This window comes from Platalea leucorodia (assembly GCF_965183815.1).
Source record: "Platalea leucorodia genome assembly, chromosome: 3".
Taxonomy (NCBI): Eukaryota; Metazoa; Chordata; class Aves; order Pelecaniformes; family Threskiornithidae; genus Platalea; species Platalea leucorodia.
In genome coordinates this window covers 64,747,178-64,819,001 of record NC_138825.1, presented here as the reverse complement: position 1 = coordinate 64,819,001, position 71,824 = coordinate 64,747,178, and the positions used below count along the sequence as shown (strand labels likewise).

General features: G+C 43.6%; 1 protein-coding gene across 2 annotated transcripts; it reads left to right on the top strand.

Moving 5' to 3' along the window:
- Positions 1–21,673: 21,673 nt before the first annotated feature.
- Positions 21,674–47,461, top strand: MYB (MYB proto-oncogene, transcription factor). Of its 2 annotated transcripts, XM_082306259.1 has the most exons (15): positions 21,674–21,744; positions 23,815–23,932; positions 25,536–25,607; positions 26,221–26,313; positions 26,727–26,947; positions 28,480–28,714; positions 29,536–29,616; positions 30,017–30,121; positions 31,441–31,698; positions 34,708–34,850; positions 35,299–35,413; positions 35,500–35,625; positions 36,311–36,421; positions 37,057–37,164; positions 47,026–47,461. In XM_082306259.1, the coding sequence occupies exons 2-15, from the start codon at positions 23,852–23,854 to the stop codon at positions 47,140–47,142; spliced, it is 1,866 nt and encodes a 621-aa protein (XP_082162385.1). In that variant the 5' UTR covers positions 21,674–21,744; positions 23,815–23,851; the 3' UTR covers positions 47,143–47,461. The 2 variants fall into 2 exon arrangements, with proteins under 2 accessions (XP_082162385.1, XP_082162384.1); XM_082306258.1 differs by lacking the exon at positions 21,674–21,744 and having other exon boundaries at positions 23,770–23,932.
- The last annotated feature ends 24,363 nt before the right edge of the window (positions 47,462–71,824 follow it).

The following is a 71,824-nucleotide window of genomic DNA, read 5'->3' as shown; positions in this document are numbered from 1 at the left end:
AAGAAAATAAAAGATTTTAACAATATAGGCAGAAAGACAGTTTTGGAGAAGTTAGACTAACCACCTGACAGTGGCACAGTGCAAACAGAGGTGAGAAAAGAGGTCAAATGTACATCAGTTAAATACACCTGTGAGAAAGTAGGTGTGGAGAACAGTTCGCTTAAGAAAAACCAGGGAAATGTAAAAGTCCATAAGACACTGAAAACAGATCGTTGAGCACCCATCCTTCTCCAGCCATCTTGTTGGAAAAAACAGGACAGTATTTGCATGCCTTTTAGTAAAGGAAATCAGGGCAGATTAACAGGTTTTCTGACTCTTTTTACAAAGGTTTAACTAGAGGAAGAAAATTCCAAGATCTTGGTTATTACATGTATTTAACTAAGCACAGAATTTGGCCTAACATTTATCTTTGTAAGCGATATTTTTTTTTTTCCTTTTCATGAAATCTTTACACAAGCAAGATAATACCTGACTTACAACCACAGGGTGAAATCCAGTACCTGAGCATAGGACAGGTAGAAGAGCACTGACATCCTCATTCCTGGGTGGGGACCTGAGCTACAGAGCAATTGAAGGTTAGGTACAAAAGGGACACAGTTGAGCATCTCCACGCTTAATTCCCACTCGGTGTCTACATGAGCAAGCAGAGCGGCTCAACAGGCATGGATTCACTGCATGACACGGTTGATGTCGAGGACCCCATGTCCACCTGCTGAGCGTTTCAGGAGGTTTTAATTGCAAGTAGCTGTAGTTTGGCACCAGGTACGGAAAGCCGATTAGCACAGCAGTGCACTAGGTGCGCTCCTGCCATGCACTCCCAGCTTACTTCCACCTGAGAGAACATCCAGCCCGTGCGCTCCCCGGCCGCTCTGCAAGCCAGACTGGAGCAGAGCAAGTGGGGCAGGGTGATCGGGGAATTCACTTCAAAGGTGCGACCATAATCTACAGTGGAGACCACTGCCTGTGCCATCGCCTGGGACCCAGCCGGGTGGGCTGGCAGCAGGTGAGCCTGCCAGCCAGGCCCCGTCCCCGGCAGGAGGTAGGTGGAGAAGTGCCAAGGCTTTTTGGCCAGGCAAGCTGAGGCATGAGCCAGGCACTGAGCTGTTCAGTCATGTCCACACTGAAGCATTTCTTACACGGGCAGAGAGAAACAAAAGCTCAGGGGCCTGCTGAATTTCAGGGCACATCCAGCAATGGTTTCAGGACTGTGTTTTTTAAAGTATTATTTTGCTGCCTAAGTAACATTTTAGGGACCTGTATAGCACTTTAAGTAATTTGCCTGAGGCCACCACAGCCATTTGTGGCAGAACAGGGAAATGCACCTTCATCCCCAGAGGCTCTGGCTAACACCATAACCGCACCAGCGTCCTTCCTCTTTTCTCCTTCCTGCTGGCTGGTCAGAATCAGCTTAAATTCACGTAACAGGAATATATTTTGATCATAGAGACATAAGCTCTTGAGGGGTATTGCCATAAGACATTTCGGACTGAAAAAGACATTTCAATCACAAAAGAAAAATCCACATGGCACGTAACAAGCTGCACAGGGCCCACAGTGGTCTATCAAGTAGGGTCATGGCAGTATGAAATGAGAGACGGCTGTGGAGATGCAAGGGGAAAGGAGGTGGTGAGGTAAAAGGAAAAGCTAAGAAAGATATGTATTTATTCAAAAGAAAATAAAGTTCTTAGCTGTCATCCTGTTTCACTCAACAGCAAACTTTCCACTGGCTTCAGCAAGACAACTGGCTGACAAGCCGTGCTCATGGCTAAAGAAAGTGGGCCACTGATGTGCAACTTAGAACTGTCACCCCCTGTGAGACTCTGAGATGCCAACACTTTGCTTCATCCTAAATCAGCAGGAAAAGTTAAATATTAGATTTATTTTTTCAGATTGAAATATGCTGTGAATATCTCTTTTGATTAAGTCACAACATTTATTTTAGGCCTTGAGGAAAAGGAAAAATATTAAGTACAGAATTCCCTGTATATTTAGTGCATCAATATATAGAATATGAAAATTGAAATGATAGACTATTTTGGTAACTTCTTGCAAAATCGTTACAAAAATCAGTACATTCACATGAAAATGTTTTAATTTAATAGAACAAGCATTTCAAGATTTCCACCCAACTTTCTGTTCATTACTTTTTACAGGCTGTACTTGCATGAACAGGAATTTTAATTTCAAAACATAAAGCTTGAATTTGCAAAACTCAGGTGCCTAAGTTACCATGCTCAAAATCTTGCTCCTCTGCATGCAGGAGCCTTGCTAATTAGTTTTAATGAAACTGTGATAGCACCTATTACCTTTCACAAGCTTTGGATCAGGCCTTTGGTGAAAAATCTTTAATTATATCGTTCATCACAGTAAAAATCTAAAGAGATGGAAATTAATCAAAAATAATTAATAGATTTTTTTCTCAAGGCTTGTTCTAACTTGTTTAGTTCATTTTAGTCAAATATTTCATTTGTAATACTTTATTTACTGGGTGTAAAAACAGTGAAAAACAACAATAATGGAAAATCAATTAAAACTAAAGGAATATTTTTCTCTGCATTTATAATAAGCTCTTCAACAATTCACATTTTCTAATTACTGTGCCAGAGGCATACACTGTATGTTGTCATTACATGTGCACAAGTAGCAATGTATATGTGAATTGCTACCAAATATTATGATGTATGCATTTTCTTGTGGTATGTTTGCAAAATTAATGCAATACCTCATTGAATTATTCATCTCCCATTCTGTCCCTTATACTAATAAATCATGAAAAAATAGACACCAAAATATATGGAGTAAGATGTGGCTCTGTTCTTTTCCAACTCTCTAGGGTTTTTTATCAGTCTCCCAGAGTCTGAGCTCCTACAGGAGGGGAAAAATGTCTCAACTCTAGTTGCAGGCAGTTGGGTGAGTGCACGGGGAAGAGGACTAGTGTTGTTTTATGGCTGTAGCATTAGGATGAGAGCGAGTGGAGTAAGAGGGATGAAAACAAGAGACAAGAAGAATGTCTAATCTCATATACACCCCACGAAAACTGAGAAGAAAATGGTGCTGGTTATCAGCTTAATGTCAGGTAAGAAGAAATGGCATTTCCAAATTTGGGGCAAAGAGTCAAAATATGGAGATTTGCTGTATAAAACAAATTCCAAAATGTTTCGAGGGAAACATCAAAACAACTGTATCGAAACACTAAGTATTGGAATGTTTCTGCTTCATGATGTCAGGTTGGCAATGCAAACTGTTATTATTCTTTCTAATATGAAACAGAATACAGACATCATATTAGCACTAATGTAAAGGTTTTAAAAAATAATAAAAATATGAATTAAATAAAAATGAAATGGCACAAGAAGACTAAAATAACACTTAGAAGCTGATACTGCCAGTAAGATTCAAAATATTTAAACAATTAAATATCTTGTAAAATATTTGTATTTTGACAGCAGAATGGCATTTTCTGATAAAAACTTTCCAATATTTGGAAGGAATCTGATAATTAAGATCATAAGGAAGTGATACATTAGGGTCATGCTTGTCCTTTCCATTTTTTGGAGTAATTTGGGGTTTTGGACAATAAAATGTACAACTGGAGGTATTAGTATCTCGTTCTTTTTGTATAATGGAGAAAGGGTATGATAGGATACAATTTTAAAGGTAATTTTCCCTATGAATCATCTTTATTCTAAAGTAATATAAAATAAATGCCCATCCCACTTACAGTCAGCACTTCCCTACTAAAATGCGATGCCGTGTAACATGGTTCTTACTTTCAGAGAAAAGCAAGCTTTCTTGAGAAATGTAGGAGAAAATATTCAGAGGAAGACCAAGCCACAGCAAACAGCTTAAGCTGGACCCTGCTCTGCTAAATGTTTCCTTACGCAGGGCTGCCGGCGTCCTTCCAGAACCCCGCTGCCAGTGATCCTGTGCGAGCTGATACCATTTCATCCATGTCCCGAAACCTGCAGGGTCTTAATTCCTGTTGTCTCGCTGTGGCTTGAAAAGGAGAAGAAAAGGACACCGGGTAGGAAGTTGCTTACAACCATTCTGCTACGTTTTATGAGATTAAATGAGGGGATTTCCCATCGAGGTGAAGAAGAAAGCACACCTGTAAAGACTGAACATCAGCAATAATTTGGCATAGCCTCCTTCCTGCTCCGAAACTTGCTGGAACGTTTTTCACTTTTTTCAAACTCTCTTTTGTGTTACGGCTGAAAAACAATACACCATTTTAAAACTGCAAAGCTGTACTTTCCCACCTGCTCACGTCTTAACATGACTGGACTATTTTTGGTTTAGAAAAACTGAAGAACTGCTTTTATACCTCTCTATTTCTTTACCGTCCAGTCTTGCTCTGTGATTTATTTGCCTTCACTCTGTCTTTCTCTCCCATGTGTCATTGTGTTGAGGCTCTTTAAAAACTGCCACACCCTCCGTACTTCACCATTGGGACAGCTTGGGCTTTTCTCGTGTTTGGATCACTCGCTTGGATGTCGCTCTGCTGATAGAAGCCCAGAGTGCAGAAGGGAGATAAAACCCATTTCTCCTATATGAAGTAACGGTTGGACAAGAGTTGACCAAAATACGTTCTGAAAGGGCCTGATCTAATATCCCCTGCAATCAATGGAAGGCTTTAACTGACTTCAGCAGGTCTCAGATAAGGACCCACATTAATATTACTACCATTATCATTTGTAACGGAGGGTCTGAGCATTGCTGTACGGTACGTTTTGTAAGAATATGAAACAAATATGGGATGGTATGTTTCTCTCTTCTGTTTTAAAAGAACATTAACTTCATGCAAATTTCTGCTTGCTTTGTTTTCTTTGCTGCTTTCATATATCAGCTATTCCCTTGTTAGAGGTCCTCCATGTGTTTTGAGATCTCTCAAGCCTCAACAGAAAGATAAGAATATTAAAAATCAACAAGGAAGTTTTTCTCACAAATAGTTTAGGCATTTGTGGTGATTAAGTGTTAAAGAAAAAAGACTTCGGAATAATTCAGATGAAAGAAGAAGTCCCACCTTAATTAATCGGGTCTCACTTGCATGGGTGACACTGATACCATTATCCTTCATGTTGCATTGTGTTCCAGGAAGAAACAGACCTGAATATCTGATATAAAAACCCAAGCTGAACTTTCTCAGGCTGGAGATGTTGAAGGTTTGAAAAAAGGCATAAATACTGCTCCCATTTTAGAAAATTGCCTAAATACTATGTAATAAAAATCTGTAGAGATCAGAAAAGTTAGTAGGGCTGTCTCTGGCCCTGTTGACCTCCACTGTGTGGAAAGAAGGAAGTGGGGCAGGAGAAACTGTTCTAAAAGAAAGATATCTCTCAGAGAGCTTTTTGCTTCAGTAACTTTCCATTTGATTTATATCACGATCGTTTCAGTGACTCTTGTGAACTTTAATGGATTAACTTTTGCAATGTCCTCTAAGGAACAGAAATGTTATTACCCCTTGTAACAGTTCTTAAGCTGGACCTGCTGAAGCTAGGTGATATGCTTTGGGTCATGCAACAGATCAATGGCAGGATGCAGTCCTCTTCTCTTAAGGTCTTAGTCTGACAAGTGAGCTTAGCAACTCCAAGACCGCATTTGAACACTTGAGGAAATTGTACCTGTGTGATTTGCTGCTGGCCATTGCTCTTGAAGTTATCACATCTAGGACTGAGCTTCACGTGTTATGTTCTGGGCTTTGTCCTACTCTCATTTAGATGATAAGAAAAATTCTTTTGACTCCACTATAAACAGAAGCAGGCATACGATATCATGCAAGGAGCCTGTTCAAGAACTAAGAATGAAATTCAGGGTTGCATCTGAGTCTGAATTCTGGCTAAGCTGACGTATACACTTATATATACACTTATGTACACATCTTTTGCTATGAGTATTTAACAACCTGTTTCTTACACCACTTTACTCTTTTACCTCCTCTCCCTGATTTGTTACATACCCTCAACCCACCACCTCTGCTACTCTAAAGTTTAAGAGAGTTTTTAAAATTGTAGTCTGTATTCCCAAACCTCAATACAGGAATGAAGCAACTAATCAGTAGACACTTAAATCAGCCACTTCTTATCTCTAAGACGTATCTAGTAACTTCTCCAAGTACTATGGCTTGTAGGTTTTACTAACTCAGTACATTGAGAAGTGTATGTAACTAGGAAGTTTAAACGAATGTAAATAGTATTATTTATATATCACCAGTGAGGTTTGTCTGTATTAAAAGTTGTATAGTTTTAAAATTACATTCTTGGTTAAACTGATGCAGTAAAATTAATTCAAATGATTCATATAAATTTTATCCCACATGGATAGTTAAAGCTAAATTAATATGATTCAGGCTGAACAAAAAGAATCTCATTTATACCATGTTTTGCGCTCTTTTCACTAACTTGTTTTCCAGTGTGATTTCAAGCTAAACAACTTTAACTTTGGTAAAGATGAAAACCTAAGTCTGGCCTTAGTACTCCAAAGCACTAAAATGCTGATGAAGTTACAGATTAGCCAGAATAGAAGGAATTCTCAGAGGTGGCTACCAAGTTTTAAGGCAAGGACAGTTAAAGGTAGGGGAGGGATCCCTCAGTTTGCAATAGGGTAGGAGGGAAAAACATCGGTTTGCCAATCACAGCTTTCCTGATCAAGGAGGGAAAAAAAAAAAAAATGAAAACCTTGAAAGCCTCAGGAAACTTAACTATAATTTAATGTCCAAATAAAGCTTTATGATATGGTAATTCAGCCAAAGGGAGACTGCAAAGTATTTGCTAAGATGTAACTCTGTGAGAATAATTAAATTTGAGACAACCTGGTAATTGTAATTTCTGAAAAGGATTGATGGATGGCTTTCTAGTCATATACCACTGGCACTCTAAAGAACACCACTGAGATGACCCTAAGAAATAAGAAGTCAGCCATTTAACAAAGTATTTGAGACAGACATTATGAAAGTTTTTCCAACTAATGAAAGGACACAGAAAAGCATAGCAAGCATATGTGATCAAAGCAGCAGGCAGTACTTAAAGACTGATCTTGATCACAGACGTGCTAGAAATGCAAAATGTAGGAAATGCCAGGTCATTTTTCAGTCGTATGCTGAACAAAAGGCACCCAGGAGCAGCATGCAGAGCCATTCTTCTCAGGCTTTATTACTTGTGTCGGTAAGTCTGATGAACCCTGGAAAGTGGATTTCCTACTTCATGGTAAGCATAGGAGCTTTAAAACAGGCCTGGTGTTTCTATTGTCAGAGCTAGTATACAACGATCTTCATTACCAATCCAAACGAAAACAAACCGGTGTTGCGCTCAGTAGCTCAGCGGGAGAACTGGACTTGAAAGGGCAGTTTACAGAAGAGACAACGCACAGTGGCTATTTGTTGAGATCCAGTGTATAGGAAGGGTACAGGTTAGCAGCCTGTTGAGCTGTAGTGTCATACCAGTGCAGCTGATACAGAAGTTCAAAGTCTGAATAATGTGGGTCTCTTGAAATGTGAGGCAAGAAGGATGAAAAGCTGGAGAGGCAATTCCCTTGTAGCAGCGATGCAGAGCATCAAATCTCATTTCTTGACATGGTCTGGAAGATCGAGCCAAGAGGTCCAAGTGCCACAGGAACAGATCCTACAGGAGGAAACACAGCATACATCTAGCCCAAAAACAAACAGACAAAATCCAGGTAGGACAGCAATGTGTTCAGGTAACCGCTCTCCCAAAGCCATCAGGCAGGCAGGTATGTTTCCCCAAGGTATGGTATTTCCTGTGGACGTAGGCAGAGCTTCCTTCTTGCAAAGAGTGCTTATTTTCAGATTTCTCCATTTGGCCAATGCCTTTAATTTTAAAATTAATCTTTTGGTACTAGCAATGTTTCTCCCCTTGCAACACAAGAGGCTAATTGAGGAAGGCCTGAGCCTTTCATACTTCTGTACTCAGTACATGTGCTTAATCAAAAGGAGGTCAAGAAGTGCTGAGTGTTTCCTTAAGGTTCGTAAGTGCACAAGTGTTTCCCTGAATCAGGGCCTACATCACCATTACTAATTCAGAGAGTGCAGGAGATAACTGCAAGTGGAGAGCATCTTCCTCATGCAAAGGGAAGTAGCTGGTGTGTTTTGTGCTGTTCTCCTGTGAAATGAGACCAGTGGAAGACACTTATTCTACAAATGAATCTTTTGTGAGTTTCACTGTTGCCTACAGTAACCCTGAGGTCATTCTCCGCAGTCAGCTCATCTGTATCAGAAAGGAAAGGAATACAGAATGACGGGGGCCTTTGCAACACCCGTTAAAAAAAATAGTGTAGTGTAGCAAATTGCCTGAAAATGTTTCTTGTAAAACAAAGAATATTCTTGGTATTGCTATTTTCCATGTAAAACAGCCCTCTTTCTTTCTTCTCTTATATGAAACCATGTGAAGATTTTTATGACTTGTTCCTTACACAAGATTTCTGCTAATAGAGTATTGGGATAAATTACTCCAAAGCCAGGTATGACCTTGTCCTACAGAAAGTTTTGATAACAATGGATATCTCAACCTGTCATCCAGTTACAGAAACAAAAACCTCAATATATTTATCCTGTGGAGGAAAGCAGAGGCACCACAGGGTCAGGGAAATCTACAGGCCATTGCTCTTTGGGAAAGTCAAAACCAACAAAACTACATTTGCCTGACCGGAACCTTACAGAGTAGAGTAAATAGTCACAAAATAACCCCTGCCTTTTCAAACAGTAGTGAATCGGTAGCTGCAAGCAAAAGAAAGCATATTCTTTTGTAGGTTTAGGGTAATCCCTAAAACCTGGAGAGGAAACTGAAAATAGAAGACAGGATGGCCCTGAGGCTTTTAGAAACTGCTGAAAAAACACCCACTATTTCTAGAGTAGCCTACAGCATGTAAAAAAGCCAGAGAATCTCTGAATTCTGACACTTCAGTAAAGCAGTAAAAAAAAGGGGTGATTTTCTGATAATACCAGCTTTGTCTGAGGAAGACCAGAAGAGTGGATATCAATCTTTGTGCACTAGAGGGAGAGAAATAGCCAGCTGGGCTAGAATATTAGCCAAAATACTTATGAACTGTGTGGTTGCCAAGTACAACTAACATGTCACTGGGAAGGTTAAGAGTATGTTTTCTTACTGGGGAATTCCAGAGGAACCATTATGAAAAAAAAAAAATGGACCATGGTTTATAGGGCAAGGTTTCAAAGCTTTTTTGGCAAGATATAATTTCTACCGCACTATCACCAGCCCTCAATATCCTCAAGCAAAGGCAGAGACTGGAAGAAATATGCAGACAAGATGATCCTTCCTTGGCACAGTTACCTACAGATCAGCTCCTGTTATGTCAGCTAAATAAAACAGACTTCGCAGGGAAGCACTTGCCATCTCAGTGACTGACGCTAGAAGAAGCTCTGTCTATCTACCTATTTACAGAAGACAGAGGTTGTACAGACTATATTATGACAATGCCCAGCTGTCTCTCTGAAACATTTAGATTTAGATGGTAATTTAGGTGAGGAGCAAAGGTGAACACTGTCTGCAAAATCACAGGAAAATTTGTCTCAACAAAATCGTGTGAGTACTTTGCTACAAAAGATGCTGACGTATTATCAGGAGTACCTAAAACTGCTCATTTAAACAGAAACAGCAACGTTGCCTCTATTGCTAGCGAAGTCGAGAGGTATCTGAGGTTAAAAAATCACATGATTTGCCACAGAAGCAACCTCTGGTAGTGTGAAAATAGGTTTAATACATATCTACTTCAGTTGAATGTTTTTATCCCCTGCAGTTGCATAGTCTTGTGCAGTATGAACTGGTACGGAATTTATGCCCATGTTTAAAGCAGCCTGAAGAAGCAGCACTTTTAGTCAGCTCATGACATTCATTTGGCTAAGTCTGAAAACTAGAGATGGACCATTTAGACATTGTCATTGACTACTTCATCACTTATATTAGAAACATTACAAAAATTTCTTGGTTCTCTCCAAACTCCTCCAGAATTACATTTCTTCTAACCCAGAGTAAATGCCTTCAGCTTCGTTCTTGACCTCTATAAGGCACTGGCACCTCAAGGGAGAGAATTTTGTGTGTGTGTGTGTGTGTGTGTGTGTGTGTTAGCTTACTACATTGAGATTTAGGGCATTTGAGGTTCCTTTTAATGCACTTTCGCATGTAATCAGATCACTCCTACATGTCCGTCAAGAAGTAATTTGTCACAGCTCCATAATGGCACTTAGCTGGTGTGTTGCCACTGTTGACTTCTAGTACCTCACCTGAAGAGCTGAGTCCTGCTCTCCAGCTACATTTGGGCAGAGAGTGGGTGTATAAGCAGATATTGGCCTCCTCATCAAATTAAAACAACATCTGACAAGTGATAGATCAGTAAGGATGGATGCTTTACTTATTCATATGCACCCCCCAGCAATTTAGCTGGTTCCCTAATTGTCTTGTTTAAGAAAAGTGAGTTGCCTCTACTTGTCTTATATTTCTACCCACAAAGCACTAAGGATCCACCTCGTTTTATCATTCTCAGAGCTCCTAAACGTACTTTTACTGACTTTCCTTTTCCTTTTCTTTTGCACGGCAATCACACCCCATGCAAGACTGCCTCTCTGTTAGTGACCAATTTAAAAAGTCAGATACTCAAGAAGATGGAATTGTTCTCTAATTTTGCTCGTGTAAAGTAGGTGTATTTAAAAAAATCACTCCCCAGAGGAACTACGATCATACCTGTATTTCTAATTGAGAAAAGGGAATATCCCTCAAAATTGCAATTTACCTAAAACTGGAATAAAAAATTTTAATGAAAATTCCATGTGAAAACATAAAGAGAGTCAAGGCACTAAGAAATCATATGATTGCAAGTGAACAAAAAATGAACTGAGCATAGTAAAATGATTATACTCATGCTTTATTCTTAATGAACCAAGTAGTAAATATTTTATTACAGACTTAAGGCTAATAGGTGACTAAGTAAAGGAAATTTTTTCCAATAGTAATGTTGCACAGCAAGTCCCTGAGCCAGTTTTCACAGGAAGGAAAGGAAGAAATATCTAACTTTGACCTAAAAGTACAGACCAGAAAAGCTGTCTTTGGCTGCATCTGATTCTAATCTAGCAATAATATCCCAATCAAACTGAAGCCCAAACAATTGCCCCCACAGCGAGTTCACCTCCAACAAGAAGTTAAGCGCTCTTGATGCTCCATTTCTGTAGCATCTCCAAAAATAACTGAGGAATCAGAACCCAACTGCTGACCTGGTGATACAACAGGCAGACGACAGGCCAGCTCCCTTTTCACGGCTCTTTGTGTTTTACAGTGCTGACAACACTAGAGCTTGTTTTCGTCAGTATACTATCCAGATATGACTCAGAAGACATATGGAGAATAGATATGTGTACTACCAAGATTCAATTTTTAAAGTCACTTTTCTGTTCATAACCACACTGCAAAAAAAACCCAAAAAACAAACCAACAACAACCATACAACAAAAATGTGCTAAACTGACAAAAACTGCCACTAATAGTTGTCTAAATCAATAGCTGGTCATCTCCTGCCCTCTAACTTCAGTGAGGATGGGAAAGGGAAAAGGTGCTTGATACATAACTACAAAAAACGTCCATTTGGGGGAAACTCTTAGATTAACAAACCTGAACACTGAACACCATCTATTTTCCAAAATTAAAAACTGTAAATTTATGGCAGCTGAACACATGACCCAAATGTATTGGTTACTATTCAAAAGAAGGAAAAAAAGAAATAAGATTTCAGTTTGCTATGGAGACTTTTGCATCGCAATACGCCTGCAAAATAAGAAGTGCCTATAAACAGGAGAACAGGCACTTGTGAAGTCCACCTTTGAAGCTATATGCATAATATGGCCATTTGCTGGGTGATCTGTAATCCATACTAGAAAGCAACAGTAGATGGCCTACTTTTCACAAAAAGTGAGAGCTAGAGAAAACCACATTGTGCCATAGGGAGGGGAAGCACAAGCACAGCCTTCATTATTAATTGGCATACACAGAAAGAGCAGGCAGAAACAAGACTAGTAAAAGAAAGAAGGGAATTCTCCCCGGAAACATATGGGAAGCACAAAACAGAAGTAATAAAACATTAAAGAACAGGGATACAAACACCAGCATGTCCAGAAAGTGCAATCATTAGTAATGAACATAATGAAAGCACTGGAAGTGTGAATGCAAAAGTTAATGGCTTCTTTTACACGTGTGAGAGAGTGCACGGCAAAAGACCGGGGTATCTAGATACGAAATGTATGAAAGAGTCTTCCAAGTATCATTTTCTATATAACTCACCAGCCTTCACTAAAGGGAGAAGTAAAGGAAAGCACAGAAAATTCCACTTTGACACCTGTCTTTTAAAGCTGTTTTCATTTTCACAATTTATCTTTGTAGTTCCTGCACAGCAGAGCTCCCAAAGCCGAGCGCTGTCAGCAAGTCACCCTGGCCACAGACCTGTTTTTTTACTCACTTATGTCACCGGTTCAGTGGACCAACTCCTTTTTATAATTAGCCACCAAGGCTAATTTTCAGGCTAACCTTGCCATGTAAACCCAATACAGGCTCAAATCCCTAAAAAAACCTGAGCACCCAGCCACTGCTGAGGTGCCCTCTGCTCAGGAAGCCGAGCATAAGCTTTTTCTATCTTGACTATCCTTTTCCTATCTGGTTGAGTTCTCAAACCACAAGTTTCTGAATGTTGTCAATTGACATTTTAAAGGTACCTCAGGAAATATTTTCGCAGGTCCCCAAAGCATTTCCAGCCCTGGAAAACCAGTGCATGTAAATGAAGGCAGATGCAATGTTACACACCGTTTGAAGAGTTATTGCCAAAAAACATGTGGTGAATGTGTTTTCAAACAGGATACACACAGTTTGTTGGACACAAATACTCAGTAATAACATAGTGATTGCTTCAGAGTTGTCTAAGTGATAGCAATCACCTATTTAACCACTTAGTCTTGCTTCTAGTTAGGATCTAGCAAGTTTCTTGCAAAACTAATGGTGTGATGTAGGAGTAGCTTAACTGAATTAAATGGAAGCACTTAGGGGCACAAGGAAGACAGGAAGGAGCACGGGGTTATTTGTACACACAACCTTACTGCAAACATAATTTGACTAGCTCTTGAACAGCAGTGGGTAACAAGGGTTGCAAGGTATAAAATGGAGGTAAATAACTCTGTCTTGGCCTGAAAAAATGACTTTTCTTGCCAATCTTTTGGCACCTCCTACTGACTAATACAGAAAGGAGTGACATAGGGCCTGAGGATGTAAAGTAAATATAGTGAGAAATGTAAAGCTTTACCATCTAGCTTACAGTAAGCTACCACAGTGACAGGGTTAAGTGTGAAGGAAAATGAAAAAAGAAGGGAGGGATTGATTCCACTTCACAATATTCAGTTACTGCAATGTAGGGAGAAAGTCTGAGAGGGGGAAGGTTATAAGCCTATAAAATACTGGATTTTAATAAGATGATAATGGACTAGGTGGGAAATAGGCGTTTGTGTGTGAATTGTAAGTGTCCATGACAAGTCTACAAGATAGGGTTAATAATGGGGTAACCTATAAAAGGAAACCTGTAAGAAAAGACTGCAACCGGTAAGTTAGGACCACATAAGGAGACACATCTCCTTTACATATCTTCCAGTACAAGGAGAAAGTAATGAATTTTATAGACAATGGGCTTGACAATACAAGAGGCTGTCCCCCCTCTTATTTAAACCAGTGTAAATCAAAGGTATTTCCTTCCAATGTATCAAAGTCAATAAAACAAGAGGGGAGAAAGACTGCTGTAAGGGGGAACCAGGCCTCCCCAGTGGCATGATGGTGAAAAAAGGGTAAACATAAGCAGTTGGTGTCTATGGGACGTTGCTGTGTTCTGCATCGCACAAGTAAGTGGCTAAACTTATTTACATGTGTTTACCCTCAACTACACTACTATGGTTTATAGATTAGCTCTGCTTTCAGACACAGCCAGGTATATCTAGAGTAACTCAAGAAACATCAGTGGAGTCGCTTTGCATTTACAAGAGCAAAAACGGGAGAGAAGCAGCAGGCTGAATTCTCTGTTAAACCGGTGCAAAGGTGCACCTCAGTCAGAGGACACTTTTAAAAGCAGCTACAGAACAAAAGCCTCTCTGCTTGCCAGCCGGGCATACAGTATAGTAACCACACCCTTCTAGGTAAACCCTGTACATAGAGCAAATCACTTCTTTTGTGAATAGGGTTTACTTTATCATTTTGAAAGGCATATTGCTATTTCTTGACATATTAGTATGCTTAAATTAATCATTTAAGAAAATAAACTTATTTGCCTATGTTTACATTTATTTGTCCTCTCGTCTGTTATTAATCAAATTTGTCCAATATTTTTATCACATTATGTTTTAAATAAATAAATAAACAAACACCACAATTGCCTTTGAAATACTAGATGCTAGCAGTAAAATAAAGGCAAGAAATCACATAGTCTCCCATGTGACAAGAGTAGGTGGAAGGGATGTATTGCTCCAGGTACGCTGGTAATATACAATGTCAATACCCCACCATATTGCTAAGTTTCTATTGCTTTGAATGTCAGTGCCCTGCTACAGGTTAAAAAGATGGAGCTGCATGTGCAACAAACGCTTCTTATTGTTAGTACTGTGCTTTAAAAAGAAAAAAAGGAATTAAGTCATTCTGTGTGATGATGTAGGTTTTTACATGGAAAAGGGCTCGTTTTCACAGGGGGGCTCTGCACCCAGAGCACCACCAAGCCCACTGCGCTTGGGCAGCCGGCTCGACGTGCAGTTCTACTGGTGTCCAAGGAACTGGTGCCACCTGCCCTAAAGCCTCATTTTGCACCTACTATACCGTGCCGTTTCAGAACAAATGAAATGACAGCTTTTGTACAACATATGTTCAGTTCCTATAGTACGCTATTTTTGCAGTTGGAAGGCCTCAGGCATTGCTCTCCTTCCAAGCCATACACAAACAAAGAGGGTTTACCACAAAAAAGAGCCTCTGCTGAAGAGTGTAAGGTTTACCTTTGCTCCCTCGCTCAAGATTCTAATTTCCTCAAGTTATGTCCCTTTCTTTCATTCTATATTATGTAGCTATATCCTAAAGTTTTCTCCCAGCAGCAGCACAGGTCCCGCTTGATTTTCCCTTACCTTTTAAACCGACAGGATCATCCAAGATTTTGCCGTCAGGAAAATCCAGATGTTACACCAGAAAGGAAACAGATCTCTTACTCTGTTGGTAATCCCTTTCATACAGAATTTCAATTGATTCAGTCTAACCTTATCACCGGATTCTTATTGCTACCAGACCTGGGCTAAGGCCAACTATACTTTAAAAGTAAGTAAACAAAAAGAAATAATGCAGTCAACTGGTAAGTCTGAATCGTTGCTGTCTTATTCTAGTTCTGTACCAGAATACACTGCAGATTTTCAGTGTAGAGGCTCTGGTCTAATCACAAGGTAACAGTGGTCTAGCAGGCTCTAGAACCGTACGTGCTAAAACCAGATGTGCGAACCTGAAGATCTAGGCTATGCCATCTACACAGCTGGAGTAGGAGCCAGCAGAGCACCTCCTTCTTTCTCTAAGCACATGGATGCATAGCCTAGGGGGGATCTTGCTTCCAGCTGCTGAAACAGTGTCCTCTCAGCTCACTACTCTGGCTTGTCAGCCTGGCTGCAAGAAAAGGTGGGTATGATGGTGTGGAGGTTCTCCTGCTGGCCCACAGTTTGCTATCTGTTTTGGCCCTAACCAGGTCCGCACAATGTCCATTTTCAGTAGGGCAGGTGGTTGCCACTCACACCTACGTGTTTGCTGTTCTCGGAGTCCTGGCGCGCATGCAAATCTGGGTGGCGGCACATCCAGCTACCTTTGAGGCAGGTACCCCTGGGGAAGGCAGCGGTGCAGCCACCAGGCTGGCCCTCACGCACAGCACCTTTTACTGGAACAAAAATGTTGATGCACGTTGTTGGACATAATTTATATCCACGGGTAGGGGAATCCAACTAAATACGAGCCTCTGAGTGACTTGGTATGGGATACAAGCGGCATTAAGCCTGTCTCCTGCCTGCCTCCCCAGAGTTTTTAATCAACCTTCTTATCTTCTTTTATGAGGAACTTGTGTTAGGAAGTCTACATTAAAGGAAAACATACATTTTTATTTTGCTTCAAATGTGTTAACAATATTTATTGAAAATATTTCTGGCCAAAATATCAAAAAACATCTGATTTTCAATGATAAAAATACCACAACTGCATTTGAAACTTTTAAACTGTAGTTACTGTAGTAACTACAGTCTAAAAGTGAAACTAAAAAAGTGAAAGTTACTTGTTGTTTTTCGCTGCAGAAGCTGAGAGAAATGCAGAAAGTAAACAAAAAAGCACATATTAACATGCATTTATAAAAATGCTTCTGGCATTCTAAGATGCCTTTGGACCGGAGAGAAAGGAAGGAGGCTATTTATAACACTTGTGGTAGAAAAAAACGTGTGTATGTGTGATCACGTAAGTAGTTAGACACTGATTTCACTGTATTCCTTGCAGATTCTGTGACAAACTCAGCAAAAGGAGGAACAACACATAGGTAGAGATTGCTGCTGGGATTTTCCAAAGTCCAAAAAGAATTCATGCAACTACCTCCTATCCATTTGGAAAATCCCAGTGTTCAGGCTTACTACTCTTCTTCTCCCAGTTAAATATTCCTTTACAATTGCTTTTTCTATTTGGTTATGCCTAGTTGACTAACGTTGGCAGCATTCAGCCCAAGTCACGCCAGCTAAACAGCAGATCGCAACAGGAAAACATTAAGGATGAAGACAACACGTCTTGCATTTGATGTTTAACTAGGATTCTTGAAACTTTCTTCACATGCTTTTAACTCCATTTTGAGGTTTTTGTTTGTACTGGAGGTGCAGGAAATCAAGTAATTTAACGTGTATTTACTATTTATATAATTACTTTTATTAAATGACTTATATAATTTGTGTAAGTAAAAGATCACCAGAACATGCAGTTACACTGTTTACAATTACGCTGTCAGTTGATGCAATTACTATAAATAGGCTCAGAGACATCACTAATTAATGAAGTTGGAAGGGTAATGTAAGAAGCAGTCTGCTACTGCACATCTAGGGCATATGATCCCCAAGTTCAGATGCAGAAGGGTGATTTCTTTTTCTTTAGGGCTTTGGCAAGGATATATTATAAAGAACCCTCACACCCCAAATTGCCTCAGGCTACAGATGCTTGGGAAAGAAAATAAAATAGTAGAGTCATGGCTCATTTTTAGCTGAATTTTAAACATTAAGAATGAAGCAACACCAGTGGAGTGTATGCACGCACCTCACTAATTTTAGTGGGGTTTATATATGCAGACTTGGGGAAGACTGATCTTTAAACCTGGAGCAGAGGTGTCATTTCCCTCTTTTGAACCCAGTAAAAATATATTTTATTTGCAATTTTAAGTATTCTTACAAACCAAATGTGGGGGTTTTTTTCAACCTAGGAAGAAAAAAAGTATTTATTCAGAGTCACTGGAGAAGAAATGCAGTCTTACACAAAACCTTCAGAAGAAAATTGTGGATATTAACAGTTCTCCTGAGAGCAATAATAGACATTCTTCACATTTATTCAGCAAATTTACATCCAAATTGGGAAGATGTTGGATTTGTCTCAGTTAACACTGAAATATTTGCAAAAATCAACAAGGGAAAATGTTTTCCGCAGAAGCAGGAAGAGATAACCTTGCACAGTTTTGTTTGTACCTCTGTGGGAAACTATAGGCAACATGACCACACTGTTTCAGTGAAATGTACATTTTCAGTCACAGAATAAGTAGTACCTACCCTTAACAGCAGATCCAGTGAATCCTGTGACAGCCTTACAGCTGCGGTGACTACAGGCCCAGCTTCAGGCCTCCTATGTACATAAGCAATACTCACCGGCGGAGCAGCATTCAGAAGCCTCTCGTATTTTTAAATAACCTTCTGTAAAGGGTTCAGGGTTAGATCCTAACAGAGCTGTAGAAGTACCATTGCCGTTATCAGTAATGAAAGCAACATTTTACACACACACACACACAAATTATACTCATGTGGATTATTATCAGCTTTGATTCTGCATCAGTTACTTTCCTTTCTGAAGGAATGAAATGCAACGTCCCCAATACATGGCAACAGTGTCTAGCTACGGTGTGGACACCGAGGTGTCTTCCCATATTTTCTCTGGCCTTCTGTTTTCCTTCATTCCCCAAATACATCTTTACCAGAAAAAAACCTCAAAAACCTGATGGATCTGAGTAGCCTTGCTCTCTGCTGATGCCAGTAGGCACTTTATAAAGTTGACAGGGTGTAGAACAGAGCTGAATTAGTCTTTGTTTTTACAGTTCTCCCACCGCCATTAGCACTGAAGCCCACCCTTCCTAGCAGGGAAATGCTTTGCAAAAATGCAAAGATGTCACCTCCACCCTGCGCTAGTGCTGGTCCCCTGGTTCAGCAGACCCATTTTATAGGTAGGCAAATGGAGGCCGGGAGGGACGGCAGCTCCTGTCAGAGGCATGGGTAAGGCAAAGCGGGAACGACGTGTACCCTCCGGCTAATTTGGGACAAGGTGTGATCCCAAGAAGCCATGCATCCGCAGAGCTCGGGGAGGCCGCCCCGGCTGCCCGTCCATTCCCGCGCTGCCAGCGCCGGTGAATCCCGTTACGGGACACACGGAGCCTGCGACACCCGAGGGGGCGGTGGCTGCCCAGGGGCTGCGCTGTGCCCCACGCCCGGCCCCCGGCCCCGCGGGACGCCCGGCCTCGGGGGGCAGCGGGCCCCGAGCCCGCCCCGGCCCTCCGGGAGCGGCGCCGCGGGCTCGGGAGCGGCCCCGCGGCCCCGCCCCGGCCCGGCCCGCCCCGGCGGCGGCTCATTGATGAGCCGCGGCCCTTTGAGGAAAGGGCGAGTGCGCCGAAACCGCTGCAAAGCCCCGATTTTTCAAGCAGCAGCGCAGCCTGGGAACTTTGCATGTTTCGCCATTTTTCACATCCTGACTCATTTCTGTATCAAAAAACGTGTTCTCTGGAGCTCGTCGGACACCCACCGCCTCTCCCGCCGCGGCGGCGGCGGCGGCGGCAGCCACCATCCACCGCCTGGCAGCAGCAAGGGGAACTATAGCAAAAATCCCCCGCGGCGCGGCAGCCGCAGTCAGGCACCGGGCAGCTCCCGGCCCCGGCCCCCGCGGAGTCCCCCCGCATCCCCCGGTTCCCTCGCCGTCCCCTTGATGTTATACGTCCAGCGGGGGGGTTGCTCGCCCCGCCGGCGGCTGCTGCCGGTGCAGCCCGCACGCCGCGCAGGGAGCGGAGCAGGTGCACCCGCGAAGGGCCGCCCCCCGTCGGCGGGAGGCACCCACGCGGCCCGGCGGCGGTGGCCGAGACCCCCGGGGGGGGCCGCGCCGCCCCGCGGCGGGACTCCCCTTCCCCACCCGCCGCGCACGGGGGGCAGGGCTGCCCCCCGGCCCCCGACGGCTTCACCACTGGAAGCCCCACGCCGCGGGGGCGGGGGGCGGCGGCCCCGCCGTCGAGGGGCTGCAGCGCCGGCGCGGGGGGAGCGGGGGGGGTGTCCCGCCGGGGCGGGGCGGGGCGGGAGGGCCCCGTCGGGCGCGCGGCCCCGGTCCGCCCCCCCGCGCCCCGCTGCCGCGGCACGGGCCCGCCGCGCGGCGCCAGGCGCCTGCGCACTGCAGGGGCGCCAGATTTGGCGGGAGGGGGAGTGTCCAAGGGCCCTTTGTTTGATGGCATCTCTGTTTACAGAGTTTACTCTTTAATCTCAACCTGTTTCCTCCTCCTCCTCCCGCGGCTCCTCGGCACTCCCGTGCGCGGCGGCGGAGCGCCTGGGCGCAGCCCGGCAGCAGGGCGCGGCGGCGGGCGCGGGCTCCCCCGTCCTCCTCCCCCAGCGGCCGGTGCGAGGATGGCCCGGAGACCCCGGCACAGGTAACCCGCTGCCCGCGGGCGGGGGGCGGCCGGCCCCGCTCCGCTCCGCTCCGCGCCTGTCAGACGGGGCGCGGGGCGCGGGAGAGGGAAGGCAGCGGCGGGAGAAGGGCTTGCCGGGCGGACGGGGCGGCGGGCGGGCGGGCAGCCCCCCGTCCTCCGCGCACCTGGGCTACTCCGCCCCCGGCCCCCAAGCGCAGCGCCAAGCGCCCCGCTCCTCCGGGGGCGCCGGGGCAGCGGCAGCCCAGCGGGACGCGCCGCAGAGCCGCCGCTGACGGGGCGCCCGGGCCCCGCGCCGCACGCCGCGGCGGGGCCGCGGGGGGCCGGGGCTCGCTGCCCGCAGGGGCCAGCGCCGAGCCCGCGGGGCTGCGCGCCCCGCGGCCGCAGGGCAGGACGATGCCGGGCCGGCTCGGCGGCTGCGGGTAGCGCGTCCCGTCTCATTCATTCATTCATTCCCGGCGGGGTGGGACGGCAGGTGGGCGGCGGGCGCGGGGGCCGAGCTCCCTCCCTCGTCTTTTTTTTTACTTATTCTTGCAGCGGCGGCCCCTTTGCCCTCGGGAGCGCGGCTCTCCCCCGCGGGGGTAGCTGCGCCCTGCGGGGCTTGGCTTTTCCCCGCACACGCCGCTCGGCACATGCCGGAGCGCCGCAGCGCGGGCGGGCAGCTGCGGGGGGCTGCGGGTCCGACGGGGCGCTCGGCCGGAGCTGTCACCCGTGCCCGCCCGCCCGCCGCGCTCCCGGGCCAGGGCGATCCCCGCCTCGCCGTGCCGCGCCGGGGGCCGGGGGCGGCGGCGCCCCGGGGGCGGCGGGCGGGCGGGACGGGACCGGACGGGACGGGTCGGGGGGGCAGCGCCGCGTGGCCGGGTCCGTGCCGGCGCTGCCGGGCGGGCGCACGGAGCGGGGTTGTTGTCTAATTAGCCGGGGACGGCGGGTCGGACACGTGGAGGCTTTTTTCTCTTTCTCTTTGCAGCCCGGCATCCTCCCCTCTTCCCCTCCCCTTCGGCCGGGCTGTGACAGAGGAGAAAGTGGCAGCCCTGCTTTCCCTGCCCGGCTGCCGGCCCCGTCCGGCGGGACCGGGGACGCGGGGGGCTCTTCCGAAGGAAGCGGGGCTGCCGGTGCGGGAGGAGGCGGCGGGGCCGCTGGGCGAGCGCCGGGCCGTGCTTTCAGTGTCGGAGCGGGGGTGTCGCTGGGGCCGGCGGTGAATCACCCGGCCCGTCTCCCCCGAAAGAGAGGGACCGCCGCCGCCTGCCTCGCGGGCGCCTCCCGCAGGGACGCGGCGCTCCGCCGCCCCGGCCTCGGCCGGCAGCCCCGCCACGGCGGCGCGGGGGCCGCCTGCCCCGCGGGGCGCGGCGCGGGGCCGGCGGGCGCGGGCGCGGGCTGCGCGGCGGGAGCGGGCTCTGCCCCGCGGGGCCGGTGCCCGAATTCCTTCAATCACGGGAGCAGCAGCAGCGAGTCATTTCCTCTCCACCCCCTCCTTTTTCTCTCTCTCTCTCCCCCCTTCTTCCCTTTCCCCGCCTGCCGTTGCACCGGTCCGGTGCCCGGACGAAAAGCGCAGCGCTGCTGCCGGGGCAGCGCCGGGGCGGGCGGGGGGCTCCAACCCCCTGCCCCGGCCGGGCGGAGCGCCGCGCCGCGCCGTGCCGCGCCGCTCGGGGGGAGGCTTCGGGGCTGCGGCCGGAGCTGCGACATAATAAAAAGTTTTAAAGCAGCGCTGAGGGCCCGGTTGGCTACAGGAGCTACCGAGCGTCCCGAAATCCCAGGGCCCTTCTCTCCTGCTGGAGAGTGCAGGTAATACAGCGGGGTTTGCTCAGTTCTGCCGTGCCAGCAAGGCCCCGGTTACTTAAATAAACTGGTTACATTGCTGGCACCCCACTTGAATCCTTTTAACCTGTTCGCCGCTGGTGTTCTGCTGCCGCTGCGGAGCGGCGTTCCTCTGCGGTGCCCAAAACGCGTCGCCGCGCAGGAAGCGTCACCGATGGATGCGTACCTGGCGCTTTTACTGTCTGCGAAACTCGTTTTCAAAATGATACTTGGAAATTGAGCCACAGAGCTTCCTTTGGCACATGGGCAGTCGCACAGCTGTCTCTGTGTGTCACTTAGAAAAGTGAATCTACTCTGTGCGGCGGCAGGGGAAGGAGCCGCGTTTGTAGCAGCTGGAGCGTGTGCGCTTTGCTCGAGGAGTGTGCTGCCCCGCTGAAGCCCGGGGGGCTCCAGCTGCGAACGAGGGGTACGCGCTCGCCTTGGCCTGCAGAGTGGGAGCTTCAGTCAAAAAGTGGGGGCTTCCCCCAGATGGTTACGTGGGCTGGGGAACGGGGAGCGAACGGTGGGGCCAGGCCGGCTGGAGGACCGCGGCACGGTGGGGGCGAGTTGGGGGTGGCAGCGATGATGGGCTGGGTGGGTGAGTCAGGGGCCACCCGGCAGAGGCTGGGGGAAGGCCACACACATCATGGCAGGCTGTGGAAAGCTTCCTACGTGTAGCATAGTTTTCATGGCACATGCCACAGGCCAGAAAACAGGGTAGAAGATGTACGGTGTGATTAGCCCAGTGTACTTTGAAAGAATATATGTTTAACAGCTTGCATTTTGGTGGTGTTTGCATCGTGACTAACAGTCTCTGTGCTTCACTGCAGCTTAATTTAAAAAGTGATCGCCTGAAAACAGGTTAATGGGATAAACAATGTCTGATAATTTTATTACAAAATAACTTTATTTTAATGTCTTAGTCATACCTTAACATACCACAGCATACCAAGCCATCAGATATATCGCAGTTTTTAGTCTCGTAGCATGACGTTGTCTCCTTTCTAGCACTTGTGGTTATCATCTCTTAGCTGAAGTGTCAGAACTGCTGCCCGTATCTTAAAAGTTGAAAATAAAATAGTGCCCACCAGAAAGGCAGCTCTTGTTGCAAAACACTCTCTTCTAGTTTTAGTTAACTGGGTAGAGCAAGTGCTGTTTGTGAAAAGAGTAATAGAGTCCTTTTTACCCATAGATAGCCTCTGGGGAAATCCCTTAGTCACAAATTAGGTGAGTAGCAGAGTATTTCAAAAACAGTATGAGGTATTTAGAAATGGAGTAGAGGTAATGAAGTCTTAAGTTAGAGAAATGGAGAGTATAAAAGGGCTCAATCATTCATTTGTTGGTTGCAGGATATTAAATATACTTGTCCTCAGCTCTTGTCTGTCCAGACCCATAAATGGCAGGCACATTTTATATTAGAGCTTGTTGCATGTTAATGCTACCACTTATTGGCTTTACTTAATTATTGAAATTTTTGCCTCCACATATAAGGTCCATAACCATATTCTCAAACAAGGTTATTATTGGTTAACTTTTTGTATTTATAACATGTATTGTATGGTTAACTTTTTGTATTTAAAACACAGTCTGTTTTATTTGGGAACGATGCAACTGTCTGCTCTCTTAAACATACAAAAACACTAATATTTTTCACAATGTACGGCACGAGTTAAAGATTTTGAACGTGCACTTGTGTAATGGACACAGCCTCTAGTTCTCTTTATTGTCCCAAACATTGTATTTTAATTTGAAACCTTCATTGGTTGAAAGTTTGCCAAATGTGTAATTCACCACTGATCTAACAGTAAGAGCAGGTCTAAACATGCACAGTAATACGAAGGTTGCCAGCCCTTTGCTTGTATCTGTGGATACCAAAAACAGCAGAACCAGTTTAGAATACTAGAACAACAGAATGCAGAACAAAATCTTGTTGTACAAGTTTTAAAACTTTTATCTGTGTAACCTTTGTAAGGATTGTAGTGGTTTTTTTGTGCTTTGTAATTAAGTAGCTCAAGTCCTTATGTTCCCCTCTGTGTCTCGCTGTGTTTCCTTCTGCAGTATATATAGTAGTGATGATGACGAAGAAGATGTTGAGATGTATGATCACGATTATGATGGTCTGCTTCCTAAGACTGGAAAACGTCACCTAGGAAAAACCAGGTGGACCCGCGAAGAGGTAAATCCAAGTTCATTCATCTGCTGCGTGTAAAAAGACTGAGAGCGCATGGGTCACATTCTTCTCCGAGTTGCTTATCTGCAAACTAACTTGAGTGACAGTTCCATACACATGAGCGAGGACAAAGTTTTCAACCCTTTAGCTACATTCAGTGTTTTATTTAACTTTGAGATCGTTCTCCTCTGTTAAATAAAATGTATAAACACTGGTTTTTTATGCCCACCAAGGTCTACATTACAGGTATGTGAGTCTCCGTGTAATCCCTGTTGGAGAAACAGATTAAGAGTCACCTGCAGCAATGCTTGATTGTTACTGCTGCCTCTTTTTGTTTGAAAGCGGTTGCTATGCGAGAACTGACGTGTGTTCAGTGTCCCACAGCAGCAAACAACTGTGGCAGAAACTGCTGCAGTCCTTTTGTGCCATTTGCAATTTGCAGTTGAATTGCAGCATTATGATTCTGAGTGGAAATAAATTATAAGCTGGAAGAAAGAAATCCAGCAGTACCAAAATGGAGCATTCAAGATGAATTTTGGTTTTGAAGGTCAGAATGCATTTTAGTCGCAGTACCCTTGTGCTGACTTTCCAGGTAAATTGTGGTATCAGACTCCCTTGCCAGGTGGATATCCTGTGGCCATTTAACTGGTTTGAGTTTATTGTGAAATACATTAATACAGTTCTTAAGCTATGTTTTGACTTTCTCCTCTCTAACAATGTATATTGATATATAAACAGTGGCAGGTCACCTCTTGCAAGCATTTTTTTATTTTTTTTAAATCATAGTCTGCTCTTGCAGAGGTGGATGCCTTTGTGATGTGGCCTGGGAGGAAGGGATGGCCATGGAGCCCAATGGCCACTTTCCTGTCACATGAACTGGGAGCGTACTGGGAGGCGCTAATCGGGGAAGGGGAGGGTTGCTCCCCTCCTCTTATCTCTTGGGGCAGTTCTCGCTTGTCTTACACGATCTCAATCTTTCCCAGTACATGAGATTGGTTTCTTTTGTCTTTAGGGTTTATATTTCTGGCCTTATCATTAAAAATACCGGGCCAAATTTCTTGCTGCTGCGAGTATGCAAAACTCCGTCACGGTGATCAGGAGCAAAAAGGACCCATTAGTTTTATTGTGCATTCATTGTACACGGGTAGGCAATGAGCAAATTACGGGAACTCCCATTACTTGCAAGACATACAAAGCTTAAGGCTGTGATTTTCAGAGGTCCCCAGACAGCTGGGTGCCTGAGTGTTACCAAATTTCATTGTTATTCTCATGCCTGGCATCTAAACATCCATGCTCTCCTGTAAATCCAGTACAAGTTACATTCCTTTGAGCAGTAAAATGGGAACGTATAATGCGAGTCAAAGGACAGCACAGAAAAAGTCCGTCTTTCTCCTGCAGCACATTAAAGAACCTACCAAAATCCACAGTAGAAAAATCTCCTGATGTAGGCCATTAAAAATACGAGAAGACTACAGGCCACCTCCCCTTACACTCAGGATGCAGAAACAGATGCCTAAAAAGCTAGGAGGAGGCAATTTTTTTGACTGTATTTCATTTGCATTATAAGAGATTGCGATATTAATTATGTGTGGTTTTTTTAATGATTCAGGATGAGAAACTGAAGAAGCTTGTGGAGCAGAATGGCACAGAAGACTGGAAAGTCATTGCCAATTTCCTTCCTGTAGGTGGATATTGGTTTCTGTTTCCAGTTCTAGTGACAGCTCTTTATCAGAGGTTTCCAAGTAAGGGGAAGGGGAGTGGTTGCTTTATAGTTACATTTTTGCGGGAGATATAAAACCTCCACAGATGGAGACCTCGGAAATTTAGTTAGAATATTGTGGAAACCCTTACTTTTATTTTCTTTTTATTTGGGTTGGAGGAGTGTTGCACAGTAGATGGTCAATGTGACGCTGAAACAAAATGTCTCAGCGCAGGTTTAAAATAGCTTTGAATTGTAAGTGTGGTTTAGAAGCTAATTGTTTTGTGAACACTTTGGCTGTTGTAGAAATACTGCATGTGAAAGCATGACAGCTAGTGTGACAGATGGTGAAGACTCAGTTTGTGTAGTTTTGGTGATACAGACATCACTGCAGGAGCGATGGAAATATTGTCTAGTTCAGTGAGCAAAGTGATAGCTGAGCACCTTCTTCTTGGACCTACTGTGTCACTCCATATTGTTTAGTAGCCGTAGCTGAAATGCATCGGGGAACAAGCGTGCCTAGATAAGAGCGTTATCACTCTGCATTCATCTTGTCTAAAGAATGATCTACTTTGCATATTTTACATTTCACTAGAATCGGACAGATGTGCAGTGCCAGCACCGATGGCAGAAGGTACTAAACCCAGAACTTATTAAAGGTCCGTGGACTAAAGAGGAAGATCAAAGGGTAATCAGTTTTCCTTTCCGTCTGATTAATGCCTTACTAGCGGATTTCATGTGTCAGGGCAAGACTCCTAGAGACTTTGGTGGTCTCAACACTCCTATGGCCAGAGGCAGACTGATCCTGTCAGTATCAATGCTTAGTATTTGTGTATTGCTTTCTAAGTTTTCTATGCAAATGAATTAATGTTGCTTTACAGCACTGTAATGCAGAATTGCAGTCTAGAAATGCCTTAACTAGTACCAGATTTTTCCTTTTGGGTAGAAGTATAAATGGGAAGTGGGGAACCTTAATTGTGTGTTAGTTTTACTGCGGCAATTTTGAGAAATGTTGTTGAAAATATTGCTCCACCACAGAAAAATTTCATTGATTCATTATGCATCGTTAAATACAGGCAGTTTTTATGTCCTTCTTTGAAGGTAATAGAACTCGTGCAGAAATACGGTCCAAAGCGCTGGTCTGTCATTGCTAAGCATTTGAAGGGAAGGATTGGAAAACAGTGCAGGGAGAGGTGGCACAACCATTTGAATCCAGAAGTGAAGAAAACCTCCTGGACAGAAGAGGAAGATAGAATTATTTACCAGGCACACAAGAGACTGGGAAACAGATGGGCAGAAATTGCAAAGTTGCTGCCTGGACGGTAATGACATATACCTTTAGCTCTTAAACAGGAAAAAAGGAAAAAGCTGCAGGTCTGAGCAGTCCGTTTCAGTTGCCTCAGGCTGCACTTTATAAATCAAAAGAATTTTGGAATCAAAACCTGGAAAGCCAGTGACATCGATGTGTGTTTTTCGCAGTGGGGAACTGTGCTGTTTGGTCAGTACATGGAACAGTACGTTATTTTTACATGCTTTTAATGTTTGCCATAGGTAAAAAGCCCCAGCAACTAGAGCAAGACCGTAACAGTTTCCTAAACGTCTGTGCAATCTTATTTGTGCTTGCAGTAACTGTCAAAATTTAAATTGATTTAACAGGGGAGGATCAGGCTCTGCAAGTGGAACATAATTTACATTCAGCTAAGGGTATACCTTCAACATGAAATCCAGTCTGTTTATTCAAAATGGTTTAAGAGAAGGCTGCTTCAACATTTGTAATTGCTCCTGAATCATCCAGATGATTTTGACCTGTTAAAAATCCATGTATAAAACACGAGAAACTGACTTCCTCAAACTCTGGTTGTGGAAATACTTGTCTCCTTGAAAGCTTGTGCACAGCTTGCATATAATTTCAGAGATTCAGTGTCTTATTCGCTCTGTAGTAAAAATGACTCAACATAAAAGTGTTGTCAAGCAAATAATGTGAGCAAGGGAGATGTTTCCTTTCCCATTTTTATTCTTGCTATTTGGTGAAACATCTTCAAGATCTAAATATAATGCCTAAGATCATGATAGTCTTTTAAGCGGGCATTCCCAAGGCTGCTTTCACCTTCTAGAAGAAAACAAGAAAGGAATTACCCCTTGGAAAGTTTTTTTTCTAGCTTCCACACATCACAGGTACTGCTTTCAGTGGTACCGTGTGGTGGTGATGTTTTTCAAATACAGGAGCTGTTTCTAAGCGTACTCTTAAAATCTCACAGACTTGCTAAGTTTGCTTTTTCTGACTCATGTATGTGAGAAGTTGAATCTCAGTTTTTCTGCAGCTAAGAAAAATCCCAACAGCTTTGTTTACTGAACTCGTGTGTAGAGCATGATGTCATCGTCTAGGTGGCCAGTTGGAAAGTTGCTTGGAAGTTAGTCTTTTCACAGCTGTTCTCCACGGTCTTTCTTTCCAGCAATGAGATACAATAAAACTCCACTGTAATATTGAGACTTAAGAAGATGATGTTGGCAGTCCTTTAAGGTAGCCTCAAAGGGGTGTTAGCCTTTGCTGTCACTTCCCGTGAGGTGAAGCTGAAGTTATTAATTTCTTACAGTTTGAGGACCTAAGGCTCACACATTTCTTTAAAAAGTACATAAACAACCGTAACCTGTTTGTCTTTTCCCTTACCTTTTATACTGAGCACCTTTCCCGAGAAGTTGCGAGTAGCATTTGTAAAGGTGGGGGCAGGAGGAAGGTCAGAGAACAGCTCAAGGTTTAATCAGAAATGTCGATAGCAATTTCCTGCCTATTAATCTGTCTGAACTGGAAATGCTCATTTTTAAAACTCCTCAAAGGTATCTATTTCTGTTGCAGAACTGATAATGCTATCAAGAACCACTGGAATTCCACCATGCGTCGAAAGGTTGAGCAGGAGGGCTACCTGCAGGAGTCCTCCAAAGCCTGCCACTCCTCGGCAGCCGCTGGCTTTCAGAAGAGCAACCACTTGATGGCCTTTACTCACAACCCGCCTTCTGCACAGCTGCCAGTAGCCGGCCAGCCCCCGCTGAGCAGTGACTACCCCTACTACCACATCTCTGAGCCACAAAATGTAAGCGCCTGAAAGCGTGTTGGGAGGGGGTGTGTTTTGCTTTGTTGCATAGGTGGGTGCAGTTTCGCCATACCTGATTTCAGGAGGCATGAAGGGTTTTCTCCCAGTCTTGGTGGACTTGTATGTGTTTGATGTCAGGTGAGGACTTCTTCGGCTTTGACTTCATTCAGTGATAAAATACGTGTACTTCAAATTGATTGCTGGCATTCAGGTGGTGGAATTGGGTTCAGCGTTTTTAACATCTCGTAAGCAGTGAACATGTTTCCAGTACTGTTTCTTAGAGTGGTGAATATTACATTTCTTGAAAATCAGTTGAATCTGGTAAATTCTGTGTTCTGTGGCAAAATCTCCCACGTTCCCTTCAGTAATACTCTGTTTCTGGGTTGCCTGTCGGAACCAAGTAAACAAGTATTGGTTTTAATCTGATTCCTTTTCTATTAGTGATTAATAATGAAACAGGCTGCTGCTTCAGACAGTTACATTGTAGAGTTTTAGCTGATAATAAATTGCATCTTTTGCATTTTCACTTCAATTTAGAAAAAATCTTAAAAATGCATCCATAAATTATTCATCTTTTCTCATTCAAAAAAGATAGATATTTCATATATGAATTTTCTTTATTCCTCTGTAATGCTCACTGTTACATTCCTAAAAAACTGTTTACTTTTCTTGTAATCGTTGCTGGGTTTTTTGCTATTTCATCTCCGTAGATTATAAATACTAAGTACCTAAAACCAAAGTATGTTTACCACAAGTTCACAATGTAGGCAGACAATCTGATAGAAATAATAACTTTCAGTGTCTTTTGCTTTTTGGCCTAGGTCCCTGGTCAGATCCCATATCCAGTAGCACTGCATGTAAATATTGTCAATGTTCCTCAGCCAGCTGCTGCAGCTATTCAGGTAGATAACTTGAACCTCATTTCAAGAGTCAATTTGTTAAACATTTGATAAGTCAAAATGCAGACATCGTACATTAAGGAAACATTTTAATGTAATAAGTGTGGCAAAGACAGAAAATGGGGAAGGTGGGGGAGTTCTAACATGGCTAATAATTGCTTCTTCTGAAGTGGATTTAAAACACAGTAGTTGACATCTGGTGTGATAGCTTTCACTTTCTCCATTTCAAATGTCTGTACTGAAATTCAGCAGGGACTTTGGTAGTGGAAAACACAATTGACATTTGTTTCATCTTTGAGTCTAATTTGGCTGTTATAACCACAGGACGGCAAGCCATAAGCATTTTAGTTGCTACATCCTATCAGACCTTTATCTTCTCTTTTCCCTTAACTCTTAATTTCAGAGACACTATAATGATGAAGACCCTGAGAAAGAAAAACGAATAAAGGAATTAGAGTTGCTACTAATGTCGACTGAGAATGAACTGAAAGGGCAGCAGGCATTACCAGTAAGATTGTCACTGTGTGCTTGGATGGAGGGATAGCAGCATTACCCCAGTGCTTGTCTTTTTAACTTTTTACTCCCCCTCTGCCTTCAATACTAATCAAGGCTCTATATTTCCGTTTTAAAAGGATGAAACATAGCACATACATAATCTGTATTTGCTCCGTAAATTCTTTTATTGAAAAAAAAAGCAAACAATTTGCAGGTATTTTCCTTCGCAAAGTGGGAGCAGGGCTGGGCTCTGTGACATGATGTAATGTTGGAAACACGATGATTGTACGAAAATGAAAAATCCCACGGATCTTAAATCAATGGGATCTGCATTTCTGAAAGTGTGCAATGGTTCATGTGATGAAAATGTAGTGCCTGTATATTAGATTTTTCTTCTCTGTTGTATTCTTTCCTTCAGCTGTGTTTTATACACTTCGTAAGCTTCAGACTTGGTGCATGTTTGACAGTTTGTTTTACTTTTCCGAATAATGTTAGATTCTTCATAACTGCATGTGTGGAGCAAATGCTGGCTATTACCGAATTCTCACACTTCGTTGTATATGCCATTGGATGTTAATGTGTGAAAACCCTTACGTAATTACTTAACACCATCACCAAAGCCAAGAATCCCCAAATCGTTTTTGAAGATAGGTGATAGCCAGCAGATTCTTTTTTTGGGTAATATTTAAATTAATAGTAAAAGAACTGCATGCATGATACGTTAGTTTGGCCACTTTTTAACTTTAGTTAATGTTTTGCAATTTCTTCTGTTGCATGATCACACTGGAAAGAAACTTCTGTTAATTTGTTCTTCTGCTTTCCTAACCACGTTGATTTGACAGCCTCTCCATTGCATTGGTGTAAGCTGTAGCATTAGACAGGGATAGAAGAAGAAAAGGAGATAAGCAAACAAAAGCAACTCTAACTCTTAAACCCTTTAGCCTTCTACAGTGCTGAGCGCTCAGTAGGGAAATCCTGCCGTTTCTTGCTTCTCACAGAAAATGACTTGCAGGCACTTTTTGAGCTTTCAGAGTAACACCGTATGAATTGATTATGTGTTAGTCATGATATATGCTCATAATCCTGGAAGTAAATTATGAGGTAACTTTGGGATAACAAATACAATGCCGATATTACTTAAAACGAGATCTTGCACTGATGAAAGGAAACATCTTGACAATTGTTTCATAGGCATAAGCTTTTAGATGATGATGCAACTACTTTTATCTTTCCTCCAGTGGCCTCTGACACCTTGTGCAATTTCATTGCTAAGTTCCTTCTGCCTTTTTTCCCCCCCCTTTTCTTTTTTTTTTTTTTTTCTTCTTCCTTTAGACACAGAACCACACATCAAACTACCCCGGCTGGCACAGCACCGCGATTGCCGACAGTACCAAGACCAGTGGTGACAATGCACCTGTTTCCTGTTTGGGGGAACATCACCACTGTACTCCGTCTCCACCGGTGGATCACGGTTGCTTACCTGAGGAAAGTGCATCCCCTGCACGGTGCATGATTGTTCACCAGAGCAACATCCTGGATAATGTTAAGAATCTCTTAGAATTTGCAGAAACACTCCAGTTAATAGACTCCGTAAGTAGACTTGCTGCCTCAGGTGGATTCGTGCGTGGTCAAGGAGTAAGGGGAGAGGAACTGGGACAGTCCTAGATGCGTTTCTTTTTTTTTCCGAGTAACTTCTAATTGCTACAGGATCTGAAGCTTAGCTTCTGACATAACAAAACGTGGCTGCTCATAAATGAAGCCCTCGAGTGTGGATGCGTACGCTTTTTGTGGGTGTCTCCCTTTCCTGCTGCGTATTGGTATGGGAGTGTGCTTTTTAGCAAACTGCACAATAGGAGCTTGAAACGATCTCTCAATATTAAGTCTCCTTAAAATAAAGTCAGAGTCACCGTGAAAGATTTTAAACAACGAAATGATATTTATTTATTTATATTTGAAGTGACACACCATAGGTTTATGTGTGGCTGCTCATGTATCTGCATCATTTTCTAAAAGTTCTTCTTGTAGCTTCAATAGCTGCTTCTCAAAGTTTAAGGAGCTTGCCCTGACGTATGTGAAGAACTGGAAACACACATTTTAAGTGCCAAGTAGCTGACTGATGTTGACATGGGCCTTTTCTCACTGTGGTCTCTGGGATACTATGTGTAACAGAAGTGGCACATTGAAATACATTTGTTGGTGGCACCCTCCTTCAGCAGCAGAGGTGTCTGCTTCATGCAGAGTCACGTCCCGTTCAGCATGTCCAGAGCAGGCATGCAGGTTAGGAGGAGACCAGTCTTGGTTTAGAGCCCAAGACACACCTTTTTTTGGTAGCAAAAGGCACTGTCTTCATACCAAGCAGAAGACCCTGGGCAAGTAGATAGTAAGGACATCATTTGAGTAATGGTTTCTTTAGGGACTCAGCTGCCAGCAACACTACTGGGATGTTAGAGAGTTTGATGTGATGAAGTTATATATTGAAAACACAAATAAGCATTCACGGTGTTGCTACTCAAATAAACAGGGTCAAGCTGAATTGAACTGGGAAAGACTTTGTTGGTGGTGGTGGTTACGGGTATATCCTAGCGCTGTATTTTCATGAGGTGGCACTGTACACTGTCTTATAGCTCCGTGCCTCCCACGTTGTTTCAGGATCCTTCATCATGGGGTGATCTCAGCAGTTTTGAATTCTTTGAAGACACAGATACTTCGGCTAGCAAAGCTCCCTCAGGCAAAGTCGTGCAGCTTCAACAGAGAGGGGCCAGTGCTTGTAGACCTCAAGGACACCCCATCACAAACTTGAGCAGAATCATGTCGAGTCAGGGCTCTCCTGGCTCACCAAGGTCCTTATCTGCCTCACAGGGCAGCGCGGCTCTTCGCAAAAGGAGAGGGCACTCCTGCCCCTTAGCCAGTGGCCACGGTAGCACCTTGGTCCTAGCTGACGTCAGCAGCTCAACTCCTCCTAAGCGCTCCCCTGTCAAAAGCCTGCCCTTCTCTCCCTCGCAGGTAGATCAAGACTTCTGCACAGATGTTACTAATTCTCAAAAGTCACCCCAGCCTTAACAATTTAGAAACTAATCCTTTGGAACAAATGACTAATTACCGTTGCGCTTGTTGATTTCACTCCGTGTTTGAATCTTCTCACTGCTCTTAGTCTTCACCACTGAGTTTAGATCATCAGCAAGCTAACTGTTGATTCTCTTATTTTAAATTCATCCGTGGGGCTTGGGGTTTGGTTTTTTTTTTTATTTGGATCATTTTTGTAGGGGAATATGATTGCTTGCTTTGCTCTTGCTGTTAACTCCTTCAACTACTAGAGTTTAACATCTCTGATCATTTGTAATACTTTCCATCTCTGTCCACTTACAGTATGATTCATTGACCTAGAAAACCCCAAACTGCATTTAAATAGCATTCAGGTTGTGAGACAAACTGACAACAACCAGAAAATTCAAATCACGGCTCGCCATCCTCAACCCAGGCCACGTGGGGTGGAGCGGAATAGGAATGAGGAGGAAAACGGCCTGTTAAAATGGCCTGGCGTGCACTTCCAAATTCCTGTTGATGGTTGCTTTGTTTCACAGCTGTAGCACTATTTAAAAGTGTTTTGGTTTTTTTTGTTTTTCTGTGTTGGTTTTGCCTTGGTTTGGCTTTAGTCCTTGAAGTCAGAGAAATGCTGTTTCATGAAGGATAGTAAAAGATTGTGTGTAATGATCTCCCACTGTATCTCCCATTACATATTAGGTATTTTAATCACATATCATTTATCCAGTGAAATCCGTATTTTCTTACATGCCATGTTTTTGTAAAGTGTATTTTAATCCGATGCAAGTTGAGTCTAGAAGGTAATACAGTGAATCGTTGTCAGAATAAAGGATACCACTATGCTCAGGGATTTGTAGACACTAGAAATGGAAACAATATTTTAGGTTACTAGGTAGAATTCTTACAAAAGCAATTTTCTCCAAACTAATACTGCCACCTCCTTTTTGGTCAGCTATTTCCATTCCAAAACACTCCACGCACCCATCACAGGTGGCAGTTTTCATTTTATGCTGTGAAAAAGGAGCACTTTGTTTTGAGAGAGATGATAGGAAATTTCTTTTCCTGTCAGAAACACTTTATTTACTGCCTTAAAAGCACCTAGATTCCCTATATAAATCTTTGTGGAATTTAGCCCTATTGCCTGTGGGTTTATTCTGGAAATATCCCTTACTCATTTTCACCCAGTTCTTACTTGGGCCCGCTGCTCTTGATATTCATTAAAATTTATTTGCAGAAAATCCAAATCAGGCTTTTGAGACGTGGCTCTTAAAGTGGCAGAGAGTGTTTCTCATTGGAACAGAGCGTCATTTGCTTTATAACTTCCCTCTCTAGAAATGCTCGTTTTGGCTTCCTGAGTGCTCCAGCCAAACTGTTGAGTATTTTTGTGCCGTGTAGTCAGGCACCCCATGTACACCTACCCGCATTGTAGGGTCAGGAGAATCACTTCTGTCAATCAGAAGGAGATAATTCCTTTTTCTTTTGTTGAATAACGTCAACTTAAGAAGTCAACATTGTAATCTGGATGTTCCTGTTGATTTTTCCTTTCCCTACCTGCAGTTCTTAAACACCTCATCCAGTCACGAAAACCTGAACCTGGACAACCCTGCGCTAACTTCCACGCCGGTGTGTGGCCATAAGATGGCTGTTACCACACCGTTCCACAGGGACCAGACTTTCAAAGCTCAGAAGGAAAATCATGTGTAAGTCTGTTATCACGTTGTCTTGTCGGATTCATGAGGCTTCATTTCTTCAGGTTTGCATGCAACCAAAGTGCTGGGTCAATGTATGCTTCCCACAGAGTTGTTTGCTAACAAACACATTCAGATTTTTTGTAGTTTGGAGTAAAACTTCCACTTTATCACTGTGGAGGTAGATTATTAATACAGAACAATCATGCATATAGACTCACCAGTTTTTTTAAATAAAGTCATTCCACCTTATCACAGTTAAATAGATGTTCTGCCAGAAAAGCAAAATGGATTATATTGGAAATATAATATATGGAAATATTTGAAAAATAATATTTGGAAATATATGGAAAATATTTGTCTGACTCTTACAGCAGCCACTGCCTGTATGCACGTATTTCTGTAAAGAAGTAATATGTCCAAGCATGTTCCTTTAAACTTTTTCTTCCTCTTTTTAAAGTTTCAGAACTCCAGCAATCAAGAGGTCGATATTAGAGAGCTCTCCAAGAACACCCACTCCATTCAAAAACGCACTTGCAGCTCAGGAAATCAAATATGGTCCTTTGAAGATGCTGGTAAGAAGGAAACAATGATAAAAGTTGCTTTGATATTAGTGCAGAGGGATGTTCTGGGACTTGGATATAACGTTTCTTCCTTTCAGCCTCAAACTCCGACTCATCTTGTAGAAGATCTGCAGGACGTTATCAAGCAGGAGTCGGAGGAATCTGCAATAGTGGCTGGGCTACATGAAAGTGGACCCCCTTTGCTGAAGAAAATCAAACAAGAGGTAAATCTCAAACTTACCTGAGGCAATTTAATTCAGCACTCTTTGCTGAGAAACTTATACCGATACCTTTTCTGTTAAATAGCTGTGTCTGTTTTTCTTTCATGTGAGCCCCAAGATCTTAGTGTCGGTTCTATATAGTATACTAGGCATGCCTAATTCATCTCCCATTGATTTCCATAGAAGTCTTTCTGCTGTTTTCAGCAGGGGTTTGCTTGGGCCGTTCTAATGCAGTTTTCGTTTGAAACTTAAAAAGAAAAAAAAAATTAGACAGGAATTTGGATTGAATCTTTCTAATATTGGTGAAAACTATAGAAGAACCCCACAGGGACCAAGCTCCATGGAGTGACTTAGAAACCTGAACAATTGAGGACATTGCATTATATTACTTTGTCACTAAAGTTCTAAAAATACATATATTCTCAATCCTTTCTAGGGGATTAAACTCCTGAATACTGACAGAGTGCTGAGTGGAAGTATTCAAAGTTTTATTAGGTGGGGATTTTTTTGAGAACCTTGAACTTTTTTCTTCTGGAAAGAGTAAGGGTGCTGTAAAAGACAGTACTGTAAACACGCATTATGCACAGCTGCGAAGAATACTTATTCAATTTATGAAGCGACTGACAGATAAATCTCCTTCTGGTCAGTTAGGTACTGGTTTTTATCATGGTGACTTTCCTGCTTTCAGGTGGAGTCTCCAACAGATAAAGCTGGAAATTTTTTTTGCTCGAATCACTGGGAAGAAGAAAACCTGAACACTCAGCTCTTTACACATGCATCTACTATGGAAGATGTGCCAGTAAGTGCAAGTTTTCAGTCCACCAAATGATTTTTCTGTTTTACATCCCTGTTCAGTTCTTAAATGCAAGAGAGAAAATATTTTGTCTGCCCTTCCTCACAAGTAGGCATTATTCATTATTTCCATATTGTTTTCCTGTATTAAGCATAAGAAGCAAAATCCCACTCTTAATTAGATCACTGTCATGCCTAGAGAAGGTAGCAGAAGTTGCAGTCACTGTGCAGCCCACAGTCTTTGTAATGAGCCTGCACTTGGAGGACACCTGCACCTGTGTATAGAAATGACTAGGTCACAGAGTTAAAACTGATAAAAGAAAGAGAGAGTCTGTTTTGTTCTGTGCAAGGGAGACCTTGCATGAGCACGGTTCCCTTTGCTTCGCCAGGACCATTCAATGTTACTGTTATTCTTGCACTTGGGAGTTTCACTGGGTGAAAAACCTTTGCACGTGACAATGCTCCTGCAAAGCCAAGTCCCAGGGACCCCAGGCTGAGGTCTGCTCCCAGGCCGAGCACTGTCTGTGACCGTGCCCCGTGTTGCACACTCTGCAGTCAGGCTGAGTTTGCTTTTAATACATTCGAATTCAGGTTGTTCTCTTGAGTTACTGAAAACGGTTTTGTTTTTCTTTTCCTGTTCAGAATCTTCTTACCAGCTCCGTTTTAAAGATGCCCGTGTCTGAAGAGGATGGTAGTTTTCACAAAACATTTGCAGTACCTAGGAACAGGCCACTAGCTAGTCCTCTGCAGGTAACTATTTTTTTATAAAAATACCCTTTGTATGTAAAAATACATATATATATATTGCTTTCTCACGGACTGATTTTAAGTTTGGAGTATGGAAGAAGGAAACGTGCAGATGAACGTGGTTGAGCATCTCCTTTTACCTGTGGAGTGTGAGGACGCGGAGGCTACAGCTGCGTCTGGAAGCAAAACGGGGCAAAGCCCTGTGCGTGGGGCGTTGTAAGTCAGCTGGCTCCGATGTTAAATTGGGAGGATTGAGAATTAACACGGGCCAGAGGGTTTTTCCTACAGACTTCTTGTAGGCGGCTCTGCTGTCTTGGAGAGCAGGCGGGCTGAGCGGTGTGGTGGTGGCCAGAACTTGTCACTGGCCTCGAGGCGAGAGCAGAGGCTCTGGCACTGGCTGGCCAGCACGGATGCAGTCAGTATTGCCCGTACAGCCAAGCACCAGGATGGCCTTTCCCGGAGCGTAGGCTGAGGTCACACCAGAAATGTGGTTGTAAACGGTGGTCTGAAGTGGCCTCGTAACACTTATGGCCAGTTGTAATCTTGGGATCTCTGAACTGAATTAAATGTGTGACTGTTTTAATGTAAGCCAGATGTGAGGCTGGGTTTTACATATTTATGGTTTTTCCCAGTGTTAACAAACATAGACATTTGCTGTACTTTAAAATATAGCTGTTACCTAGGGCCTGATCCAAAGCCCGCCAAAGTCATTAGCAGACGCTTTGTCAGCTCTTGCAGACAGAAGTCATTCAGAGAATGAAACGCAGTGTAGATAATGATCAATTATTCTTCCAGCAAAGCCTGTATTTTTGAGGTAGATGAATAAGTGATTTTATATCCCTTCTCCACACGGGCAAATTGAGGGAAAGTGTCTCATTCCCCAGGGTGAGTCACTGCCAGAAAGGAAATTATAACTCCATAGTTCCTGACTTTCAGACAGATAGTCCACACGGCTAATCCTTTCTTTCCTCCCTCTTTCCAGAATTTACATTAGGAGTTATTTACAGTAGGAAGGAATGAACAAAACCTAATTTTGATTAAGGATCTCTAGCCAGGCATTATAAAGTGAGGTATTAAAATTTCACGCATGTCCCCATTTGGCACAGTTTGCCACGGAGTAGGTTTGTGTTTTGCACTGCAGAATCGTTTGATGAAAAGCAGCTTTGGAGAGCAGGGACTGTGTTTCCCCTCTGCATGGGGGTGTCTGTAGCGGCCAAAGACTCACACTCCCTGTTGCTTATTTGCTCTCTTCTCATGAACTGTGTTTCTTAGCGGCACCGTGGTAGACGGCTAAGAGGAGGGTTTGAAGATCTGCTGCCCCTGGGTTAGGGCAGTTATTTAGGGACTGAGTTCAGACCATCTGATGGCAAAGGAGCCCAGGGCTCCAGCTTTGCAGGGGTTCGTTGGAGCTCCCCGGCTGGCACAGGGGAGGAGGCTGCTTGTCCCACTGCCTTGCCAGCGCGCCGATGCCTGGCCGTGTCCCCCAGCCAAACTCTGGCCTCCTCCATAGGTTTAGGGCAACGTTTTCAAGCAGCTAAACAGAGTATGTTGTGGGTTGTCCTGTTAGTGGTAGTTGCCTGCACTCTGCCTGTAATAAAAACAAAGCATCTGAGGTGCCTGTAAAATAGGATCTTTTGATCTTTGGCATAACAGTGTTATGTTTCCTGCTATCTAAAAATAATTTCTTTACAAGCTGCTGTAAATGAAAGGGCTTGTTTAACCTTCTCTCCTCACTCACCCTGATTCTGTTCAGGAAGTTTACACGAGTCTACGTTTGTGGGCCATTCTGGATCCCATTCTTCAGCCCTTGCCCAGGAAAAGCCTTTGATTTTGCATGTTAAAAGTCAGGTATTCTCATTGTTTGGGTAAAGATGGTTTTTCCTTAAGTAGGAACTAAGTTAAAAATCACTTCTCAACTCATCTCAGTGTTTAAAACGTGTTGAACTGAAAGAAAAAGCAGCTGTAAAAAGACCCAAAATGATTACTTAGTATGCAGCTTCTTGGTGTACCTGTATGAAGGTAAAATTCTTCTCTCTGCTGATGAAGAAACATGGAGTGTTTCAGCTGAAATGTAATCCTAAATGAAGAGTGAGGCTAGAGGTTTCTGTGACGGTGGCACAGTACAGCTTTTTCAGAATGAAATACAGACTTTTTATAACAACGCCGTCTAGTCTGCCCATCGCTGCACTCTCTGATTTGGACTTAGTGTCGCGGTTAAAAGGGAGAATCTGCTTCATGCCTGGTAGGACTTGTTTGGCCTCACGTCAGCGGGGAATTTGGCCCCGTACAGCTTGGAAAGGACAGGCAGTCTGGCTGTCTTTCATGCCAGAAACTGTTGCTGCTCTGCCCTAATGCTTCTCCCCCTCCGTCCCAGTGGAGCCGGACGTCTGTGATGAGGACACAGGGTGTCTAAAGGGTGCAAGCAATCGAAAACGTTAGCGCTTGCACTTCGTTTTGACTGGTGGCATTTTGTACGTGATCAGTTTTTAGCATGTTCTTGTTGTATGCTTTCTAGTTTATAATTTGGTATATCGCCCACATACATGTACACGCACACTGACACACACACAAACAGTGGACTAAATCCAGTGATTCCATGCAGGTAGACATTAAACATGAGGGAACTCATCTGGGTGAAATTTAATTGTGTCTGCATATGTTTACATTGCTGCAGTTAATATTTTGGGCCTGATCCAACTGCTGTTACTTAGGCAGATTCTCATTGACTTCAGTCCAAGTAAGAATTAGAGCACTCTTTGCACCTTGGGATGTGTGCACAGAGACGGAAGAGGGAAAGAAAGAGAACTCTAAACTTACTTTTTTTTTAATATGCTTGGTTCTTAAAATTCTATTTTTTTTTTAAATTTGAACTTGCGTAAGAGGGAGGTAGCATGTTTACCAGCCCGCAGTATTTTTCATTGCTTTAATAATTTGCACTGTATTTACATAAAGAAAAAGATATTTGGCTAGCAATAAGCTCACCAAAGTGCCTGATTACTTATTGTTTTGCTGTTAAATTCCAAAGAAGGCAAGAGTAACAAATGTTCAAAGCAATCTCTACAGATATTTTTTACTGCATTTTGGACACATGACTGGTCATATGCAACTTAGTAAATAGTAGTCACTGACCATAGCAGATAGAATGATACGAGTCACCATCACTTAGGAGGAACAGCATGTCTCATCATTTGGCATGTGAGGTCAGGAGCATATAACAGCACTGGGAATGTGGTGGTATCGGTGTTGCACTAGAGCAATGGGAGAAAAAGCCCTCATAGACCCAAGATGAGTTCCCAAACTCACGAGGGCTTCATCCTCATTTGGTCCCCTGGTTAAGTCTCTGTGAAACACTGGATGTAAAGGCAGCTGTGTGTAGGATCTTTCTGGTACGGTAAGAAGATTCAGCCAGCTTTTTTACCCTGCATGGCAAATCTCACAGTTGTGCCTTGGGTATTCTCTTACTGGCAGGAATAGGAGATGTCTCACCAAACCCATGTGTTGCCTTGGGGTGGAATTACTCTTACACTCCATTTGCAAGAAGCAAATACTTCTGCTTTATATTGGTGGAGTTAGTTACAACCTATATTTTTGCGTCCTATGTTTTTGTCACTCAAACAATACTTAGTTTCACTGTAGGGAGTTTCTAGCCTCACTAGGAACGTTTCCTAGGGTTAAGATTTTGCGATAACATATGAAGCCCTTATTGAGGCAGACTGATGATCTGTACTGAGCATTTGCTTGAACAGTGCCTTATAAGAGGTTACATGAAAATTGTGTTTCTGGCCCTTCCTGTGTAAAAGTTATGTTTTATTTCACAGTATGTTCCGTAGCAGTAGCAGTACATAATACAGACTATCCTAACATAGACATTTTAACAGATGGAAAAGTAGGCTAAATCATAGACCATCCACCTAACCCTGCAGGCTATCAAAAGACACCATGAAATGGAACCTTTTAAGAAAATAGCGCTGCTTTGATATCTTCTTCCCCCAGTAACAAAGGAAACAACACAAGGTAGAAGCCCTGCAAGCTAAAGAGAATGTTCTTCAACCCCTAGCTCCTGTCACTTTCCATTTTTTAACCACAGACTGACACATTTGAGCTCGAATTTCCTGACTTTCAGTGGTTTATGTAACCATTTTCTTTAAAGAGTAAGTTTAAAGGATTTTAAAACAGTTACTTGGTTAACCTTTTCAAGAGTGCGAGCTGCCATTAACCTTAATTTTCTCCATTTAAAAAGTGAAATGGGGAATTTCATTTGCAGCTGGTTGTCAGACAAAATGTATAGGCAAGGCAGCATGCTCTCCTGCAGCAGCAGACTTTCTCTGGTTTTCCTCCATGGCTTTTTTTGGGGCAAGAAGATCCCAAAGTCTCATCTTCTTCTTTATTTAATTAAGGGAGAGGGGGAAGCATGCTGTGCTCAAGCCCCAGGAGGTTTAAGATTTGCACAGCAAAGGAAGGTAGCCCTGCAGGTTTCCCTCACTTGTGTTGTCCCTTCTCTCGCCAGTGGCTGACGTGTACAGGAGCTGTGCCTGGCACAGCTGAGGGAGCAAAAGGAGGTTCAAAGTTACAGGTCAGTCATCGCATGTTTTCCTCCCAGGGCAGCAGAATTTGGGTTGCAAACAGATCAGGAGTTACAGCTGCCCGAGCAGGCGACGGTCTCAGAAAGAAGAAAAGTGACAGCTTAACTATCAGCCATTTGCAGCAATGTGTTCTAATCCATAAATAAAAAAAAATACTTAAGGACAAAACTAGAAAAGGACTGAATATCCTAACGTGAGTTGCAGGTGCTTAGCCCATTTCTGTATCTCTTCCATTAGTCTTACTTGGAAAGCTCATACATCTCAAACAGGAGTCTTGTCTGAATAAGGGCTTCAGGGTTAAGCTCTTAAAAGTGCCACCAAATAGCTGTTTCTAGCTCTGGTATCAGGCTTATAATAAAAGCTGAAAAGTTGGACTATCTTACTTTCTCACATTTAGCAAGCTGTATTTCTGAGGAACTGGGGAAGCCCCAGAGTTTAGGAGAAGGCTGTCCCATGCCCCAGAGGAGAACTAGCAACATGAGCAGAAATAGTGCTCTGCTTTACCAAATGAAGTAGAATTCATTTATGGTCACTTGAGTTTTTAATTAGTCTTTACTGTCCGGTCTTGATAAGTAAAAGGGCTTCTCTTGGTTCGGCGCCCTTACGGAATAGAAAGCCATGCTATTCGTGATACGCATCATATTCTGCTAGGAAATTGCTTTCTTTAGGGTGTTGATTGGTTTATTGTTTCAGAAGGAGCACTGCATTTCTGTTGCAAGCCTTCTTTTCAGTGGCACGTTCTGCAAATTGTCCATACCATGTAATCTAAGGGAAACCTGGCAAGAAATCCAGCTTTTTGCAGTGGAGAAAGACAATAAAAATACCTTCTAATAGTCTGAGCCTTCTAAATATTTTAAACATTTTGGCTTTTTTTGGTTTTAAATGCCAGCACAACTTGGCTAAATGAATAGGAATCTAAGTAACACCAATAACTTTGCTGGTGGAGATTTAAAATCTGTCTTCTAACACAGTTCTTTGCCCAAAGATTTCTGCTACACTTCCATCACTTCCATCAGTTTGGGAGCTCAGTACTGCGGGACTGCAGCAGCATTTGGTTTTGGCATCTGCTCCTAACAGGCAAGGTGTTGTAACGTAGGAGCTTTCTTAAGCTATGCAGACAGCACATGAAAAGGCAGTCCAGGCTCCGAGTGCAGAAGGACTAGTTCTGTTAGAAAGCTGCCTTTCCAGAGTCTTTTCTTTCCTTACTCTGGTCTGTTTTCTCTAGATGGTCCAAGTTTTTATTTAAAGTGCTTTAACTGGATATCCCAGTTACAGCTTTGACAGTTTGTTTACAGTTCGCATCTCCCTGAGGGCAGTTGAAGGCACGTTACAGGATAAGTGAGGTAGTTTTGCTGCCAGGAGAAGGATGTGCTGGTAGGATTACTGAGGTTAAAAAAAAGTGAGCTAGGGAGAATGACATAGCTGGAATTGTACCATGGGTCTGTAATTTTATCCTATGGGAACTCATAGTAGTATACATTCTTCTCCCCTCCGCTCCCTGTTTTAACTTAAAGGGAGAAAACTGCTGTGAGTAGAAGAGAAAAATACAGCTGGAAGTACTGGCTGAAAACGCTTAAATGCTCTTAGTTGACAGCAAAACTAAGAGTAGTCTCCTGCTCTTTGAGGCAATAGAAAAAAATGTATATGGAATGAATTGTACTGCGGAAATCCCTTTCTTTCCCCACTGGCTAGGGATTTAGGTGCCAAAATGAACACCTCACTCTTAGATGGCTGAATTTAAGTGGGGTGAATCCACTGAATTAATGAAAACATGCCCATCAATTTTGGTGGGTTTTGGGTCAGGCCTTTTGGCTTCTAGTTACAAAGCTTCTGTGTTTCCATCTGGTGATTTGCAGAGTTGGAGCTTTAAATGTGATAAGGGAGATGCAATGAGCATTTTGCAAAAGGAGTGGTTTGACTTTGCTTTCCGTGCTGTTTTCCTCCATGCCTCTAGCTTTCTGCCCAGGTCGTCTTCTCTTTTGATACGTTTGCTAAGCGCTGCTTTCTGCGGGGGGCTGCCGCTTTCCTGTAACAGAGCCCTGTCAATACTCGCTGCGGTGCTGGCGTGGAAGGAGGCGTTGTGCTTTTCCCTTTTTACCAAGTGCTTTTCCCTTTTTACCAAGTGCTCCCGTAGCCGTGTGCGCCCAGAGACGGCAAAGCGCTCTGCCTGGGTCGTGGGACCCAGCGCTCCCTGCCAAGAAGGGAAGGAAAACTTCTGCGTCGGGATGACTTTCGCACGTGCCTCCGGCACCGCGCTGCAGGGCTGGCAAGGCAAAGGCATTGTGCTTTGTTGTGTGCTGGCTGCCGAGAGACAAGGCTTCAGACAGAAAATGTTTATTAAAAATACCCACTTGAAATGTTATCTGAGTTCCCCAGGATAGAATTGAAAGTTCTCTTAGTAAATATACTACTTTAGGAAATACACTACTTTGGGTCAAATTCCACTTTCTTTACTGGACCAAAGCTCTCACCACCATCAGTGAGACTGCAAAGTTAGTTTCTTTATAAATTTGTCATAGAGGAAAAAAAAGTGTAATGTATTTCTGGGGAAATAATACAAGGGTCAAAACTCTGTGGGGAGCTTCTCCCGCGCTGTATCTATGGCAAAAATTGAGTAAGTTGTTTCAAGCAGGCTCGAGTCGGGGCTCTAGCTGATCCTCCTGCGGCTTGCTGTGCCTGCTGCCCCGTGTCTTCCCCGGGGCAGCCGAGCCCGGGGTGGGGGCAGAGGGTTACTGCCTGCCTGAGCGGGGGCAGAGGGTTACCGCCTGCCTGAGCGGCTGCTGCTGCTGCGCTGACATCAGGTTCAACGAAGACCAGGCTTTCAGTGGAATGAGTGACATGTAGCAGCCTGCTGAGATGTTGGAGATATCAGGATACGGATTTATTATTTTTTCTTTTCTGAGCACGTGGTTGTTAATACAAAGAGCTCAGTGTAGATACTAACAATTAAGCCTAATTTATGAAATCGGGACACTCCTTGCCTGAAGTTACTTCTATTTTTTAAAAATTGACAAACGGTGACAGATGGACTTTTCTTCACATGTTTTCAGCTAGTTAGGGGACTGCTGATCTCACTTTTCTAGAGCAGTATATTTGAGCTTTGGGAAATCATGGGAAAATACCAGTTGGACACGTATTTTTGTCCTTGGAAATGATGGATTTTCTGGAACTACCAACTGCTTTTGAGGTGTACAGACCAAATCTGACTTCTAAGTAAATCTGATGGCGTTGTATCAGGCATTAATTTGGTCCCAGATGCAAATACCTCTGAAATAATAGGGTAAAACATTCACAAGTGCCTGAGTCCCACTGAGGATCAACAGGAGGCTGTAGGTTCCCAGCTGATGTAGGTGCCTTTGAAAAAGTTACCCTGGAAGCTGTTTAACCAAAACATAAAAGAAGCTGTGGCATGTTGCATGCATGTCTGCGGCGTGCAGAAAGTATGTCACACCTGCTTTTTGGCTGTGGCGTGTGCCCTAGGCTGAGCCACAGCACAAAGTATACAGCCAGCCCAGGTTGAAGCACTCCAGAAAAGAGGTGCGTGGCATGTTTGTTCGCTTCACAGATGCGGCTTTCCCACAAAAAGCTGCAGAAAGGTCATGATTTGAGGCTTGACCTGGTTCTCCTTTGCACGGGGAACTCCCATCAGAGACAACATTTGGAACTTGTCTACAGAGAAGAGAAAGCCATGTCTAGGGAAGCACAGCAGAAGTTTACAGAGGACTAACATGCTTGCCCTCATCTTGGCCACGCAGCTTTATTCATTAGTTTTGTCCCTTCTAGACTGTAAGCCCTCCGAGGCAGGGAAACTCGGTCCCTGTGTTTGTACCAGTGCCCCGATTAGGGCATGTTATGAGAAATTATCTGTATTTCATGTTGCGCAGCATTTTACTCTCCATATGTCTCAGATAACACTGTTTACAGTCAGAAGAGCATTCTCTAAACATTTGGGCCGGAGAATAATTTGAGGATCCTCTTGCACAGTTAGCAACTAGAAGGAGCAGCATGAAGAGCCATGGGCATGCTGGCACAGTTCTGCTCTTAGCAGACAATTTGCAGTCCACTAAATTATGCTTCACGTTGGGAAGGCTTTGGCCATCTCATTGAGCAATGTAGGTCTTGAACTGCAAAGATGATCCTTTTTGAAAGCAGAGGAAAATAGAGAAGGGTTTCTCCTGGCTTGTCTTTGTTGGTGGATCTTGGGTGTAGACCTTCTCAATCTTCAACAGTACCGGGATCTCCTCACTGGGAGGCAGCTTTCCGTTAAGCATAGTTCTGTGCATTTTTGGAATTCAGGGTATTCATGCAACTGGCTCCATAATAGAGTTTTTATTCAAGGCTTAGTGCGTATCTCGACACGGAAAAGCAGACGCGCTGTGTCAGTGGAAGAGTTCAATAGAAAAAAAAATAAGTGTGTGTAAATGTGCGTGTATACTGGTAAATTCCAGGAGCTTTGAAATTTCATTACTGTTTATAGCTCAAGGCAATGCGAAACAGCTCACATGTGTAGTGAGTAAATAAATACAGTGCGCGCAGCCCTCTGCAGATATGTTTATCTCACTTTAACATTATACTAAATGGTGTCTGTAACCTCCATAAATACCACAAGAAGTGAAATGGCTTACACAATAATTAAAATGCTGTTTCTGCTGAGAGTCGTCCCCCCACACCCTCTCTTCTCCTTTGCCAGAGGAGCTCTGCTAATGGGCACGTGCTAATCGCCGTGCACAGGTGAAAGCAGCTGTGAGCACGGGACTTTTTGTTAGCTGCGGTCAGGCTGCCAAGATTGTCAGGTTCGTTTAGGGAACGCAGGGGCAGAGCAGCTGTATTTCTAGAATGAAGGTTCGGCAGGTATTTGTGCGTGGTGATGGCACTGAACTGTGGGCTTTAACCTGGCTGTGTCCTGTTGACTGTAAAGTCCACCTGCAAATAAATTCTCTTTTTAGACCTTTCATGGAAAGGAGAGATTAAAGGCAAGGCTATAGTATGGCCTCGTAGAGAAGACACCGTTTGAGAGAGAAGTGGGGAGGTTTGGATCCTGGCTCTTGTGGTGTGCCCCTCTGCAGGTCGTCTGGTCCGCCCACTCCTCCGGTCGCTAACTGAGAAGTGGGGGTGATATTTTTTTGCCTGTTGTGTTGAGATTTCAGTTTCTCTGGAGATGGGACAACATCCTACTGTGTGTTCATGAAACACATAATTGCGAGCGGGCCTGGCTTCGGCTGGGTCTAGCAATAAATTACATGCTGTTCACCCCAAATCTCTCTGCCTGCTTCTAATGTAGCACCTGAACAACGCCTGGGAGTCAGCGTCCTGCGGGAAGGTCGAGGATCAGATGGCCCTGACGGATCAGGCACGCAAGTACATGGCCGCCTTCCCCACCCGGACTCTGGTGATGTGAAAGGGTCGACGGACAGAGAAGCATTATGGTTTTGAGAACACTTCACCTCCGCTGGGAAATTCCTGTTCCTCTGCATGAGAACTTTTCATGAATGGGAGAAGAGCCTATCTTTGTTGTGGTACAACAGTTGGGAGCAGCACAAAGTGCATTTAGTCACTCAGCATATATATTCTTGTTGGATTTCACCCAACTTAAGAGGATTTTTTTTTTTTTGAATAAATGATACTTGCCTAAATTATTAGGTATTAAGTTTGAATCAGTAATTAATGATCTTAAGTGCAGACTTACAATAAGGGTAATTTTTTTGTACTTCTTGAGATCAAGCAGACCTAATACACCAGTATTGTTATTTCAGTGATGTGCTAGCCAGGGGTGGGGTTTTGTTTCTTTTTTTATTTTCTTTTATAATAAAAGAGCAGGTACTCAAACAGATGTATTTTAAATCACTGAACAAAATGCATTGGTGTAAAATACTGAAGTGAAAAGCATTACTACAAACGCTAGTCTGTGCAAAGGGGGAAAACTGATCAAGATCGTGAATGCTCAAACATCCATGCCTCTTGAAATACTCTCTCATTCTGTTATGGTTCTAGACCATTATACATTGTGTGTTTCTGTTTGGGGGGGGGGGGTAATTAGCTTGCTTTAAAAAAATATTACTGTATGAAACATAGATTTATGAGAAAAATTATATTTTTATTCAGTAATTTAATTTTGTAAATGCCAAATGAATACTGTGTTTTGCTGCTACAGACCTTAGCGTGTAGACATGCTGCTAGTGTAAAAGGAGCAGTAGAGCTTTATATGGAAAGAAAACAAATGTTGATGTTAGCTAATTGACTATGCACTAGCATTTCAGACCTTTTTATTTTAATTTTTTTACATCATTTATATTTCCCCCCCTTTTTTTTTATAAGCAATATTTTTGAACACTGTTCCTGGGAGATTTTTTTTTTGTCTGGATGTGTTGTTTTGTTTCTCATTGGTTTGTAACAGCATGCATTGCACCTTCATATGTTTGGGAGAACACTGTCTTGTTCGTGTTGTCTGTTTTGTTCCATGTCTAGCTAATTGTTCCCTAACTTGGGTCTTGTGTACTGAATCAGGTTCTTAGAAATATATGGTTCTTCGTACTGCCATACCAAATCTTTATCGATATGGCAAAACACTGATTTGATTTTATTTTATTTTTTTATTGTTTGTTTTTTTTATAACAGCCTCTGACTTTGCTGCCTTAATAGCATTTGGTGCAGCTTCATCTGCACTTAATTTTTTATACAACAATGTACTGCCTTGTAGATAAATAAAGTGTGGTCTTTTTTACTTAAACCTGCATGATCTCCTAATCTTGTTTGTCTTTAGTGTTTTGGTGGTGTTGTTATGGGCAACAATCAAGCCAAGAAGGTTTTTTCCAGCACGCTTAGATAAGTAAGGAATAGAGTTTTGCACACCATAGGTAGCCTCAACGTCCTCAGTTCTCATTGATTTTTAAGGCAGTGGAAGGAGCACAGCACAAAACAGTAAGCATTTAGCCCGTTGTGGACTTGAGGCACATCTCTAGTGACACCGAAGTCCAGGTCGGCTTCAGCCGGTGGGAGCCCTACTGCGCCTTTTGGGCAAAACTGCTCTTCTCCCAAAATGCTGGATAATTTATTTCTTCATCTAAGACCATCAGATCAGGAACCAACTGAATAAGAGCAAAATATTCTGGAGTTCCTATACTGTAGAACATATTTTTTTCACGCTTGTCTTAAGAAACCAGAGGTGAGAATATATGTTGAAACTTGGTGCGTTACGCTGCACAGCAAATAATTGGACAGACCTGCAGAGCCTCATGCAGCATAAGCACTGAGGACATTCAGCCCCAGCAATGCTAGAGAGTAAAAGCAATTGCCAACAAAACGAAAAATGAGAAAAAAGATGCAACCTGCCAGGAAAAGAATTGCATTTTATTTAGTAGCTTGAAAATAAATTGTGTGCTGATATGTTAAGCTGATGGAAGAGCTTCAAAGTCAGACTGGTATTCTTGAGAGCAGACTTCAGCTCCATGAAGGAAGCAATTCCTATTTCCAAGCGTGCGTAGCCACGTATGGGCTGAGAGCCCCCAAAGGCACCTTCCAGTCCTTTTTACTCCTTCCCCAGCAGCCTGCCTAGTCCTCCCAGCTCAAGCCATGTGCTGGCCCTCACGCCATGCAGTGCACAGAAAAGGAGGAGCAAAAAGGCCTTTTTCACCCTCTGGAGGGTCCCTTCTCGCATGCTTTTGGCTTTCAGCGTGAGAAGGGAGTGGTGCTTGCAGCAGCCTCCTCCAAGTTTTGCCTGTGTTTCCCATCTATCCCCCATGTGCGGTTTGGGCTCTCGCCGAATCCTGGGGGCGGGGGGGCCAGGGAGAGCCAGCCCTGGGGTAGTTTCAGAGCGATTACCCCAGGCAGGATCCCGGCGCTATGGATTACAGAGAAGGGGAAGTCTGTGAGAGCACTTGCCTGTGCAAAAGCTGCGGGCTCACACCGTAAAAACGCTTGTGCAAGATGCGAGGGAGCGCTGCAGGACAGGGTGGTATGCAACTTGGGAAGAGGGAAAGGTCTGCCTTTGAGGCACGCCACAGCTTAAGCAACGCGTTACAGCTTAAAAGAACAAAAAAAAGGGAAAAAGAAACACCAAGCTTACAACAGGTCTTCGAGGCAAAGCTCTTGCCTTGTAGGGCTCCAGCTGTAACTGCACCAAGCGTGGCTGAGTTTAAACAGATCATTATCTAGTACCCGGTGCGGAGCAGTGCCGGGAAACATGGAGGCTCACCCTGCAGGTGCCCAGTGTAAGGATTGTTTTGTTTTTTTTTTTTCCCCCCTACACCTTCAATTGCTTTAAAACCCATTTTTAACATGCAAAACCATTGCAATAATTGTCTTGTTCATGGGCACACTTAGAGCTAATACAGAGGAAAATGTTTCTTTTTCCCCTCATTTCATTGAAAATGCAAAACACTCAGTAGATTAAGGCTGATTTGCATATGTTTCTGCATACATGTGGTGCTCAGCATGAGCGAAGGAAGAGGCTTTGTTTGAATGCTGTAGCCCAGGAACCTGGTTATTTTTCCCCCACTGATACGCGCTAAAGTTTCCTTTGTAACAAAGTGCCACCTCCTACATGTCTTTCTCACACAAATATCCCCATGTGACCATGTTCTGCTTACCGCCTGAAATACACATCTTTCTTTCAGAGGCCCAAGAGAAGTCCTACCTGCCTTTTAAATTCCGTCTTGAGCATCAGTCAGGTGAGACCTATCCCGACACAGGTCCACATAAGAGGTCTTGACGATGGCTGTTTGGCCTTGCAGTGGCCCTTTGCACAGAGGGATAGCCATCCTGGACCCATTTAAACCTAGAGTAACCTACCAAAAATAAGGGAAAACAGGTTCAGTCAAGTTCTCATTTAATCGAGAGTAGATATTTGGCTCAAATACCTATTAACCTTTTTTCTTCACTGTAATTATAACTTAATAATGTTGTCAGTGGGAATTCTTTTGATTTCTGAAAAGAATTTAAATTATCATTTCAGCATGTGCCACTAATTAAAAATTAAGAGGCAAAGGAGCCAGGGCAAAAATAAAGGAAAATACCAGAGCGTGAGGTGTTTCCCAGCTAGACCCTGTAATTCTCCAGCTCTCTATGCAGAGTCCCAGGGGTTCAACTCCCACAGGTCTGACCTATGTGACAGCTGTAAGCCTAAACTGAAAAAGTGCCAGAGCTTGGACTGGTTTGGGAAAAAACATTACAGCTTGAATGAAAGAGCAGACTTCGTAGTTAGGAGCCAAAATAACAAGTCCGCTGAAGGGTAAAGCACAGAGCGCAGCATTGAACATTCAGTAGCTAGAGTGATCCTTCAAAAAAGCCAGAAGAAAAGGGTTTTTTTTCCTCAGTATTTGCAGTCTTGATCCTCATCCAGGCCAGCTAAGTCAATGGCCACCAGCCTTCCCTCAAGCCCACACAGTCAGGCACATAAGCAAAGGACGTTTCTGTAGGGTTGTGACTAGAGCATCATAATCATCACCTCCTCTTACGCCACGTAATTGCATTTCTGCCTCAGCCCTGATTTGAGACAGGGGTGATGGCAAAGGACAGAAAAAGCCCTTGTTCCTAGAAATCCATTTAAAATGGGTTGTTTTTTCCTAAAAACATCCAAAAAATGGAAAAGAGCATGTTAAAAATATTTCAGTTCAGGAAAGAACAGTTTTGAGGCACTGGTCTGCATCTTGCTTGCCTCCTTGTTTCCTAGCATGGGTGGATTCAGCTGATAGCCCAGCTGTTCCTGGGGAGCAATGGTGGCATTTTGCCTGGGCGGCCAAAGGAAGACACTGGCCACATCTTCCAGTCAGCAGGCTAATGTCTTAATGCAAACAGAAGCGTGTTTCCTGACCAAACGCAGTTTTTCCCTTTGTTTGCCTCTTTTCTTTGAACTTGACTTCGATGTCTCAGCAGTTTTCACTGAAGACCGTGGTACCAGCAAATATCATGACTTTTTTGCTCTCAGTGACTGACGTGGGTAAGATAATGAAGACAGATCATAGAGGTCCAAATTCTGCTTTCACCCATGTTTGCAAGCTGGCAGTGGTTGTACAGCTCATTGTTAAGGACTCTAAAACGTGTTCATTCTGCTATTATTTTTTCCATTAATTATTTGTGATCAGGTGATTGTTTTTTTTCACAATCCCTCTTGATACATGACATCTCTACAAGTCATTTTTCCAATCCATTTGATTATCAGAACAATTGCTGATTTTTTAGGTTTTTGTTTAAAAGACCCTCTGCTTCTCAGACTGCACGGATCCACATTTACAGACTAGCTGGACTCACACCTGAGGAAATGTCGTTTCATGGGGAAACAACTTTTACTGCTTGATTAAATTACTACTCATCGCTACAGCTCCAAGATGCTCTCTGCGCACACATCTGTCAGAGAAGCCCTCGCAAACAGCGAAAAAGAAAGTTTCAGGAAGCTCTGCCCAAACAGGTTTCTGCACTAACCATAGAGACCACCTCTGCATCTCCCAGTTCCTGCTGGCCCAGCTGCCAGCCTGCCGTGGCCCTCCCGATAAAGTCAGCCCCAAGAGAGTCTTGAAAGGGTGCCTGCAGGTGTGCTTTCCTGCCCGCGCCTATCTCTCCCCGCTGCCTCTAATGTTTCATTAACTCTCTCATCAGCGTACATCAGCATAGGAGTTATCTGAAGGCAAAGGGAGGCCGTGACTATTTAAGCGATGGGTTTTCGGTATCTGTGTTTCTACAAGCTCAAGGTGGAGAGCTCAGAGGCGCCGGCTCAGCCTTCCTGTGCAGATAAAGGCGCTGCTAGCCTGTGCTGCCGGCAGGGAAATGGAAATCTGCACGGGGTTATAGCTCCTAGCTGCCAAGCCTCACTGCACCTAAGAATAAAACAGAGAAACGGCCATGGTTTGCTGCAATCAAAGGCCTAAAATACCTTTCAATGAAGTAATAAAGACGATACTTTGCTTTTCTATTCAGCTCTGCTCATCCTCCTGGCCATCCCCTCTGCCCCCGTAGCTGCTTCTGGCGGGCTCAGCTCCATTTCACCAAGGCACACACCCCTGATGGGGTCTGGCCCAAACCCCACTGAAAACTGATTGAAAAAAGTCACTGGTCTTCATAACCTCAGTGAGCCCAAGCCCACACTTTGTGAGGGCTAAGGGCATGGATCATTTCCCTGCCCACGGCAGACGGGCCCCTGCCACCCCCACTCAGGAGAGGCCCCCGCGCACTCATGACGGTGCTCCTGTTACCTCCAGGTTCAGGATCACCTTCACTGAGAAGCAAGCTCTGGTTGTATCTCAAGTAATGTCCTCCGGTCAAGCCCCATCCGTGCACAAAAGCCTCTCACTGGGGATGATTTGTCCCAGGGCCAGAGGCCCACCAGGAACGGGCGGGACGGGCCACGTTACACTCAGCTTCGGCACCCTCTCAGCAGCTGCCCACCTGCCCAGGATGGGGACTAGTTCTCCTGCTGCCCCATGAACGTCCCGCGGCAGGACCCCAGGAGCAGCAACTCACGGGGAGACCTCTTGAGCTAGCGCTGACACAGGCACACCCTTAACTTTCTCTAATCAAAGAGGTTAGAGTAATCCTTTCCTTGCCAACCTCTGATTTGTGGCCACATCCTCTAACAGAAAACCCATAACAAATACAAACACAGTTCATACGGTGATAAGCTACAGAACCGATGTGATAGTCACCCCTCCATCACGGCTCTAAAAACCATCGCTTCCTAGCGCAGGCTTTCATTGCATCCCGTTGGTGTAGCTACTGTTTGGATCTCAAAAAAAAGCCTCACTGCCACAAGAGAGGAGTCGACCTGACACACACCTGCCCCGCGATTTTGCCACAGGCATCGCAAAGCAGCAAACTCGCTTACATGATGATTAAAATAAGCTGCTGGATTTCCCCCCCCGCCCCATTGTTAAGTTGTCACTGCTGAGGTTTGCTATGCTGTCTGTCTGACATCCAAAAAATACCTGTTACCATCCTCTCTGGCAATTGATCAATGGAGCAATGAGGTTTTTATGTGACAGCTTGAATGGATTGAATGTGAAATTTTAAATGATACCTTGATTTGCCTTCCTAACTGTCAGAGTGGTACAAGCTCTTCTTCCTTCCTCTTTAACACCCATAACTGACTTTTTTCAAAGGATTTCCAATAACAGAAATCAGCTTTTGTCTAGAGCACAGGAAGTTGTCCAGAAGGCTCGATATCCCACAACATGCTCCCGCACTCTCGAAGTTGATGCTGAAGGTGCTACAACTTCAGCCCTGCTATGCCAAAGCAGGTTTTCATATCCTAAACCAAACATCCCCGTAGAACCGAGCTTTGGGGCAGAAGGAGAGGCCGACTGCTACACAGGTAGGTTTGGACTTCATGGTTTTCTAGTAGTTGTGCACACAAGCTGGCAAAGGGCAGGTCACCCTAGTTCTGGAGCAATGTTCAGGTGCTACAGTGATGAGGATGTTATGAGAAGCTGCATGTAGAATAACACAACCGAGCAATACAATGTCTTGCCCTTGCAGTTTCCAAGTCCCTGAATCTCCTGAGGTAGTTTGCGTTCGTTAGAGAGCTGCTGCAAGCCAGCAAAGGCGGAGCATTGACTTCCCTGGGAGGTGATGATTTTCCTTTATGTTTACTTACATTAAGTAAGTGCCTGCAAATATATATATCTCTATATATACATTTATTTACCCTACTAAAAATAAAGGAAGGATGTTTTACTGAGGAGGCCCAAATCTCAACCAGCGACCTGAATCTGTCACAGGGTGTATATCATGTGCTTGGGTCGTGGAGACTCTCAGCTGCCAGAACAGGAATCGTAAAGACAGAATTCGGACAAACATCAGGCTCCCCACTCAGAAAAAGAGAAAACGATCCAAACAAGAGGTTGCTGTGAGAACATCTTCTGTGATGAGAACTGAAACTGCAAGTCACTGGTTTTCATTGAAAGCAATGCAACCAAGAGTCTGAAATCAGTCATGTCCCCCAACTGATGAGTCGTCTGAAATCTGCCACCTTCCAGAACACATGGATCCTGAGATCTCTCAGCTTCCTCATTTGTGATCACAGATTTCTGTAAAAGGGTATTTCATGATTAAAATCAAATTAATAATAATAATCATAAAGACGTCATGGAGAAAAACATACACTGAAGTTGTCCGAGGTGTTTTCTTTTCCCCAGTGAATAATGGATTAATTTCTGAATTTTTATGATACAAGTGATTTCACACAAAGCCATTTATGTGAGAAGTTAGGCTGTCAGAGGTTTGTACAGATACACTGCAGTTTAGAGTGGACTGGACTTAATTTCACAATCATGTTTTAACCTAATTCTTGCATGCCTGATACAAGAGTTTCCAGCCAAGTCAATGGGAGCAATCATGTGAATAACACACACAGGTTTGGGCCTGAAAATCCCTACCACCCTCATTTGTGGGTCAAGGTTGGTCTGCTTGGGGAAAAACACAATGCAGTGCCAACAGTGAATGGCCTTTACATGGTCCATTTCCGAGAGATATAATGATACCACCAAACCACCAGGACTGTATGCACATAATGAAAAGTGACAATGCAGTCATTTGTGAAGGATATAAGACAGCCACGGTAGTTAGGGCAACATTTGCATAATCACATTAACTTTAAGGACCTACTTTAAAATTGACCTAACAATGGCTGTCATTGTTTAAAGCCACAGCTGTCCATGCTGATCGGACAACATGCTTGGTCAACTTGTGTCGCAGCCATCTTCTTCAGGAGGATTTAGAAAGTTTGACTGAAAAAATTGTGGGCTCCAGGGCATCCTGTGAATTTTCGGGCTCCCATCGTGGTTCAGGTATCTGGGAATCCATGGCTTTCAGAGCTGCACAACTGTTGCATTTTTGTTGGGACTGATACAATTTATTACACAGCTTTATTTTTCAGAATTGTTCATCAAGGTTGTTTTTAAACAGCACATGCAGATTACTTATTAGCTGCTAAGAATATTACAAAACACAGATAGTCTGAGCCCTAGTTATTTTAGGCGTGCTTGAGTTACTGCTAAGATTTGAAACAAATCAAAACTTGTGCTCCAGACATGACACTTCAGCCACATGTTCCTTCTACACATAGGGAAGAGTGGACCATTTTGATCTTCATATGTGCCTTACACAATCATCCCCCACCGCAAAATTGCTGATATTCAGCCAAAAATGTACCTGGCGAATGTTCTTCAGTAGAAAAATACTTACTTACTTAAATTATCAACACATTTCAGGTTAGTTGGCTATATGCAAAGTTCTGATGAAAAACCAGACTCTTCTTAGCTAAGATTTCTTTTTCTTGTTCTCATTTGTTTTAGAAAGGCAGCCTTGTCCACCTTGAAAAACATGTTTATTTTAAGTATTTTTAGGATTCTCAGACAAGCAAGGTGGTAGTGGATTAGCTGCAGGGAACTCAAAGTTTCAGTTAGAGTGTGTCTTCTTTGAATAACACTAACCACAGGTAGGAGAATGACTAGAGCACACACTCTAGACTGGAAAACAAATAAAGAGAAATATCGAAGAAAAAAAAAAGTTGTAGCAAAAACGGTTCAGCCCTTTCTGAGAATGAGGTTGAGGAAAACTAGTTTCTCCTTGCCCTGGTAGGCCTAGTTAGCATAGCCGCTAGCATGAGTCCGTGAACTTTAACTGACTTTTTGTTTTGCATTGCATATACCTGTGATTAAAAATCCATTTAGTCTCCACACTGTCACTTGGTCTTAAACCGTGATATCCAGTTAAAATATTTTTACATAGCTTTCAATTAAAAGAAACTCTCCTGCCTCCGTGCTGTGGATCAGGGACTCAAAATTTTACACGGGAGTGTTGTTTGTGGCTCTTTTTCCTATGAAGATCCATATAAATTTGACCAGGTCATGCCCTCTGAGCATTTCATTTGGCACAAGAGTACCGGAGGCCCAGTCCAGTTTGGCAGCTCCACTCCTTGCAGACCCCCTGGGCAACGCTCACCACCCATTTGAGGCTCGGGGGCTGCAGCTGGCCATCCGTGGCCCTGCTCCTCGCCGTTGGGGGCCGGTGCGGTGTGGCACAGTGGCTCAGCTCAGCTGCCTCGGTCTCTAAAGTGACCTCCTGCTGCCCCTTGCTGAGCCTACATGGGAAGAAGGAGGTTACCCGACATGAATGCGGAGGGATACAGAGCAAGGTGGGTGTAAAGGCAAGTTGGAAGCAATGGGAACTACTGGCTAGGAGCCAGATGTAAATGTGTGTCTGAGTGTGTGCACGTACATAATTGTGACTGTGTAATTAAGATTAGTATTACAATGCATGTGCAGAAAAGTGGGGAGTGAGGGGAGGGTGAATTAATTGCACGAAGAACCTCAGTTCTGACTCCCCTAACTTTGAAGTACTTCACTCCCAAGCCTTAATGAGGTTTTAATTTATACTTTAAATGATAATTTACCTTTTGATTATTCAAAAGATGGGCAACATTCTACACCAACACTTTACATTCAAGCAAAGTAATTGAAATGATGCAAATGCCTTTAATGAACAGATATGCAGAATGTCCTGAGTTAAGCACAGGTAAAGTGAACAAGCATATTAATATAGGCAAAGCTTCCCTAACCACACTGTTATTTATATTTTAGGCACGTGGTTCATCATGAGGCTCAGCATTCTTTCCTCATACTCATATCTGAACATATTAAGGCTACTGGAATAGTTCAATAGCATTACAAGAGAACTGCAGATGGAGCAAAGATAGGGATGAGATCTGTGAAACTTCTTCAGAAACACCTATGCTGTTTCAGCACTTCTATACTGTTTCAGTACTTCAGAAACCCCTGTACTTTGGGACTGAAAGAAAATACAGCTTCATATCACTTAGATTTACATGCATTTCCCACACCAAGGAAAGCCTCAGAGTTGAGTACTGTTGAAAGAAAAAAATTCAAAGGTTGTGCTGTGCGGTCTTCTGACAGTCAAAATCAACCTTTGGCAGCAAAAATTATGTAATACCTTCATTTGATCTTATTTTAGGTATTCCAAGAACTATGGCAGTCTCTTTATCTTAAGTCAATGTCAGGATTCATCGTGTAATTTTTGCTTTTGGAAATCAGCATTGGGCTACTCATACACTGCCATGGATTTGGTTATTACTGAACACAGTTCTATTGCAATTAGTTAACTAGATATTTCATTATACAAAAAGTCTTGCATAGGTTTGTGCAGGGATCCAGGACTGAATGGTCGTTTTTCATTTTTCAGTATGGCAAGGATGACATTAGTAGCCCTGGGATTTCTGTCTAGAAAAAATCCTAGTATTTCATAGGAGAGACCAAAATGTGTAGAGCACAAAGGCATGAACTAGGGAATCCATTAATGTGCTCAGTCAGTGGAGTACCAAACCCCTCCTCATCATCAGACGTGTCCAGTACCACCTGTCTATCAAGAATATTTCTGCAGTCACACTACAAAACACATGCCATTAGATACCATTCCCAGCGCACCCTCACATACAAGCCCATTCAATACGGGCTAAAAACAAAGCTTTACCAAGTGAAAGGCTAACAAACAGCAAAACAGCGTAGCATTTAACTCAGGCCTTCTCCACTAACTTGGCCCATCCAAAGTCTGTACATCTAAAAAGGAAGTTCTCTTCAGAAAATCACACTTGCCTTGCAGGCTCAGTCCATTTGAGGTACAAACTTGCCCATTGGTATGAGCAATCAGCATTCACTTTCCTCAGTTACCACTATTTGCTGACAGATTAGAGTATTTCAGGTTTCAGCTCTACCGTTTTACACAGACTGTACCACTTACACTAAACGCATGTCTGATTGGCGAACAATTTGAAATTATGTCAAATATGAGCTCACAACAACATAAAAGTGCCTATTTACAAATAGCAAGTATGGTAAAAAGTACAAACTGTAAATGTCACATTAAATTCAACCTGTCTTTAAGACAATAATTAGCTATTACTAATACATCTGGATGTAAAATGAGGCATAGGAGTAGCATTGTAACTGCTCCATGTAACTCTCCAACCAAAGAGAAATAGTGAGTCATTTATCTTAATGATGTCAATATTCTGCCAAACATAAGATAAAACTGCAGAGTGTGGATAGAAAGCTCAGAAATCCATTCAAGCACCATGCAACATGCAAGTTCTCATCAGCTATCATGAAAAGTGACTCATTTACAACAGAGTAAGACAAGGTTTATAGGGAGAGCAATATTTTTATTAGACTACCTGATACAGCTTATTAGACCAATGGTTGCACTAATGCAAAGATACTACAGACTTTGATTTTCTCCGTAGCAGATAACAGAATCTCACTTGCACCCTTAGGCAATCACAGCTACAAAAGCATTCATTAATTACATGACACACACAGGACAAAGTGATGTCCCATGACTACATATGAAACTAGTGGTGCAAAATGAGTATTGGCGAGACCCTCCTACACAAAGTTAAATGTGGCATTAACACCACATGTTAGAAGGTCTAAATAGCACGGACGTGTAGGAGCACACTGTATATATACTAAGCCAGCTAAGATCCTTGGTCCAACTATTATCCTATTTTGCCTTACACAGCATGGTGGTACCTGTTGCTGTAGAGGCAGGTGAGATCTATCTGCAAACCAGCAAAGTATTTTCTGCAGTGGTGGAGAAGAGGAAAAGCCGTTCTTTTTGGGGTACTGCATGTCTTGACATGTGAGATTTTGTTAATCTTTCTTAATACCAAAAGTTATTTCATAGCCAGCTACCCATGTTATGCACATAAACATACATTGCTTAAAGACAGATTAGCATTAGAAGGTCATAGGAAGCTCAAAATAAAATTAAAAAAAACCCCGAGGTACCTCCTCCAAAGCCCCCCCATACTTCATTGCAATATGCATGTGGGTTATTTTCAGCTGTTGTAACTCGCTGATCTCCATTTAGCAACTTCTGTATTTTTTCCCCCTTTTTATGGCACTTTGAAGGCGTGGGTTTGTAGAGCAGCGATGTAAAACAACCTTAGAAAACAACCTAAATTAAGCATCTGTTCATATCATTGAAAAAACAGGGAAAAAATCAGATGTCTTTTGCTTTTGATAGTGTTTTCAAAGCCCACGCAAACAGTGCATAGCTCTTTAAGTTTTCCATTGGCTATTTTGGGTTTTTCCCCCTGTTTAAAGTCCTCTCATGGAGACTGTTATCCTACAAGTCTTATGGTCCACTCACGTTTAAATATCTGAGCTCTTAATACTGGTATTAAACTATAGTTTATTTCTATCACAACAGCAGTCAAAATGCCAAGGAGGACCTCATTGTATGACACAGTGTAACACAGCCCCAGAAAGTTCCCGTTGTCTCAAGCAGAATTTGCTGTTACGAGATTTATTTAATAGCATTGTGTTGTTGTGAGAATAGATCTTGCCCCTTCAAAGAGTCCGTGCATTATCTGCTGCTCCACAACGGGCAATGAAGGTACCTTCATGGGCAGATAGGACTACTTATTTTCATCATACACTAGCATATTATGACATAAATCTATAGGGTCTCTGTGAGAACTTCTCTTGTGAGCATACATCAAGCCATACAGTCAGAGCTCCCGAGCGATCCTTTGCCTTGCATTGGATTATTGGAAGAGCTACAACAGGTCCTCTGTTGAGGAGCTACGCTAATGATATTGCATGGTATGTTTTATACAGTGGCAGCTTGTCCTTTCTGCATACAGTCACTCAGTTTGGGAGTCCTTCCATGCATTCATTGTCTCTTTCAAAAGAAGGAAAAAAAAAAAAAAAGGAAAGAAAGAAGGGAGGGAGGGAAAAATCTCAAGCTATTTCTTTCAAGTCGAGACCTCCCCGTGGTGGCTAGGTGCATGCAGCCTGCTGCCTGTTTTGTTGCCTGCTCTGCCATGTTATGTGGCAATGCAATAACTTTGATCCCCGGGGAGGTGAGGCGGAAGTTGGTCTTCACCATTAAATTTTTTTATAGATAGCAAAGTCCATCCTTCCACCTGCATCCAAAGCACTGAGGCAGCTGGCAGAACAAAGCGCTAGAGAAAAATAGTTGACCAGAATCTATCTGAAATTGCCAGCATACAGGTGCAGTCTTGTTTTTCATCTCAGTCGCAGCAGTCCCTGGTGACTGTCAATGTTTTACTGAGACAAATTAACCCTTTTTTGCCTAGGGTGGATCAGAGAAACACCAAAAAAACCCAGCAACCTGCCACTCAAGCTTAAAATTACACAAGTAGAGAAATGCAATAATCATGCCTAGTGCAGAACTGTGCCACAAATAACAAGGTTGCTACAAAAGTAAAAAAGGAACAGCAAAAGTATGGGGAAACTTTGCGCCTTGGGATTGCTGAGACTGTTCCAAGGTTAGCATGTTACTTCTAACACCTGAATGAGGTGGTAAAGATAAACAGAGAAATCACCCACTGCTGAAGCACCGCCAACTCCTGAGTGTAAAGGAGCAGTTGTTAAACAAGGACTAGTAAAACTGAACAATAAACTTGGATAAGCACTGTAGACAGGAAGGCAGGAAATATAAACAACTGAAACTAAAGATAAGAATTTGAGGATAGATAAGAATTCCCAAAGCTGCAATTCGGCTGAGCCGTCAACATTAAACATTCCTGTGGATCCTCAAGGAGAAGTGGTGGCCAAGGAGCCTTATGACTTTTAACTTTCTTCCTCAAAGAAGCCAGGGGAAATCCAAACGATCCGTGCAAAAGGCAGGACTGTTCCCTGGGATGCGATGCCTCGTGCTCCTTCTCTGTCTGGTTGTGCAAGTCCTAAACTACGGGCTTCCACTACTGCCCTGAGGAGGTGATCCCACAATCCCAATGTTAGGATTTTTCCATTTACATGTAGCCTAAGTTTTGCTTCTCATTTTCATCTCATTCCTGCTATTTATACCCCCTCCATTAAAAATAAAATGTCCATTATTATTATATGTGTGTTCCAAATATTTACCTCGTTTTCATGTCCTCTCTAGCTAAATGGCTGTTATTAACCAAGGTATATTTAGTTCTCTGACAGCCTCTGTGGAAGCCACCCGTCAGCGACGGCAGAGGTGTTCCGAATCCCTCCAGCCCTCCAGCGCCGGGCTCACCACGGCCGCAGAGGGGAAATATCCTTGCTTCTTGCCGCAGCCCCCCGATACCTCAACATGGCCCTCTCAAAATGCACTGGCCTTTTCTCCTCCAGTCATGCGATGAGCACATGTCTAACTTCACTAGCAGAGAAGTTTCTTCCCTCGCAGCAAGTATATTTGGTCCAGGTTACTTTTTCCCCAGCATCAGTTTTTCCGTAGCAACTTGAATTAGACCTAACCACGTCTCTGATTTGTCACAAACACTGACAGCTTCATACCCACCACCAAAAGCCAAGCGATGGCAGGACAGAAAGGTCAAACAGGCAGGCAACATCTGGGCTTGTTTTTATCCTCATTCTTTGGTGTGACCACGTTAGGAGGAGAGACAGGAGTATGAATTAAAAAAGGGAGATTCTTGCTGCCTCGCTCGGCTTTTCTGCCAAACCTTCTGCTTTCATGATTTCTCTGCCTCAGTTTCCAGGGTGGAAAGTTTGGAAGGATGCTCTGTGGCTGCTCTCCAGCTGTGACAAAGCTCAAACTCAGATCCACCAAAGCCTCTGTAGTTGTAAATAAGGCAGTTTTGGTAAACAGAGAGTAATGCATAGGTCTGGGACGAAAAGGACAAGGCAGACTGCAAGAGGGGGAAATGCTCGGTCGTGCTGGTACGGCAGGAGTTTGGCGCTGGTGTCGGAGCTGCTGAGGCCTACCTGATTCACTTCAAACAAGCCAGTTCACAACACCTCGCCAGCCCAGAGTTGGGGATTCTTGAGCTGCAGTCACATTCCTGGCCCTCAGCGAAACCGCCCACTCTGCTCCTTGGGAGCAGCGTCAAGGAAAGTGACGCCGCCAGACCCGAGAGGTGGAAGCCTGCCACAGGGCTGGGATTGCTGGGAAGCCGGGCCGTGATGCAATGCTTTGGCAATCGTCGGCTGTGCTGCAGTTAAGCTTGCACGGCTGTGCCAGTTGTGCCTTCCGTATCCCTCGCTTTGAAGGATGCCATGCGCAGACTCAGTGAAAGGGAAAACATTTCCCTTGCCAAGACACTTCAACAGCACGTCTTGGACATTTTGTTGGCTATAAAAGTAGAAAATACATTTGGAAGGCATCTCAAGAGGTCATTGTGTTCATCCTCATGCTTTTAGGCAGCATCAAGCCTAAGAAGCATTCCTGCAACAGATTTTTTTTAACCTCTTCTTGAATGTCTACAGTGGTGGAGATGCCCAGTTTCTTCAGGCCTCTCTGTTCTTAACGCGATGCTTTCTCAAAGTCTTACCTGAACCTTCCTTGCTGCAGTTCAAGCCCATTCCTTCTTTTTCGATCAGCAAAATAATGGAGAATAGTTTGTTATTTTCCTCTTTGCAGCAAGGTTAGTAGTTAGTATTAATAAATAATCATCCTCTAATGAAACGGAATGAGATTTAGAAATATCAGTCATTAGGAGCCTTCAGCTGAAAGGCAGTACAGCTTGGTAATGTAGTATGACAAAACCTGCTCTCTGGCTGTAAAGGGCTCTTAAATCTAATATTTCAGGATTTAACTGGATTCACACTGTTAAATTGAAATTCCACAGCAAATGGAATTCTAGGCTTGCAAAACTACTTCCTCCCATTCATAAATCATATCACTTTGCATATATTTGAATGGTCAAACATCTATTTAGTCCCTGGAATGATTTGTTCTTTCATTAATGGAGACTAGATGAAAGCCACAGATAACAGCTCATAGTGATTGAACATAAAGTAAAACTCCTTTATTGTACAGGATCTGCAGCCCGAGCACCATGGCAATAATCTAATGATGCCAAAACTTGGATGCCCTTCAAATGCTTCAGCACAATAGGTGCTGTCAACATGACCTACACGAGGTACCAGCAACTGGGAAGCCAGAGTCTGAAGTTACACTTTCCCTCTGCCACCGGCACCTAAGGGCAGCACGGCGGGGGCACCCAGCAAGCGCTGTGCGTGCGGAAAGCTGGGCAAGGGGCCAGCGCCACTCAGGCCCAGCCTATTTGCGCTACTCTTTCTTATTTAGACCCTCTAAAATCCAGCTGCCATCGAAGCCGCTGCTGAAACTCTCCCAGAGGTGAATCAGAGCCCTTGTTAGGATATTCAAGAGTGGTTAAGCCCAGCAGCTCCCACTGACTTTAGTGGGACTTGCCCAGCAATGAAGCAGTAAATATCTACGCTTGCAGAACTTCCACGTTTTAAAGTTAACGGGCTCAGCCTGGGTAAGAAATGTGGGATGGAAGTTATCCCTAAAGCTGCTCCAGCACTTTGGAGCAGACAGTAGAGGAGCTTTCTCAGGGCCAAGTGTGCAGCACACTATGGACAATAAAATATGTAGATTGAGTGCATTCAGCTGTACATCAGCAGCCCCTTTAGAAGAAATGTCCAGCTTCCAGCGTTTGCTACCAAAACCCGGATTATTTTAATGGCTGGTGGGATTATTCAACATATATGCCATAAAATCCATATGTACTCTGCGTAGCTTAAAACTAAAATACAGCTGGAGTGAATACATTTCACTTGCACGCAAAAAGTGATTTCTCAGACTGATACTTGGAGTAGATCTGGTGCTTTCAGAGGGATGTGGGAATAGGAAAGGGTGGGGAAAGTAACCCAACCAAAATATGGTGTAGTTAATTTCCTGACTATTATTTTCTTCCTTTCTGCCAAATGGTTGCATTCACTGACTACATTATTTCCTGAACAGAAATAGTGTTAATTCTGAGTTGCGGAGAATGATTCCTCCATCAAGAAAAAATGTGAGATCATTACAACCATTCACCGACTGAGATCACAAAAGAAGAAAAATGGACATGAAAAAAGGCCAACTTCTCCAACAATGAGACATTTCCAGTTGGGCTGCGATATTTATTTTAGTTTAAACATATTGCTCAGTGAATTAATGAACTGAAGGTGCATAGGTCAGGACCCACCAGGAATACCCTCCTCTCCTATCATAGTATAAGGCTGCCTATTTTTCAAAAGCCTAAGTGGTTGCAGCCTTTATTAGTCCTGTTTCTGTCCAAAGATACTTCCACTCCTTAATGAGGGCATGCTTATAATTGAGATGAACACTGGAATTGCAGCATGACCCTCCGAGCTTTGGATGTAGCGTTATTATTTCACGTACTGTAAAATAAGCACAGTCTCCTCAACTACTTCTTAACGCATTTCTGTTTTGTTATCGAATCAGCACACCATCCTATATGCTAGGCAGGCATTCCTGTTTGTGGGGGACAGCAACTTGGGTCCTTTCCTTGCCAGCTTATCCAGTATTTATCTTCTCTCTCTGTTTTGATGGTAATTATCACTTATGAATGCAAGAAACCTGAGGGGAAAAGTAACCTCTCTTTCCTTGCCATGGAACATACTTCAAGGCTTTGAGTTTTTCTGGCCAGACTCCCATCCCAGATTTTTGGAGCTCCAGTGGGGCTTGCTCTACAGTCTATGATAGCTGCCAGGGGAGAGGGTATTGTAATAAGTTATAGTCTCCAACTACAGCTGAATAATTCACCCTTACAAACAAAGGCCTTTTTCAGAGCTTTTTCATCTCGTGTCTGGTATTGCCAGCGGAAAAAATAAGATAATCAAAATTGCCTATCCGAACCGTAAGACTGAAAAACATGAGTTTACAAAAGTAAATTAAACAAAAAAAAAAACCTTCAAAACTTAGTCCCACCATAAATAAGGACTATTTGCCAACTACTTACTGAGTCATATAGGTACGTGACAGCTAAACTTTTAAGATTCTGCTAGACAAGGGCTTGAGGACTGTACATTGTCAAGGCAGTCTTACACAGATTAGGTCTCAGGCTGTCTGCAGGAGAAATATTAGTATCTCCAGCTAAAGACAGGGAAATTGAGGTGGAGGTTCAATTTACCCAAGGCCATGCCATAAATCATCGGAACAACACAATTAAAACTGAATAGCTGTGGGCTCATGAGTTCTGGAGAAAGATTTGGGGTCAGAATTTTTGCTCCAGTTAGAGATTTATGACAGAGGAGATAATGAATAAAACACTTTCACTGTCATTTTTTCTCAAAGAACGGTTGTTAAGCACCAACACTGATCTAGTGGGTCTTACAGATGCTATTTTAGAGGAAGAAAAAGGCAACTAATAATAGTACGCATAACAGAGAAAGAAAGGAAATATATGACCATCTAATTTAAATGGTCCCAGAAATACTTCTTTTTGCTCTGTCACACTGCTGTCAGATAAAACGAAGCTTGTCCACAAGCGAGAGAGAAAAAATAATAGACATGCTTTGTAACAAAATCACATGGACATAGATCACACCAAACAGGGCTGCCTAACCTCTTGCTTTCTGTAAAAACCTATACAGGGTTCAGCACTGCTATCGTGTCTCCCATTCCTTATCTCCTTTCTACACTAACAAATCCAGTTCCTTGCATATCCCTCATCAGTTGCTAAACCTCTTGTCACCACTGCTGTTCCCTGGACCCTCTTCAGTTTGTCTACAAGTTTCAGTATGTGGTGCCCAAAACTAAAGCAAAGTATTCCTGCTGAAGCTTCACCAGCATGACTTGGAAAGAAATAATCATTTTCTGATATTACACATTTCATCCCTGCTAATATCAACACTCGGATGACTTTTTTTTCAAATAGACATACTGTGTTGTTGATTCATTTAGTTTATGTTTGAACCTATCGCCTTTAACATTTTTCCACAATAAAACTGAAAAGGCATTTTATATTTTTGCCTTTTGTTCCTTCTTCCTCTACTTACTGCCTGCTATTTTACTGACTTGCACCATTACTTCCATTTTCCAAAATCATTCTTAATTCTGATTACGTCCAGCAAAGTGCTTGCAAACTCCTGGTGTCAGGCACAAGTTTTATAACTACTACTACATCGTCCAGCTCATTAATGGAAATAGTGAATAGAAGTGACAGAGAACTGACCTCAGAGACCTCACTTGCAATATCTCCCTAGTATGATAACTAAACTTGGGTAACTCTTTTTTGAATGCAGCTTTTCTTTTTTAATTAGTTATGCATCAAATCCTCATGATAGTTTCATCTAGACCATATTTCCCCCCTTTGTTTATAAAAAATATCATATAAGACAGTATCAAAAATCTTACCAAAACAAAAATTTGTCACACTTAATATGCGGTGTTATTCACTTAGAGCAGTTATACTGCCAAAGAAGCAAATTCATTCAAATATTCAACATCAGTGTTTTTCAAACAAAGATTTTTCCTAAAAAATGGTCTTTAAATAAGCACAGAAGTTCTCTGTGAAAAACTGTCAACATTGCTGAAGTTTTCTGTGACAATGCAGTTACTATTTTTTTCAAAATTATTGTAAAATCACTGCTGGTATTTTTTATTAAATACTGATAAAGCATAACTTAGGCTAATGTATTAGGCCATTGAGTATTTAGACAACAGTTTCATATTAAAGTTAATTAATTTGCTTTCAGTTAAAAGTCACAAAACCAGATGTAAATTAAACCCAACAAAATGGAAACAATCATTTCAACATCTTTTGAGAAATCATTTTCTTGGTTTTCAGTCAGCACTAAGATTCCAGATCACAGCTTCAAATTTAACTTTCCAAAGCATTTCCAAATGCTTTTCATCCTAGAGCAGATATTTCAGCCCCTTAGGACAGAAGCAGCAAAAAGCAGTTCCACTCACACCTTCCTAGCCAAAGGAAGTTATAATGATAGTGGCAAAGAACTAGCCAACCAACCTAAACAAAAAAGCCAACCTTCAAAAAGGCCGGTACAAAACAAGACAGCTATATCAATATTTGCACAAATTTGTCCAGGAGTGAATAAGTTCTTTGAGTTACAGGAGGCATGAGCGCACAAAGAAGTGAGTCACCCCGGGGATGGACGGCAGGGTGTCCGTCAGAGAGATAAGCGGCGTTTGGTGCCTGGGCACCTGGCACGCTGCCACCCATCCCATTTCTCCATTTCAGCTGGAGTTTTACAGAGGAGGCGGGAGGCCAGCGGGGAACGGAGGGCGGCTGGGAGGGAGAATGGGAGCGGCACCACAAATTGCGTGTCCTTCCAGGAGCCCTTAATCTCGTGTGACATTTGCCACTGCTTACAAATCCGCATATAGCAGGGCCTGTTTTCCACGCTGCTGCACCGTGCAGCAAAAAGACTACCAGTGTGCCGCTCAAGCACTTCTCCGCTGGTTTTGCACAGGTTCGAATTACAAGCAAGTTCTCTTTGTCTCTTTTTCTTTCTCCCTAAACTCTTACTCAACTTGCAGGATTCACCCTGACCCTGCAAGACGTACTAACGCCAAGAAACTCCAAGTCGCAAAGGAACTCTGCAAGCGAGGTTAACCACCGTTCAGCTACAGTTTCAGGCAAATACATGTGTCTTCAAATTTGGAAGCTGCGTCAGTCCATTGTCAGGTCCTAAGAAAGCAAGTATCTAAACTTAGCTGCTTCTAGCTCTAGGAAAAGACATCCGTGTTCCAGAAAAAGATACCAACAGTTCAAACGAATTAGGAACAGGTTTCTTCAATGATACAGAGATAAGTTTCCAATATGTATTACCACACATTCAAAAAAGGAACAAAACCAGAAAAAAAAAAAGATACCCCAAAACATTCACAGATGTTACAGCGCTGCTCTTAGCGTGGGAAACCGGCGGAGTTCAAATGACTCAGTGAAGCAACCTCAGCCTACAAAAAGACCAAACCTTGATAGTGTTTGACCAGTGTGTCAACCCCAATGTGCTGAACTAGTCACTCTTTCCTCTCCATACAAAACTTGTTCCTAGAATAAGCAACCTGAGCTAAACATCAGGTTTATTGTCTTTGGTGGCAGGCCCAGTCTAAGCGCACTTACCGCTTAGGCTGAAAGGGATTTGAGTCTTACAGCTTTCTCCTCCAAACCTCCCTGTTTTTCATGGCCCAGGAGAAATCTTCGTTGGTAGTGGTGTGACCTGACCATCAGCGTCACTAGTCCTGTATTGCCTCCTGCTTCACCGGCATGAAAAAATACCAGCAAATGCTAAGCGTTGTCAAAAAAGGTAGCTCTCCTGATGAAGCAAACTGAATCAAGCTGTTGCTAGATGATAGCACAAACCAATCAGGAAATTTTACCTTAGACCGTATCTGCACAGGTCTCTGTCCTTCCACACAGAACCTGACCAACAACCAGAACCTGGGAATTACCAGACATCTTTTCTCAATACGAATTCAGGCTACTCAGGGACCTAACTGGAGGCAGCCGAGTCTGCACCCCTTGGCCTACAAACCTGCCTCAAGCGATGCTCAGCAAGAGCCAGGTGCCCAGGTTTCCAAACGTGACCCAAAAACCTACACTATTTTGCCAAAGAGTACAAAGGGCAAAATGCCAGAGATGCTGAACTTGAAGAGCTGCCATTGAGGGCTTTTTCCACTTTTAGAGAGAAAACCCAACCCTGACTGAAAGAACGGCAAGAAAAAAGCAGCTGCAGCTACCGCCTCACTTCAAGCATGTGGCAAAAAGCGCTGTCTAGAGCTTCCACCCTCCCTCCCTGTGCCGGCTGGGTGACTGGGGCCCATCCCCGGGGAGCAGGAGGCCCAAGCCCTGGCCCTGCCCCACGCCAACCCGCAGCACCCCGCTCTGAGGAGCGTGCCCGGGGTGCCCCACTCTGAGCAGTGAGCGTGCCCTGCTGCCTACTGACCTGCCCCCGGGGCAGCCCGCCTGGTTCTCATCCGAACCTTGGGATGCACGCAACAAATTAGGAGCTTTGGGGTCTAAACTGGGAGTCCTGATTCCAGGTTTTTGCCTTCGGTGAATAGGACCTGCAAGGCCATACCCTTCATTGGGCAGCAAGCCAGCGGAGGGCCACGTGTTGCTCCACACCTTCTGTCTCCCTGCGTACGTCCATGCTGCATCACCGAGGAAAGCCGCCCCAAGATATTTATTGTGCTGTAGCATTCTGCCTCAGCTAACAGAAAAGCCGTTTTTAGTCACCCTCAATCGTAACCCGGACCCGACCAGCTCCAGCCATGCTGTTGGTTAGGCGGGAGGGATGGCAGGAGCCCTCGGCCACACTGCAGAGCACATTTACTGCCCCGTCCGCCCTTTCCCTGATGTCACTTTCTCATTACGACATTATACCAAATCACAATGGGGATTAACCACCCCCGTATAAGCTTATTATAGGATTATGCAGGCTGCTAGAGCTTGGCTTTAGATGGCATGACCCTTGGGCTGGTGTCACTATTACACCCATGACTGCATGTCCCTGTTAAGTGCTAAAATTAATGCAGAACATAAAATTAAGTTGCTTTATACTGTGTATCTATACAAAGGTGTCAAAATCCTGATGACAACCACTGAAAAAAAATGGCTGATGATGCAATGGCAAAATAAAAGTGTCGAAGTGGAACTAAGGGAACAATTACAGTCCATAATAAAAAAAAACACTGCCAAGTGAGTAACACTTGGTGATGATAACCACTTGCGTTTACTCTGCACCGCTCACCTGCAGCAATGGATACGCAAAGGCTTAATTTGTGCACATTAAAACACGCAGTGCAAGCAAGGAAGCAAAACAACCTCTTCTACTCATCGAAATTTGGGAGGGGAGAAAGGGGAATTTTCTTCAGATTATACAGTTGTGCAGTGCTGAATTGGCTATATTTAGCTGTGGATTAATAGCAGGGTATTCAAGACTGAAGGTATCCCCAGAAAAAGATGAAATTCAGTATTTCTTCATTTTAACTGAGAGCTGAGGCAATGAATGTAGGATAAGCAGTTGAATGCAGAGAGGACCCACTCTAGTCACCTTTTTAAGAACTAAGCAGTGGGAGACATTAAGAAACTGATTTTTGGAGAAATTTGTACTAATTCTCTTTTCAACTCGCAGACAATTTCATTGGAACTCTCTCACTATTATTAAACAAAACTGAGTGTCTCTAACATGGACAGAGAAACAAAAATATGGACTGATCAAGAAGAAAGTTAAACCGGCACTGAGTGTCTCAGCTCCACTTACTTACTAATTTCATCACCCAAACGCAGGGCTAGGGCCCGCACTGACTCACAAAATGTGTGAAAAGAGGTTCCTCAGTTGAACGTGTCCACAGAACTTCATTAACTCTCCTTCTGACTCCCAGAAGAGTAGGATCCAAGCCAATATATTCTGCAACAATTTTGTTTCCAGCTAGGATCTCTGCCTGCACTGACTTTGCCATGGTCACTCCATGATGTTGGTGAATGTGAGTCTGGGAAAAATTTCTAGAGTCAGACAAGTAATGGTAATATTGGGCGCTCTGTTTTATTTTTTTTTTCTATTCCAGCTATACCTGCATTTTATGTGACTACAGAGTTTTCAAACAGCTATATCATAACAGTCTGTCGCAAGTGTATTGGGTGTTTCAGTTTGCCAGACCTGTCATAATAAATTAATTACAGGATGTTGCAGAAATGGCTGAGTTCCAGCAGCATCTTGCACAGTTTAATATAGCCCTATTTCCCCATTTCGATGTATTTGTGGTTAGATAAATCCTCAGAAAATTTACAGCTGCTACACACTAGTTTATTATACTCCCTGCCTGTGCAGGCGATATAAGTGCAGCAAAAATTTGATGTCTGCTCAGAGCATAGATTTTACTGATACTGCTTTACCGGTGTGGAAACATTTTTCCGCTAAAAGTGGCATCTGCAGTTTCTGCCAAGTATTTGCGTTTGAGCATTAGACAGGGCTTGTAAACTTGCTTGCCACAGCCAAACATAGTGCAAATTCATTTGAGCTGACAAAGTCCTCACAAAAAATCAGGTGGCTGGAGTTTTAGATGAAACACAGAGCTCTCATTTTCATTTATGAGTGCAAGCTAGAAAATATTTTTCCAGTCTTCAAAGTTAGTGTACGCTAACGTATAAACCACAGCCATGATGTTGCTGCTGAAAGCCTAATTCCTGCTGGCTTTGCTACAGCTTCGAGCATAGGGGTCCATCTACTCTGAGCAGCTTGCAGGACTGGGACTCGACGTATACATGTCACTGCTGGAAAACAGACCCTTCTGAAGGGGAAGGCAGCAAGCAACCGGCATACAACAGACTGAACAAAGGACAA

What these genes read in the sequence shown, in the direction of transcription:
- MYB (XM_082306258.1), top strand. Translation starts at nt 23,777, where the DNA reads ATGTTCCCCTCTGTGTCTCGCTGTGTTTCCTTCTGCAGTATATATAGT. An exon ending in CCAGGTGGACCCGCGAAGAG is followed by an intron (nt 23,933 to 25,535) that starts GTAAATCCAAGT and finishes TTAATGATTCAG; the next exon opens with GATGAGAAACTGAAGAAGCT. An exon ending in CTACTATGGAAGATGTGCCA is followed by an intron (nt 36,422 to 37,056) that starts GTAAGTGCAAGT and finishes TTTCCTGTTCAG; the next exon opens with AATCTTCTTACCAGCTCCGT.